This window comes from Triticum aestivum, chromosome 7A, assembly GCF_018294505.1.
Source record: "Triticum aestivum cultivar Chinese Spring chromosome 7A, IWGSC CS RefSeq v2.1, whole genome shotgun sequence".
NCBI classification, from domain to species: domain Eukaryota; kingdom Viridiplantae; phylum Streptophyta; class Magnoliopsida; order Poales; family Poaceae; genus Triticum; species Triticum aestivum.
Window position 1 is genome coordinate 125,527,956 of NC_057812.1, and position 72,089 is coordinate 125,600,044.

General features: G+C 46.3%; 2 protein-coding genes and 1 long non-coding RNA gene across 4 annotated transcripts; 2 read left to right on the top strand and 1 right to left on the bottom strand.

The window, feature by feature from the left end:
- The first annotated feature begins 9,390 nt into the window (after window positions 1–9,390).
- LOC123150789 (uncharacterized) lies at window positions 9,391–14,749 on the top strand. Of its 2 annotated transcripts, XR_006475348.1 has the most exons (7): window positions 9,391–9,934; window positions 10,202–10,269; window positions 10,393–10,489; window positions 11,785–11,882; window positions 12,204–12,349; window positions 13,785–13,945; window positions 14,061–14,749. It is a non-coding gene; the product is annotated as an uncharacterized lncRNA (long non-coding RNA). The 2 variants fall into 2 exon arrangements; XR_006475349.1 differs by having other exon boundaries at window positions 12,204–13,945; window positions 14,061–14,747.
- A 4,805-nt stretch (window positions 14,750–19,554) lies between these two features.
- On the top strand, window positions 19,555–22,964 carry LOC123152205 (serine/threonine-protein phosphatase 7 long form homolog). The gene is made up of 7 exons (XM_044571812.1): window positions 19,555–20,302; window positions 20,385–20,987; window positions 21,062–21,343; window positions 21,427–21,632; window positions 21,716–22,028; window positions 22,113–22,211; window positions 22,295–22,964. Exons 1-7 carry the CDS (start codon window positions 20,192–20,194, stop codon window positions 22,820–22,822), a joined length of 2,142 nt encoding a protein of 713 aa, XP_044427747.1. The 5' UTR covers window positions 19,555–20,191; the 3' UTR covers window positions 22,823–22,964.
- A 3,558-nt stretch (window positions 22,965–26,522) lies between these two features.
- On the bottom strand, window positions 26,523–30,052 carry LOC123149433 (mechanosensitive ion channel protein 10). The gene is made up of 5 exons (XM_044569089.1): window positions 28,464–30,052; window positions 28,261–28,384; window positions 27,620–27,913; window positions 27,325–27,527; window positions 26,523–27,103 (listed from the first exon to the last, which is right to left on the bottom strand). Exons 1-5 carry the CDS (start codon window positions 29,789–29,791, stop codon window positions 26,827–26,829), a joined length of 2,226 nt encoding a protein of 741 aa, XP_044425024.1. The 5' UTR covers window positions 29,792–30,052; the 3' UTR covers window positions 26,523–26,826.
- Between the last annotated feature and the right edge of the window lie 42,037 nt (window positions 30,053–72,089).

Sequence of the window (72,089 nt, forward strand, 5' to 3'; positions counted from 1 at the left end):
TTTATGTCTCGACCATTTCGAGACTCCTCGTCATGTCCGTGATCACATCCGGGACTCCGAACAACCTTCGGTACATCAAAATGCATAAACTCATAATATAACTGTCATCGTAACCTTAAGCGTGCGGACCCTATGGGTTCGAGAACAATGTAGACATGACCGAGACACGTCTCCGGTCAATAACCAATAGCGGGACCTGGATGCCCATATTGGCTCCTACATATTCTACGAAGATCTTTATCGGTCAGACCGCATAACAACATACGTTGTTCCCTTTGTCATCGGTATGTTACTTGCCCGAGATTCGATCGTCGGTATCCAATACCTAGTTCAATCTCGTTACCGGCAAGTCTCTTTACTCGTTCTGTAATACATCATCTCACAACTAACATATTAGTTGTAATGCTTGCAAGGCTTGTGTGATGTGTATTACCGAGAGGGCCCAGAGATACCTCTCCGACAATCGGAGTGACAAATCCTAATCTCGAAATACGCCAACCCAACATCGACCATTGGAGACACCTGTAGTACTCCTTTATAATCACCCAGTTACGTTGTGACGTTTGGTAGTACCCAAAGTGTTCCTCCGGTAAACGGGAGTTGCATAATCTCATAGTCATAGGAACATGTATAAGTCATGAAGAAAGCAATAGCAACATACTAAACGATCGGGTGCTAAGCTAATGGAATGGGTCATGTCAATCAGATCATTCTACTAATGATGTGACCTCGTTAATCAAATAACAACTCATTGTTCATGGTTAGGAAACATAACCATCTTTGATTAACGAGCTAGTCAAGTAGAGGCATACTAGTGACACTCTTGTTTGTCTATGTATTCACACATGTATTATGTTTCCGGTAAATACAATTCTAGCATGAATAATAAACATTTATCATGATTATAAGGAAATAAATAATAACTTTATTATTGCCTCTAGGGCATATTTCCTTCACTTCAAACATGAGAGGGGAATTTCGTGGGTTGCAAAGATTGATCTTGGAGGAAAATCCTTATGCTCATTATATACATTGTTTTGCCCACCATTTACAATTAGTGGTTGTTGCTGTTGCCAAGTGTTGTTCATCAGTAAGGGATTTTTTTGAGTACAAAAGCATGGTTGTTAACATTGTTAATTCTTCTTGTAAAAGACATGATCAATTAGCCCAAGAGCAACATGATGAAATAGTACACCAAATAGAGTCCGGGGAACTTCTTGAGGGAAAAGCGAAAAACCAACTAACTAACCTTGCAAGACCTGGTGATACACGGTGGGGATCACATCATAAAACATTGTGTCGTCTTGTTGAGATGTGGAAACCGGCTCTAAAGGTATTAGAAAATTTACACAATGATGCAGATAATGTTGCCCAAAGAACCACAGCTGCGGGGTTGATAAAGCACATGGATTCTTTTGAATTTGTTCTCATATTGCATCTTATGATTAGATTATTGGGCAAGACTAACAATCTATCACAATGCTTGCAATTGAAAAATCAAAATATTGTACGTGTTGTGGGATTGATTAAAACCACATTGGAGGATATTCAAGAGATAAGGCAGAATGGTTGGGATGACCTCTTTAAAGAGGTAACAGACTTTTGTGTCAAATTCAGCATTGTAGTGCCAAATATGGAAGATACAAGAACTGCTAATGGCCGTTCAAGGTCTTGGAGTGGGTAATTGGTAACTTACAACCATCATTTCAAATTTGAAATATTCAATGTGTTGCATGATTAGCTTATTGTGGAGTTGAACAACCGCTTTGTTGAAAGGTCTACTCAATTGTTGAGATGCATTGCTTGTCTTGACCCCAAGAATTCATTTGCCAATTATAATGAAGACAAGCTAGTAGATCTTGCTAATATGTATGCTGCTGATTTCTCTACATATGAAGTTACTTTTGTCCTTAGAAACCAACTAGACTCATTCATTCGGGAAGCAAGAGATGATTCACATTTGATGAATTGCAATGATCTTGGTCATCTTGCCATGAATATGGTTAAAAGTGATATGCACACAACTTTTCCCTTAGTTTTGTTGGAAATATGCCCTAGAGGCAATAATAAAAGCATTATTATTATATTTCCTTGTTCATGATAATTGTCTTTATTCATGCTATAATTGTGTTATCCGGAAATCGTAATACATGTGTGAATAATAGACACCAACATGTCCCTAGTAAGCCTCTAGTTGACTAGCTCGTTGATCAACAGATAGTCATGGTTTCCTGACTATGGACATTGGATGTCATTGATAATGAGATCACATCATTAGGAGAATGATGTGATGGACAAGACCCAATCCTAAACATAGCATAAGATCGTATAGTTTGTTTGCTAGAGTTTTCCAATGTCAAGTATCTTTTCCTTAGACCATGAGATCGTGTAACTCCCGGATACCGTAGGAGTGCTTTGGGTGTGCCAAACGTCACAACGTAACTGGGTGACTATAAAGGTATACTACGGGTATCTCCGAAAGTGTCTGTTGGGTTGACACGGATCAAGACTGGGATTTGTCACTCCGTATGACGGAGAGGTATCACTGGGCCCACTCGGTAATGCATCATCATAATGAGCTCAAAGTGACCAAGTGTCTGGTCACGGAATCATGCATTACGGTACGAGTAAAGTGACTTGCCGGTAACGAGATTGAACGAGGTATTGGGATACCGACGATCGGATCTCGGGCAAGTAACATACTGATTGACGAAGGGAATTGTATGCGGGGTTGCTTGAATCCTCGACATCGTGGTTCATCCGATGAGATCATCGAGGAGCATGTGGGAGCCAACATGGGTATCCAGATCCCGTTGTTGGTTATTGACCGGAGAGTCGTCTCGGTCATGTCTACATGTCTCCCGAACCCGTAGGGTCTACACACTTAAGGTTCGGTGACGTTAGGGTTGTAGGGATATGTATATGCAGTAACCCGAATGTTGTTCAGAGTCCCGGATGAGATCCCGGACGTCACGAGGAGTTCCGGAATGGTCCGGAGGTAAATAATTATATATAGGAAGTGCTATTTCGGGCATCGGGACAAGTTTTGGGGTCACCGGTATTGTACCGGGACCACCGGAAGGGTCCCGGGGGTCCACCGGGTGGGGCCACCTGCCCCGGGAGGCCACATGGGATGTAGGAGGTGCACCTTGGCCTATATGGGCCAAGGGCACCAGCCCCAAGAGGCCCATGCGCCTAGGGTTCAGGGAAGGGAAGAGTCCCAAAGGGGGAAGGCACCTCCTAGGTGCCTTGGGGAGGAGGGATTCCTCCCTTGGCCGCACCCCCCCTAGGAGATTGGATCTCCTAGGGACGCCCCCCCCCCCCCGCCCCTTGGACTCCCTATATATAGTGGGGAAAGGAGGGCCTCTCAACACACGTTTTTTGGTGCCTCCCTCTCCCTCTCCAACACATCCTCCTCCTCCATAGTGCTTAGCGAAGCCCTGCCGGAGTACTGCAGCTCCATCACCACCATGTCGTCGTGCTGCTGCTGGAGCCATCTCCCTCAACCTCTCCTTTCCCCTTGCTGGATCAAGAAGAAGGAGACGTTACGCTGACCATACGTGTGTTGAACGCGGAGGTGCCGTCCGTTCGGCGCTAGGATCTCCGGTGATTTGGATCATGTCGAGTACACCTTCCTCATCCCCGTTCTTTGAACGCTTCCGCGCGTGATCTACAAAGGTATGTAGATGCAATCCAATCACTCGTTGCTAGATGAACTCATAGATGGATCTTGGTGAAACCGTAGGAAATTTTTTGTTTTTCTGCAACGTTCCCCAACAAGTTTACCGTCTGGTTGAGTTAGCATTGATTTTACCTGCTGCAACCGCAACCATGGAAAGGGCATTCTCAGCAATGAGCATTATCAAGACGGGATTGAGGAACAAAATGGGTGATGATTGGATTAATCATAGAATGGTATGTTACATTGAGAGAGATGTATTTGTTAGTATCGAAGAATCCAAGATCATTGAGCGATTTCAAGGTTATCGCACACGTAAAGGTGTTTTGCCTCATCCTACACGTAAGTTTTCACATTTTGCATCTATTGTTAATTAGTTTTGCCTGCTATATTATGCACTGATTCACATTTCAAAATTGATAATTGAAGGTTTAGCGATGTCTGCTATTGAAGATGTAGTCATGGGAGGCTCGGATCAACCAATTATTTGATTTGGTATCAATCTTCTGTATCATTTATCTATGCCACATATTGTCTTTTGATTTGTCTTACTTTATTAGTTGACCCATTATGGAACAAATGCTGCCATTGAATATCATGTTTGGTTTCTTATTAGTTATGCAAAACATAGATTGATTCTTGTATGCCTTGAAATTGAAGTTTTTTCTGGGTAGTTTTTAGCCATTAGTTGTCCGCCTGGGGCGTCAACAATTCCTGGGTCCGCCACTGACTATACACAAGTGGTTAGCTGGAACCAAAGTGGCATTGGAGCCCAAAGCCATGTAAGTTTGATTTGCTTCACATTGTCATCATTTGAATTTCACTACGGCTGTTGCATTGTTTTGCGTGATTTTTCCTTTACTAGTTGGGTTGGCGGCGAGTTTCTACTCTCAAATCGAGGGCAAGCTGTTTACTTTGTCCCGTTGTTGGAAGAGCTGAATGGGAACCGAAGTGACAAACCATTGTTGAAGTGCTCAAAGGCGGCACCAAGAAGATAAAGAAAAACTGTGGCTCTAGCTACCAAAAATCAATTTGATTGCATGACAAAGAGGAACAAAGTGGAGGGGTAGTAGACGTACAAGCGGTCGTGCCAAACAGGAACCTGCAGATGATGGGAAACAAGTGGGAGAAGGAGAGGGTTGCGTGTGATATCGTGATGCTAAATGTCCTCCATATGGACGAGCATTTTTTCATGAAGGAGGTGAAGAAGTAGTAGAGGTACAAGCTCTTCTTAGATGTGCAAAGCAAGAGATATGGGAAGGGGGAGACAACGCACGGGGTTGAGAGAGAGAGAGAGAGGTTGAGGCTTGCAAGGGACACAGGAGATTCTATGATCATGTTGTATAGGACATTTAGGGGACTGATTTGTAGATGCTCTTAGTAACTTCTTGAATGTTATTTGATATGTAGAATGTAATTATACTCAACAATTGCTTTGCACTATATTTCATATAGTAAATTTTAAGTCCACTTAAACCATCTTGAAACCTTCATTCATTTATCAAGTGCAAAAGTTTGGTGCAAACATTATTCTATAATCAAGTGGGCATTGTATTTTTTGTCATTAAAGTGTTTTTAAAATATTGTGAATCAAAGAAGCTTAGAAGCCAGAACAGCGAAAAGGGTTACATTAAATGTAGAAGGAGGTGGAAGGCAATGGTACAATTCTAGATGGGTTCACAACAGGTTCTTCAATCACCTTGTTCGACTTGGAAAATTTTGGTAAGCTCAGTTCAAGCTTAGCTCAACTGAATTCATCCTTAAATGTGTGAATGCTCAACTCGACAAAACTCGGTAGAACAAACCAATATTCAACGATGTAAGAGTGGAGCAAGCTCCAATAAAGTTGGTGTTGGTATGGACACAACATGCATATACGAGAAATATTACTTGTACAACGCTAGAGCATATAGCAAGCTCCAATAAAGTTGGTGTTGGTATGGACACAACATGCATAGACGAGAAATATTACTTGTACAATGCTAGAGCATATTTATGCTCGGCTCGTCAAAGTTGTGGAACTTAAAAATATGCATCTTAGCAAGCTATTTGAGCTTCGGATCAGACTTTGTGGGCTTCAAATCCAACCCGGTGCGAACAGGAATTCGTGGCACACATTTTGTTCAAAGCCGGGTATTCCATCAGAGTTTGGGATGTAGTTAAGCCCTGGGTTGACTTGCCCAAGTTTTTTTTAGGGAAAAGTCTATTAAACTTCGCGTACAACAATGTCACTGGCTAACAATTTTAGAATGTGTTTAGGGGCAGAGGTCTCCCGAAAGGAGCCATAAGACTCAGAATGACCACCCGGCTTGGCAAGCTCATGGGCTATAGAGTTGACGCGCACAAGTTTTTCTTTAGGGAAAAGTCTATTAAACTTCACGTACAGCAATGTCACTGGCTAACAGTTTTACAATGCATTTGGGGGCAGAGGCCTCCCAGAAGGAGTCATAAGACTCAGAATGAACACCCAGCTTGGCAAACTCATGGGCTACAGAGTTGACGTGCCCAAGTTTTTCTTTAGGGAAAAGTCTATTAAACTTCACGTACAGAAATGTCACTGGCTAACAGTTTTACAATGCATTTGGGGGAAGAGGCCTCCCAGAAGGAGTCATAAGACTCAGAATGAACACCTAGCTTGGCAAGCTCATGGGCTACAGAGTTGACGCGTCCAAGTTTTCCTTTAGGGAAAAGTCTATTAAACTTCACGTACAACAATGTCATTGGCTAAAAGTTTTACAATGCATTTGGGGGCAGAGGCCTCCCAGAAGGAGTCATAAGACTCAGAATGAACACCCGCCTTGGCAAGCTCATGGGCTACAGAGTTGACATGCCAGAGTTGAGCATTGCTGACCGGGGAGACCTCCCTTCTGTCCAGGCTTGGCGGGCAACCATGGTTCTCGGTCATGGGCATAGGAAAAAGAAAACAATGGTCTTGTACCTCATCCTTGTTGCATGGGAACTTTTTTAGCAGGTTGCCTGGAAACTTTGAAATGAGAGGAATAATCTTCCATAACAAGTCCACGATGTTGACCATCATCTTCGCAAACATCAAGATTGAGGTCAATAATTGGGTCACCGTAGGTGCAGAGCATTTTGAGTTCTATAATTGTGCGAGATGGACCTCACACTGAACCTCCGTTAATCTCAATGGCGAGTGCACTATCGCAGTGAATAGGTCTGCATAACAGACCATGAGGCACTTGGCGCATGCAGCGAGCCATCTAAAAGAGTGCATAAAAAACCAGGTCCTTCTTTTAAAACCCCCGCAAAAATGAGTGCATAAAAGCCACTCTGGAAAAACAAAACAACTAAAGAAAGATAAAGAAAAAAACCCATTTTTTAGGCATAATATGAATTCGTAAGAAAAACATTTCTTTTCCTTTTTTTGAGGGTGAGTAGAACTTTATTCATCACCAAAATCCACATGATGTGGGATACAACGAAGGTCATGGGGGGTGCCAAACCAGACGTGGCGGCCCAAACCCTGAGAAATAGAAAAATGAGCTAACCTATGTGCCTCATAATTAACAGCACGACCCTCGAATATGAAAACGGAATTGAAAGAAGTGGCTTTTGCCCTGATCTCGTTAATAATTGCCCCATGCGCCCCCAAAGTTCCTTTGGAGATGTCAGTCACCATTTGCTTGCAGTCGGTTGATATCACGCAGTTCATCAAGTTCAGGTCCTCTGCGAGTGCAAATGCCTCCCTGCACGCCATTGCTTCCAGTGTGGTTGGGTTGCACACACCAAAAACGACCAACGCCGAGCTTCCCAGATAATTTCCTCTGTCATCCCTGCATACCGCTGCCGCTGCTCCACCTCGCTCATGCCTAACTGCGGCATCAACATGGATCTTGGCGTAGCCCTGTGGTGGTGCCTTGGCCCTTGGTAGGGTAGAGATAGGGGTTACATTTGCCCGAACTGCTGGTGTTCTCTGCTGACCTTGTACTATATGTAGATCATCAATGAACCTGCGTATAAATGCTTGAGTGGATTGTGGGCTTTGAAAAATCCCCTCGTGTAGTACCTTCCGCCTGGCCGACCAGATGGCCCATAGAGTGACCGATAGCAATACAAACATGTCGTGCTCGAGTGTTTCCTTCAGAGTAAACAGCCAATGCTTGGCAGAAGGCACCTCCACTGTCATCATTTTATGTACTAGCTCGCTGTCACTTAACGCCCAAACACATCTTGATGAAGTACACTCCACTAAGGAATGCCTCCATGAATCTGGTGCTCCACATAACCCGCAGCTGACCGAGTCAAACATATGTCGGTGTGCTCTTATATCATTAGTCGGCAGGGAATGTTTTGAAAGGCGCCAGAGAAACATGCGAACCTTCGCCGGAACATTAGTTTTCCATAAAGATTTCCATGCTCCCTCCTTAGCATTTGCGCTTGACGAGCCGGAGTTGCCTTCAAGCCAATCCTCTCTCCGTTGCTTTGTTGCCACGAGCATCTTATATGCTGATTTTACTGAAAAGACACCGTGCTTCTCGTGGTGCCAACTCCAGAAGTCGGGTAAGTTACGGGTGCATAGAGGAATGCCTAACACCACTCGGGCATCCATTGGCAGGAAGGTCGCCTCTACCTTGGCCCTGTCCCATGATGTCGATGTGTGGTCAATCAGCTCTGACACTCTGGAAGGCGGGGTAGCTGTTAAACATCCATACGGGCGCATCATCTCGTCCCGTGGTAACTAGTTGTCCCACCATATGTATGTTGTCTCCCCGTTCCCTATCCTTCTGATCAATCCTTAATTCAGGATATCCCTCCCTTCAATTATCGCTCTCCACACTTGGCTAGGGTGACCGCCGAGATTTGCTTGGAGGATGTTTGATTCTGAATAGTAAATGCTTCTCAACAGCCTGGCACACAAAGTTTCGGGGTGTTGGAGTAACCTCCACGCTTGCCTAGCAAGCATGGCAAGGTTGAACAACTCAAAATATTTAAAACCAAGTCCTCCCATACCCTTTGGTTGTGTCATTGTTTGCCAAGAAACCCAATGTGGTTTTCTTTTTCCGTCCTTACTGCCCCATCAGAACTTCCTTATCAACATATTCACATGTTCACATAGGCCCCTAGGAAGCTTGAAACATTTCTTTTCCTGACGCCTCAATAATTCATGAGGTAATGGGCCTTCATAGAAGGGCAGAAACAGGCTGCAGTATTTCCTTTCAGTTTATTTATTTGAAGGCCCACCCCTCAAAAAAATTTATTTGAAGGCCCACAAGGGAACAAGAATGGGCTACCTGTCCGTTATCAAAAAGCCGGAGGAGACCTTGTCGCCTGAAATGACTAGGTCGGAGAGAGAAAATCGCCGGCACTGCCAATTCTCAACAACAAAAAAAGGCATGTCGTATCTCTACTCCTAATGGACGAGTTGGTTGAATAGTCCTCCCACTTTCGTCTGGTTTTTTTTCGTCCGGTTTATTTTCGTCTCACCTCCCACCACCACTCCCACGTTAATTTTTTCTTCTTCACACTTAAAACTGAATCGTGTCTGATACTCCTTCCATTTATTCGTGCTTGCTTTGGCAGGTGTAGATTTAATTCAATCATGTAAATATTTGGTAATTAAGAATTCAAAAATAATACCATATACAGGAGATCACCTTCCAAACAAATTACCTCCCTCTCCGATTTATTTCTCCCACCGATCTCCTTCCATACTTAGCTCCGCTCGGAAAAAAATACAACCGTCGAAGCCACCGATCTCTTTCCATACTTAGCTCCACCTTCGCTCCCTCCCACACACTTTTACGTAGCCCAAGAAATCCTCTCGCACGATCCTCGCAATAACTACAGAATATATCCTTCCCCAATTATCGCTTTCCTTGCCCGAGCGAGATCGTGGTCCCTTCTCCCCTCCTCCCTCCCACAGCTCGCTCAGGTTTTCTTCCGCTACACCTATCCTCTTCCGGCCTCTTCCTGGAGCCCTCGGCTTCGTGCTCGTAGGAATCGGAGGCGGTGACGCTCGACGTTGTCACGTCGAGGCTGGATCTAGGGGACAGGCAGGCGGCGCTCGTCACGGGAAGAGGAGCATGTAACTCATGGAGTCAAAGCTTGTGTGGGGCCGTTTGGCGACGCTCGACCGCGGCAGGGAGGCGAGGACGCGTGAACGCATATGTGCCTGCTCGCCGAGCGTCGCGACGTTGACGGGCTGGGGCTTGATGTCGAGGCCCTCCGCTTCCTGCACCTCTTCGTGTCGATGGCCAGAGGCACACACCGGTACTAGAAACACGATGGCCAGAGGTATACCGTTACTGGAAACACAATCCTGAATCTCTTCCGTGTATGTTCCCAAGGGTGTGTGTTTAGTTGTTTACCTCGTATCTTATCTTTGTCTATAGTCACCAATAGGATTAGAAGTCTGACTGCGCAGAATCTGTATTAAACAGTACATGCCCTTATTATTTCTAACATAAAATCTTGTTTTGTTGACAGTAAGCAACCACCTAATTTTAGGAAGTACCGTGTGGTGGCAAAAAAAACTGATATTCAAGACTTCGTTTTCTACAGATGATGATCCAAAATGCATAGAAACATGGGTAGAGATGGGAAACTGTGAAAGCGATGGGAACTATCTGGTACGAACAGTGTCATCATCTTATAATGCTTCATCTATGTACACCATAATGATGCATCTTACGTATCTATCTATTGTATCTGAAACCTTAATGCAATTAACTGTTGATTTTGCCCTACAACAGGAATACAGGATTGAGCGATCTAGCAGATACTTATGAACTTCTGAAGCTCGGTTGTTCAGATTATCATGGATGAGATGATAAGGAAGCGCCTGATATAGTAAGTGTCGATCTTCCGGTCTTGGCATTTTTAGATTCCTTGAGGTAGCTCAACAAATTTGCTGCAATGCTTTGTAGGATCATTTTGCAGATTTTACTGAAATGGTACCTGGTTTGAATTTGGTTATTTGCTCTATTTGTTTATTTATTTTCCTAGGAACAATCTGCTGTTACAAGCTTTGCTCTTAATTTTGATGTAAATCTCATGTTACCAGGTCCGCCATGACATGAATGCACCGTTGTCCCACTATTTCGTTACACCGCAGTACTCATATTTTACTAGCAATCAGCTAATCAGTGACTGCAGTGACGTTCCCATCATCATGGCTCTGCAAATAGGTGTCCGTGTAATTAAATTAGACATGGTGCTAAATTCTTCTAAAGATGATACTGATATTCTCCATCGAAGTACTGAATATGACTTCCATGGATAGTACTCATATTTATGCCTACCAATCTTTGTAAGTGTGGAACCTATATAATTCTCTTCGTATAAAATACTACTCCATCCATCTCAAAATACTAAAGTTGAACTCAACCAGCGATACTTATTTTGGGATGAATTGAGTACTATTTTGGGAAAGGCATCTAGCTGAGTTTTAATAAAACTCTTCAGATTTGTATGTTGAGATTGTCTTCAGCAAATAATATTTCTATGAGATGTAGATTAACGACAACTAACAAGGACTGCCATGATTAGAGCTACGATTTTGCCCCATGTTTTAGTATGCATTCTTGCAAGCAACAAAGGTAAGGACATTGGCATCATGTAGTTTCGGGTAGTGCATGGTTCTATTTAATTAGTTTTTTCACAAAATGGCTAATGGTGCTGGTTGATTAAATGTGTATGTGCATTGAACAAATTGGTCAGAACTGACAACATCATTAAATTCAGAAATTCTGATACAAATAAAGAAGGAGAACAAATGAGCTTCGTATGAATGAGAAAAGTGAGAATGAGCTTCGTATGAATGATGCATGACAAAGTTATCGTATTTACATGCCTGAGTACAGTATATCCTATACACAATATTGTATAGTTCAATGTTAAGTGAGTAAATATACATTTGACACCAACATGTTTGGAAATCCCAAGTCAATCTATTATTTATAACTAAAAAAATTGGTGATTACATGAAAGCATATATAATAAATTCAATTCATTTATCGAACATTTTCTGAACGGGATGTGGCTGCACCGAGATGGCCTGAGCAGGGGAGCACGACGACAATGCTGACACTCTCTCATTTGATTTCAGATTACTGTGCTCACTCCTATCTCTCGCTTGCTTGCAGGCTTTCAAAATTGAAGTTGGGTCGCCGAATTGAGGCCAAGGCCCATGTTGTTCTGCATTTTTACAGATGGTCTTCTGTGATCAAATTGGCGTCTCAATGTAAGGACTGAAGTGATATAGTTATCTTGTTTCAGTTGTTTGCTTTTGCTTATTGATAGAGATAATTATTCCCTATTCAGTAGAGATGCTGTCCAATGAGAGAGTGTCCATGGCGATTTTATCCCGTCCACCCAGCAGTATGAAACGAGCACACACATATGTGTTCTATTCCATCCACCTAAGTTTATGAATCGATCTTTCTTCAAGATATTTATGGAATTTCACCGGTTTCTATGATTTAGTGTTGTGTTGTCAATGTCATCAGGCTCTGGATGATTAGCATTCCACCAACTATATTCCATATATATATGTATTCTTCAGTTCAACAAGGATGCTGATATGATGATTGAGGAAATGAAGCTTAGAGTTGTCTACACATTGCCCAGTGGAAGCTCAGACAACAACGGAGTTACATCTTTGGCATACAGGAGCTTCAGGAACTTCAGGCAGGGCACTATGATTTCTCGGTGAGATTGGCTAGCTTTATGTTCTATGTAGGAAACATATGTTTTGCTAATAAATTTGTAGTGCAAAGGCTAACTGTATCTGCACAAGAGCCGAACCTGAAGAAGTTGAGGGCCCATGCAGCGATTTCAGAACCTAGGGAAAACTAGACTGACTGGTCTTCAAGAAATAAAGGGCAACAGTAAAAAATTATCCATTTATATTGAATTAGGAACAATCTTCTAGCACACACATCTGGTTTGACATTTTGACATTTATATGGATAGAAACATGAGCAGACGCCTACGACCAGACGCCATCGCTTCACACGGTCGCCTTTCGGCCATAAGATTCACCGGCGGGGTACTTGGAGCAGGGAGCCACGGATAGAAACTGACACACCTTATATGCATTATGCGGAACAATCGGTACTACTTGTTTTAGGAGTATGGTTCAAAAATTTGGTACCGACAATGATTAGGTTCCAACGATTCAGTAACCCTTATTTATATGCAGGATAAATTCAGTAGGAAAAGTAACCAACAGAATCTGGGTACAATAAAATGGAAACAAATTACTTCTAGCCCGAACATTAAATTCCAGCATAATTCTTTTGTGTCATTATGTGTGTCTGGGTGTAACATATGCAACTTTGAAGGTGACGCTGGCGAGGCATTACTATATCTTTCTAAGCTTCCACTCTGTGTTATTTTGTTTGTTCTGGAGATTCATAAATATTTCTATTTTCCGCTTCAGTATTCACTGAAAGGCTGGACTACGTTTACCTTTTGTTCTTTAAAATGGTAGTGTTTGTAATTCGTTTCCCGACATTTTGTGCATCTTCTCGATTCTGGTGGATTGAACTCATGTAAGCTAGCTTTGTAACATTTGGCTGCACGTATAAACTGATCTTAACACATCCGTTTGGACTTTTGATTTTATTTTGTCCTCGTAATTTGCAGATTCACATTTTCCCACCTTTTTGTTTGTTAGTAAAATACTTTAGAACTTATATACTAGCAATAGAATATTAGGACAAACTTTGGGTGGCACTAGGTGCAGCAAAAAATGGTGCCATGGCAGCGGAATTGGACTGACGCTACAGTTCCCACTTTTAAAGGTTCGGTTGACCTTTTCCATGTCATTTATCTTGTGATTGTAGCCCATTTCTTTTGTAAGTGATCAACATTAATACTTGGTTTTGTTACTCAAGGATGTTGGACACTGGTTAAGTATTACAGGCGGATTATGTTGGCTTAGTTTGCTACAATTTATGCCCGTTAAGAGAATAGTGGATACAACTATAATATCTATGTAGTGCATTTTTTAGTAATGTAGAAGCTTCTAAATTATTGACTGTGAGTATCTCACACAAACTTATCTACTTTTTCTATGCTTTGTGATTCTATCGTGCCCTATCTTTAGAAGTCACTCTGATTCAGTTAATTCAATGCCCAGCAATATCATCAATTCAACAAGCAGTTACTCGAAATTCCATCGCCCCAAATGGCATAGGATACCTCGGGCGTCCAACTTCTGGCATAAGTTTTTGTGCATTCAAAAATTTAGGAACCTGAACCACAAGGGCAAATGGAAGGCACCTTTGATCGGTAATCCAGGTAACCTCAGCTTCCCCACTACTATACATCCAGACTTCTGCCCGTTTATCTCTTCTGCTAAACTATAATATAGTGAAGCATCAAAGCTCATACGATTTTTCCCTTGTTTGTGCAGAGTACATGGATGATTCTTACACCTATGCTTTTGATAGGCTGATGCACATTGGCGTTGAGCCAAGGTAGGTTAGTGCTTCACAAGGACCAGCTCTAAGCATGACTTGTGCAGATATGGGAAAGAAGCCTAGGTAGGCCTCCTTTCTGAAGAAAAAATATATATGGGAAAGAAGACTAGATGAAAAATCTTGGGGAAGACTTTGGTGAAGAAGAACAAGGTGAATTTTATCTGTTCAACAAAATCAAGTTTGTTCCTGCACTTTGATGTTATGAATCACTGTGTAGTAAGCAGGAGTGCTTCTCAATCAATATTTTATATGTTTGTTAGAAATTGAAGAAACAAATATCTATCTGGCAGTCTATAATGGGTTTTGAGGCTGGTTCATTGCTACACATATAGTGGAGAGCTTCCTAAAAATTGGAGGGGACTTGTTGTAGCCTTATAATGTATTATCTCGGGTATTACATTTCTCATTCCATTTGCCAACATTTTGAATGAGTTTAAATGTTAGCACTCTTAGACAATTGACAATGTTTATTCAAAAGATTATACTGCAGTTCTACGTGAGTTTCTCATCATAATTCTTTAAATTTCAAATCAGATACAAGTGCAACAAAATATAGACATGACAAGCTACTGAGCTCTCACATTTGAATGCTAATGTTCCTTTGTAGACATGGGTTTATTACCATGGTGCTAGCATTAGGTTCAACCTTCTAAACTTTTTTTTGCTTTTCTTTGTTATTTCGTGTCTTCTTGCGGTCTATTTTCTATTATATAAAAAGTAGTATTTTTCCATTTAGCTTCTTCATGGTCAACAGGATTCACTAATAGCATGGGCTGGAATTCGTATTGGCTTTGTACAGAGGAATAGCAGTTTCATATTTCTCATACTTGCTTTCCATGTTATTCTGTTGCTGGCTCATAGTTTCACCAATTTACAGTAGCAGGCTTCCAGCTATCTTATGGTTCTATATTTTGTGCATTATTTATCTCTCATGCATAAGAAATTACGCTATAAAGAAAGTTGACTTTCAAGAAACAATTATTCCACAACACTTTACGTGGATTCTAAAATGAACATTGAATGTCAAGAAACATTTATTCTAGAAAGTTGCAGTTTGCTTAGGAAACATACAATTCTTGTTGTAAGTAATAGTACTACTGTAACAACTTTTTCGTATTTTTAATTTATATTGGGTGTTGTCATGGTAAGAGACACTTTTGTATTGTGCATATATTTCTTGCTATTTGTTTTCCATCTTGTTGAAGTTGGTAAAATATTTAGACGTCACCTACCCGAGTTTCTGAATGAATGTTGAAGTTTTGTTTGTTGATCTGATAATATGCTAGCCTAGCATCGAACATATTAAAAAATACCACTGAAATTAATGTATTGTGTAATCATGTACATATGTTTGCCTATTCTCTTGTTAGGTGGCATCAACTAAAGCAAGGCTTGGTTTATAAAATGGATGCAAAGCAATTAACATGTTGAATTTTACATGGGAGGAGGGGGTGCACTATATCCTCCATATGACTTTATTCACCAGTTGCTATGTATATTCCTGTTTCCTTTGGCAAGAAATGTATATTCACAGAACTCCTTAATTTGAAAACCATCATGTTGTTATATCTTGACACTTATGCTTGTGATATAATTCTTGTGTATTCTGAAGTTAAAACACACACAGTACAAACGCCGATGTTTACAAACAGGTACACACACTCATCCTTATGAACGCATGCATGCACACTCTACCCATATGAGCACCTCCAAGATACTGAGCCAGTTGGTCTTGAGATTATCGACAAAAACATCGCCCACATGACAATCGTCACTGTTTTCAAATGTATGTGACAATGAGAGAATATTAACGTGAGGTGTTTATTGAATTCATGCTCCAGCCAATTCATCAAAAAATCTGAACTGATGAAGCGAGATGGACAATATATTTCAACTAAATGTAATGCACTATCACGTTTAGGCTTATTTAGTGCTTACATGTGTGATCGATATAGAACGTAGGATCTTCTATTTTAATACTGCGTTGGTGGGGTCTTGAATTCAAAAGACCTCTTGGCTTGTATACCATATTGATTCATGCTTCAGCCAACTTATTCAAAAGTTTGAACTAATGAAGAGAAATGGGCAATATATTTCAACTAAATGTAATGTACTATCATCCGTTGATGGAAAGGATATGAACAATGAAAGAGAAGAGAGATGACTATGTGATAGCAAGGTCGGAGGTGAGGTCCAAGGTTTGTCAGAAAATAGGAGGCAGCTAGGGAGAATTAACATTTTTTTTATTTTTTTTGCGGGAGAATGCACATGATGTCACGTCTTGTTGCGATGGTGAATATGGAGGAAATGGAAAGGAACGAGATATGAAATGTTACCTTATGTCTTCCAACAATCTTGGTATATATCTAAAAGTATATATTACCTGTATATGTAGAAAAGTTGAGGGACAACATTTTCGTGGAGAAGATAAAAGATGACCACAACTTATGCTTTTGGACTCATCTATATTTCTCTTGTGCCCGTAGCAACGCACGGGCATTCTACTAGTTCCTATGATTTTATACTACAACGGAAGCAAACAAGCAGCTCCTGAGCTAGCAACGGGCGACAAATCCGAGGAGCTCCGGCAAGGGGCGGCATGGGCCGCATTCGTATATAAGCAAGCATCCATCAGAAGGTCAGAACCACATCCATCTCCGAGATTCAAGCACTCCTTCCTTTCACTGACCGTCCGATCGATCCTTTCGCTGAAATGGCCGGCGCGGACCCCACGAGGACGTCGTGGCCGGAGGTGGTGGGCATCCCGGCGACGCCGGCGGTGATGAAGATCAACCACGACAGGTCCGACGTGGCCATCGAGGTCCTCCCGGACGGCGTCAAGGTGCCCAAGGGTTTCAACGCCAAGCGCGTGCGCGTCTTCTTCGACGCCAAGGAGTCCCAGGGCCTCGTCATCAGGACCCCCGTCGTCGGCTAGCCGGCCGGCCGGCGCGCGGCCGCGCTTGGTGCTGCCGATCTGAATAATGTTGCTACCCTTCAGTTGTGTTCCCTAGTGCATGCTTGATGCAGAAGTACCGTCTTCCATGCTTTGTTGACCAGCTTAACTGGCTTGCCTATGTTTGTCTCGATTGTGTTTGGACGCGAATCAGCGATAAACCTTTACTTCCGTAACTACTCCACAGACCACAGTAAATGACGTGAGTTGAAAGTTGAAATTCGAAATGTAGTTGAAAGAATGCAGTGTAGATACGCTATTTTTTTAAAAAAAAAAGGAGGATGACCCCCGGCCTCTGCATCTAGACGACGCATATAGCCGTTTTATTAATTATTCATCAAGACCTTACAAAATAATACATCAATAAGTTTGAAGTCATCATCTTGATAACATCTATCGCTACTCTTATTTACTTGATGAATGAGTGCAGATTGTCTCAGCCGTATACCCAAACCTCACATCAAAGACTAACATTAAAGTCGGAGGCCCCAACCAAGTCACAATGCCAGGTCTGAGGCACACACCGATCCGGCACACTCTTAACGGGCACCACATGCGTCCGCTGCAGAGACCGTCACCATCGTCTTCTACCGATCAATCTTCAGAGCAGGTACTAACACATCAACCTTACCAGGCCTGCCGTCAACGCCACCATGACGTCAAACAGCGCCCCCGCCCTGTGCGAGTCCATCACCTCACCTCCGTCACCGAGACCCGGCTACGCAATGCTGCAGAGACTCACTGTCGTCGATGCGGTAGATGTACACCGCTCCACTCCTTGCGTCCTTCATCCAGCAGCTGCTCCAAAACAATGCCCTTATGAGGGAGAGCGACACTGAGAGCGCCGCCATCGTCCAATTCGGGATACCCAGATCTGAGGTTTCCCTCGGAACAGCGCGAGTGGATAGAAGATGGCTGCAATGGCGATGCCTTCAACAAAGTAACGCGCGTAGATGCTGCCGTCTCTTGCCATGACCGTAGTCAGAGCTCCATTTTCACCGGCAGCCACGCCTCCTCAACTTGCCGCCGGGACTAGCCGTGGGATCTAGAGATCTACCACAACCAGCCGGCCGACCACCTCCGATGGAGGAGGAGGCCACCACCGCCACACCTGGGGGCGGAGCCTCCGACTTACTCATGTTGCGGGACTACCCCGGAAACACGCAAGCTGACGTTGAGATGTAGCCGGTACAACGGTTTGGGTGGCTGCCCGTCTGAACCCATCAGGACCTAGATCAGGCGCGTCCACCGCCACCACCACCCGCTGACCTTGACCGTCCGCCGTCAAGGGTCGCATATCCTGGCCGTTGCCTCCCCGCAACACTAACGGTGCGGAACACCGCCGTCTCGATCTGATCTATGGCCGAGTAGATCCGCTGCCGCTGCCATGCCACGCGGCACTGGCGGAGCCACGGCAAGACCAAATGGGCCGTGGCCCGCCCAGCTTTCTGGAGTTTCTACTTATGGGCCTTGGAACATCAGCCCATAAGATGTTTCCTTCTGTTTGGCCAGGCCAGCCCGCCCAACAAGGAGCTTGAAGCTCCGTCATTGCATGCGAGCTTTGCCCGGCAACACCCTCAGCAGCGCCGGTGTGAGGGAGGAGCTTGGAGCGGAGGAGGCCTCGAGCCGGCCGGCGGGGGCTGCCCCGGTGCAGCCACACAGGAGGAGTAGTAATAATATACAGTTGAAAAAACGGTGTGGTCGGAAAAAAAACATAGTTACAAAATTGTTGTTGAAAATAGCATCATGAAACGCTTGATACAGTTGAAGCGCGTGAAAAATACAGCTAAAACACACGATGTAGAGTTAAAGAAGATGCACTAGAAACTACTCCCTCCGTTCCTAAATACTTGTCTTTCTAAGCATTTCAACAAGTGACTACTCCCTCCGTTCCAAATTACTTGCCGCAGGTATGGATGCATCTAGATGTATTTTAGTTCTAGATAAATTCATTTCTGTGACGAGTAATTTAGAATGGAGGGAGTACATACGGAGCAAAATGAGTGAATCTACACTCTAAAATATGTCTACATACATCCGTATGTAGTAGTCTTTTGAAATGTCTAAAAAGATAAATATTTAGGAACGGAGGGAGTACATTGTTGTCAACTGCGCGATACTTTCTTGGACAAAATTACTGTTCTGACCCTTAAGGCAAACTAAATCCCGATTTGACCTCGTTCCAAAAAAAATTTCGTTTCTGACCTTTTTCGGTGACGCCAAGGTCCCTGGCGTCTGGGTTACGAAGCAGACGCCACGGTCCCTGGCGTCTGGCCCCTGGCCCGCACTGCCCGCCTGCCCGTTGACCTGCTGACGTGGCAAAGGGGCCAGACGCCAGGGTCCCTGGCGTCTGGCCCCGGTAAGTGGATAACCGCGCGGGCCAGCCCACCCATCCCCATCTTTCTCCTGGCGGCGCACGACGAACAGAGGGCTCTGTTCTTCGCCCCTTCTCTCCCTCCCACCACCACCCCCTTGATCTACTCCATCAACCCCTCAAACTCACAGATCGGACCCCCCCAAGCTTCTTTGAGGTATTCTCCCCCATTCCCTCCAATTTTTTTTTGTTTTCCCCTCTTTGGTTGGATGCATTATTCAACACTAGGTGATGTTAGATGAGTAGATGGTTTCTTATTTTTAGAAAATTTTGTGTAGTTGATAGATGATTAGGTATGCAGTAGATGATGTGTAGTTGAACATGTAGGTAAAATCAATTCGGTTTTGTGTATATGTTGTCCATAGGATTTTTTTTTGAATTAAGAGGGGTGATGAATATATGATTTGTGTATGTAAAATAGACTTTGGCATACTATATTTGGTTTGATAGATGATGTGTGTATGTGTAGATAATCCTATTGTTGGCATACTATTGTTGGCAAAAAAATTTATGCAAAAGAGATGATGAAATTTTCTTATTGTGTGTGACATGATTTGTTCAATAGAATGGCGGATGATGATAATGAAATATATTTGATGGTGAAATTTGGTACTCTAGATGATATGTGTGCATATGTAGAAGAAAGAAATGATGTGGTTATGTTTGAGAAGAATGGTGTTTTCATATGGAATAAACTTGGAGAAGGAAATTGTTTGATATTGTTCATGTATTCATAGATGTTTGTGAAATTTTTTTGTAGGATGGCGGATGGTGATGGACCTTGGTATGACGGATTAATCGATGAGTGGGATAAGGAGCATCGTGCTCGTGCCATTGAAAATGGACAGGTAAGAAGCAAGACTGGGTCAATTTTCGTTGTTTCTCATTTGTGTTCTTGTATTGATTATTAAAACATCACTTTATTTGCAGGTTGTAGTTGCTATGCGCATGAGGGGTCATTCCGCTGATGACTTTGATTACGACCCGCGGTATGAGCCTTACATTCGGAGATTGGGTCTTCTCCCATTCGTGTTGCAGTTTAAGCGACGCGCTCCGCCGGTGAACCACGCGGCGCTGACCGCACTTGTGGATCGTTGGAGGCCGGAGACTCACTCCTTCCACCTTCCATGTGGGGAGATGACGATGACCCTACAGGACATGGCTATGATAAGCGGCCTTCCTATCAATGGACAAGCTGTTACCGGTCGTGTCAGCGTGGGTAATTGGCGAGAACGGACTGCCGATTTAATTGGCGTTCAGCCCGAGGGCCCTCAGGAAGGCAAGGCCGATACAGCGAAAGTGAGGCATTCTTGGCTAAAACTGGTCAGAGGAAACACCAACCCGTGCCCTCAGGATGCCAATGACGTGGTTGTGCAGCAGTACGCGCGGGCCTATCTTTGGTATGTACTAACCAAGGTAGTCTTCTCAGATGCAACCGGGAACTCAGCCCTCTGGATGTTCTTGGAGCCACTTAATAACTGGGATACCCAGTATAGCTGGGGTTCGGCCGCACTAGCATACTTGTATCGTCAGGTAAGAGATATTTGCAACCAATTATTTTGCATTTGTCATGCGCCTCCATATCTAACATGTTTGTTTGATTGCAGCTTGACTTGGCGTGTCGGAGGAAGGGAGGTACATCCTCATTGTCTGGGTTTGTTTGGAGCCTATCCGTGTGGATGTGGGAGCGGATCCCGGTTGGACGGCCCGATTTGAAGAACCCCCTCATGGCAAACCCACGGGGTAATCATGACGGGTTGCATGATGATGATCCATATCGGCGCCCTACGCTTGCTTACTATTGGGAACAAGTGACAGTGTACACAGGAAGCTCGCATGTGCGATACAAGTGCTATATGAACGAGCTGGACACCTTGACTGCTGAGCAGGTTATGAGAAGTTCGATGAGATAAAATTTAGTCAAGAATGAAACTTATGTATGTAGCTAACAATGTATCTCTTTGTTTTGCAGGTACATTGGTTGCCTTATGTGGAAGATCGTGACTTTGATCTTAATGAGATGTGCACGCGTGATAGCCATCTTTGGCGGGCGAGGTGCCCAATGATATGCTTCTTCGCAGTCGAGTGGCACTTTGTAGACCGTGTGGCAAGACAATTTGGAAAAAGACAAGGTATTCCAATTGAGGAGAGCAAGGAGGAAATGCTATCTCTGCATCGGTAAGCAAGCATGCCTTGAGTATGTAGTAGAGCATTGAATAAGTCAGTGTTTGCTAATGCTTTGTCCCGTGCATCATTTGTAGGTTCGATCGAAGGAACAATCAGGATATATCGGATTGGGCAAACAAACACCGTGCGTGGATAGAAATTTGGAATCAAAGAGACACGTTAGTGCAATCAGAGAATAGACCTCACAATCAGTCAGCATATCAGAAGTATCAAGTGTGGTATGCGGATCGTTACCGGTTAAAGCTGAAGCCAGGTTGGACTCACGAGGAGTGGTCGGAGTTGGTGTCTGAAGACCCGGAGACTGCAGAAGGTTATCATACCTTCAACACGGCTGTGAGAGACACCAGAGGGGCTCATGTTGACTACGCACCGATGCATGACGAAATGGTAGTCTGTTTGACCTATTCTAACATACTTGCATCATGTTGTCTTCTTTCAAATACATAAGTTTGGTGTGTTCATGAATTGCAGGGCAGAGAGTTGCTTCTGTGCGTCAACGATGCCAATGTTGCACTGAGTCATCCACCTGGTGGTGCATTATCTGAGAGGACTCTTAGGAGCACGATGGAGGTTAGTCGCAATATATTATAAAAGTTTTTTTCGCGGATTAGTTATTTGCATCTCATATCATAGCATATTTTGTGTTGTCGCAGAAGTTCAAGAAGCGGTTCCATAAGATGGCAGCTATGCTTTCTTGCCATGGTGCTCAGTCCAGTGACGTGTATGCACCAGGTAGCCGCGCCGCCAGAGCTAATAAACGGCGTTATGTCCAGAACGAAGAGGACATAGAGGAGGAGGTCAATGAAGAGGAGCCAGCACATCAAGAGGAGCCAACACATCATGATGAGCATGAGTATGATGCAACACATCAAGAGGATCATGAGTATGATGTTGATGCTCCACAACCATCACAGGTTACACAACCGACACAAGGCAATGCCCGCTCTAGAAAAGGCAAAGCAATAGCTAAGACACCGGGCCAGAAAGGTAGAAAGAAGATATGGAACACTCAATTCCATAGTCCGGAGTATCCTCATCAATTTATGCCTGCGGGAATGCAAAGATATAAGTCCAACATTGATGCAGAGGCGGAGGAGGCTAGCGAAGAGGAGGAGCATGAGGCTAGCGAAGAGGAGGAGCATACACTTGCAGATATCGTGAAGAGAGGAAGGAAGAAGTGAGCTTGTTGTAGTTTGTTTCAATGAGCTTGTTCTAGTTTGTTTCGACGAACCTGGTGTAGTCTCTTTCCATGAACTTGTTGTCGTTTCTTTCCATGAACTTGTTGCCGTTCGAATTAAGTTGTACCGGATTCGTGAAGTTGCTATGAATGTTTGACATGAAATGATGTGATTTATGGTAATTGTTGTTTCCTGTGATTTAGTCATTTAAATGAATGTTTATATGAATGTTTGACATGAATGATGAAATCTGTATTTAGTCATTTATATGCACAGGGAGCCAGACGCCAGGATCCTTGGCGTCTGGCTGTAAGTCAGGGGACCAGACGCCAGGGTCCTTGGCGTCTGGATGTATGTCAGGGGACCAAACGCCAGGGTCCTTGGCGTCTGGCAGTCTACTGACACCAGAAACAGGGTAAAGCAGGGGAGCCAGACGCCAGGGTCCTTGGCGTCTGGTCCTGGTGCAGACAATACTTGCTTTTTCACTTGTAGTTTTGTCTTTTCACTTGTAGTTTCGAATAACATACATACATAAGCATTGCATAGTCTTTTCATAACACTATAGTTGACAAATGACAAACATAGTTCAAATTACAAACTTAGTTCATGACCACGATGGTCTACGATACAATTCGAATGACATAGCAAATTACAAACATAGTTCAAATTACACAAATAGTCTCGAATGACATAAGTAGTTCATGACCACGATGGTTGAAACGACATGAACATCACATATAACTCGGTTTCCTGTAGCAATGCAAGTCAACAACCCTTTTCCATTTCCATTCTTCCAGCATTTCTTGAATCTTGTCATCATCAGTTATGTCAACCAATTTTCTTTCCCCGGGGCCATCTGACTTCCTCCTGCTGACGTAGTACACAAAATCCTCTTCCTTCAACCCTTGCTTCAACATGAATTTAGTCTTCAACCAATCGAAAGTGAGGTCCACTTGACTAACTTGCACAATACATGGAGACAAGCCATGCACATGAACAACAGGGCTAAGCACCCGGGTTCCTATGTGCAATGGCGGCCAACAACCTTGGGAGTTGGTTGTATGCTTCTTCATAACCACCGTACAACATCCTAATAGCATTTGCCTTTGCCTTCCATGCCTTCCCATACTTGACTTCATAACCAAATTGTTTTTCACCGTCTGCATGAGAAACCTCACTTTCACAGTGGGATCAAAGGCTATGTCTTTCATCCATTTGTATCCAAGATACTCAGATGTGAGTTGACGGTGTGTCTTTCTAAGTCGTTTCGATGGCGGTTTGCATCTATGAGTGGTATCACAACTTGTTAACACCCATTCTTCGGTTTCTTTAAGCTTTCTTGCACGAACCTTCCATGTGCATTCCTTTTGCTCACACACCACGGTGTAACGCAATTTCATGTCGGAGTGCTCAACATAAATTGGCCTATGGTTTCGCATGGCATAGTCAGCCAACCAAAACTTCAGCATAGGCAAGCTCAGAAACTTCAATCCTTTCTTCAAATAAGCATTCTCGTCCTCATTCTCCACCCTTGGTTCTCCTGGATCCGGGCATGGTGTTGGCTCAATCGCCGTCATTCTCATTCCACCGTCAACAACAGCTTTATGGGCAAGGCCGAGATCTTTAAATAAGTGAGTTCTTTTTTGTAAGCCCGTCAGCTCAAAGTGGATTTGGTTCTCCTCCTTTGTGAATCCATCCTCGTCCAACTGTTCAACTGGACCCTCGTCATCCGAGTCATACGCATATTGACGCCTAAAAGGCAAGTCACGATCCATGTCCTTTTGCGCTATGTACACATCCAAGTCACCAACATCATTGCCATGAAACCCTTCCTCTTGCTCTTCGTCGTCATCATAAGCATCTTCATCCTCTTGAATTACTCCGTCACTAGCAATCACCTCAACTTCATTTGCTTGGCTAGTTGGTGGTTGGCTAGAAGCATTGGGGGCATACAACTCAACCTCATTTGCTTGGCTAGTTGGTGGTTGGCTAGAAGCATTGGGGGCATACAACTCAACCTCATTTGCTTTGATAGTTGGTACACGGGGACATGGTGGGGGATAAACATTGGGGGCATCAACCACAACCCTATGCTCAACAAGTGGCACCATTGTCCTCTCGCTCATGTCATCCATTGGGGAAGAGACATGCCGGTTCAAATCAAAGGTAAACCGAGGAGATTCAGTGGTGGCAAACAATTCAAGTGACTTGTCTTCCGATTGGGATACTTTTTCCTTGTATACATCCCAATGCAAATCCGAGGTGATAGGCATACTTTTCAAGCGAGATTTGGCTCCAACTCCAACATCATACCTTCCTATTAACTTAACATCAACATTGGTGTCCATCCACTTCAAGACTTGTCTCACTTTTGCAACAACATCCTCATAGCTAGGGCTTCTATCAAAAACCAATGGTTCCTCACCCGTGTCGGCATTGTTACTCAAGAATGCCTCCTTGTCAATGTAATGAACATTAACAAGTCTCTCCATCTAAAAATTACATGAATGCATTTAAGACCTCAATGAGAATTGGTGTTTATCCAAATACATCTTATTATATCCAAATCATATCAACACTAAATTATTGGTGATGTCCACAAAAGTATCACTAATCACTAATTAACACACTAAGCAAAGTTAACCCTAATCACTAACTAACCCTAACCCCCAATCTTTCTACTCAACAAACATATATTCCTACTACACACCATGCATAGCACTATATTATCAAAGTTAACCAAGCCATTCACACTAACATAAGGGGGAGAAAACATGAACTAGGGTTCCACCAACATGTATAAAATGCAACCAAAAGGACAAGACTTAACAAAAAATAATTGGATGATTTGGGAGAGATTAACAAGAGCAACAAAGTGATGGAAAGATCCACCTAAGGGATGTACCTTTTGGAGAGGATTTGAGGGGGAGCTTGAGGGGTGAGAGAGAGTGGGGAGGCAGCAGCTCTTCTTCAAGCTCGGGCTGGATTGGGGAAAGTGTGTGGGGTGGGACCCACACACTCTCCCGGTGGGGTTATCCACTTACCGGGGCCAGACGCCAGGGTCCCTGGCGTCTGGCCCCTTTGCCACGTCAGCAGGTCAACGGGCAGGCGGGCAGTGCGGGCCAGGGGCCAGACGCCAGGGACCCGTGGCGTCTGCTTCGTAACCCAGACGCCAGGGACCTTGGCGTCACCGAAAAAGGTCAGAAACGAAAAAAAATTCGGAACGAGGTCAAATCGGGATTTAGTTTGCCTTAAGGGTCAGAACAGTAATTTTGTCCTACTTTCTTCCACATTACTACTTTATATGACAACGAAACGGAAAACCTATCGTGCTCGGGCAAGTGTTCGCTCTCTCGTGGGAGAAAACCCCATTAAGGCCCCTCTTTATAGAAAGCAAAGGTACTGAAACAAGCATCCACCAAGTTCAGCGCAGGCAGGCGCAGATCACACTCAACGCGCACATGACGAAGGGAGTACAACTTCAGCCAAGGCAACCAGCACACGCAGATGCAGATCACAACAGAGCGCACAGAGCACATGACACGCCGTGCTCTAGCTGTGCCCTACATGAAAATCTACCAACTAATGGCATGACGTGCAAAGTCAGAAACTTCTGCACCATACACAGATCACTCAAACTTCCTTGTACAATGCCACAAAGGCACTTCTGGTTGAGTCGCTCTTTCAAGCTCAGCATCAGAAATGGCGAATGATCTCAAATGTTATAACAAGATGAGATGCAACAATAAGTCCATCCATAACCTCCCCCATCGCGACCAACGATGAGCGACAATACTTGGTCCAAATTCTCAGTTCAAACCATACACTGCTGACGGTGACACACAATTATCCAGTGATCCAGTACAGATAAACGCAACTCGCAAAACGCAAAGCATGTACAGGGATGATAAAAGCTCCAGTACAAACTGCAAAACTAAACTAGCCATCAGTCGTCAATCTCCGTGGCATCGACCGTGGGATCATCAGTTGTTAATCTTCCCCACGCTCTACCTGCCTTGAGAAACATTCACGGGCAGCGGGTTTGTGCCGACATAGCTAAGCTCGACCTTTTGAGGCAGAAGCTGGTAGCTGATGGACATCTCCTCGAATATCTTCTTCAGCTCCATCACAAGCTCGGACCTCCTGATGCTCTTCTCCCGGATATTCTGGAAGTTCATCGTGTGCTGGGCGCACAGGGCCATGTTGATCTTGTTCACGTCCAAGATGTCCTTCAGGTTTACCGTGTGGATAGGGTGCCACCGTGTAGGTTTGCTCTCCAAGTACCTGAAACCCCAGAGAACCATGACAATTGATCACATGGAAGAAATAAAAAATGAAGCCAAGTTTGAATGATTCGTCCACTATTCACATGATATGCAGACCTGTTTGTTCATACATGTCTCGATTAAGTTAAGTCAGATAAGTTATATATGGATTGGCGATAGAGAACTATGTCTATAATAAGACGCGGTAAATTAAACACAGAATAAGCTTAAGAATAATACCCTTTAATTCTGGATTTCAAAGCTGCGATGCTCTCCATTGAAGTTTTAACATCAATAGCGAAGTCGATGGTGTCGTACATGTCAGGGCTTCGGTAGAAGTTGCTGATTGGCATTGTGGACAATGCAGAGTTTGGATAATATACCTTCTCATTGTCATTCTTCAGGAAAACAGTGGTTAATATATTCATTTCTTCGACAACCATCTATTATCAATATAGACACATGTCAGCATCAGAATTCAACATCAGAAGATCAGTGAAAAGGGGAACTGAAAAAAGGGTAGCATAGAAGTAACCTGTATTCCATCGATGACACAGCGGTCCCCAACATCAAACGGATGCATGATGAAAACAAATATGAGGGCCTCAAATACAGTCTTGCAGGCATTTCCAAATATGAAGACCACAACAAGAAGCTGGGATGAGATGACAACAAGGATCTTGGTCGTGGCGATGCCCATCAACAACAGAGTGATAATGATGATTATAATGAGTACTAGAATTCTGATGAGGCTGTGAAGTTGGCTGACTGCGGTTTTTGTGTCATTCAGAGAATGCGCTAGTGACTTGCGGTCCAGGTATGCACTTACCTGCAGTAAATAATGATCAAGCAAGGAAACAAAAAATATTCATATACATACAGAACTTTATCAACGTCGAAGCATCAAAATGTGGCATATACAGCAGCTTTTGCAGTTTTGCAGGAGTATGTATTCTTTCCTTTCTCAAGAAGTTAAATGATTTATACCAGGGAAAAAATAAGACTTGTTTAGAGACTAAAGAATCTATACATGATTATGACTGCTGCAACTGTAGTCAAACTGAAACACAAAACGGGAAACACTTGAATCAATCTACATCATAGGATAATTGCCCCTTATAACTTCTGAAATATTTTTTAGATGGAAATTGTGGCTGAGTTTAAAATTTCCATTACCACCCAATTTTTCAGAGCAGATCTTTTTATCTTCCCCGTCTCTGATGCCCCTTCAAACATCGGAAGCACCAAGGCTGCCTCCTCCCTGTTGAAAAATCTCAGCAAATCCAGCTCCTCAATGTGCCTGCACAAATGAACTATGGTCAATGGCACATATGGAAATATGTTTTCAGAGAAGAACAGGCAACAATCGTGATCCTCACTTGTAGCCCTGCCTTGCAACATTTTTGAAAATGGCATCGGCTGCTGCCTTTGCCTCCCACTCGCTATTTATCTCCTTATCTTTTTGCTCCGTTTCATCAAACTCATGAAAGCTCTCAATACTTTGAGATATTGTTGAAAGCCTTGAGCTTCGGATTGCCGTGATGAGCCCTTTCATCGTCCAAGCTGAGATCCTCTCCTGCTTCATCTTCCTCAGTTTCACGGCATCGATCACCTTGGGCGTTCCTTTATCATCCTTCGTCCTGCTCAAGCTCACACGCCCACTTGGCTCCCGCCCAACATTCTCCGCTAGCTCCATCAATGGAGGGCCCGAGAGCGTCTGCAGCACGTACTGGTGGAACAGGCTCTCCTGGATCCGGTCAAAGAAGGCCTTCCGGTGGAAGGTGGACGCGATGGCCTTCATGATGAATGTCTTGACCACCCAGATGACTGACGCGATGAGCACGGAGGCGAGGAATCTGGAGACGTAGTTGAGGATCCTGGCGGTCTTGGCCGTGCGGCCCAGCTGCTCCTGGTCGAAGAGCTGAGACCAGGCGATGAGCACGAGACCGATCCAGAGGCAGGCCTGCACGCTGTTCTTGAGCCCGAAGACGAAGTAGAGCACCTTGTTGCGGAGCAGGAAGTTGCGCTCGATGAGGAAGACGACGAAGGCGATGACCCAGTGGCTGACGAGGTGGCCGGAGAAGACGGTGATGACCATGACGCACCACTTCCAGATCTCCAGCCCCCACACGAAGTGGCCCTTGAGCGGGCGCGCCACGAGGCTGACGACGAGCAGCGCGAGGAAGAGGACGAGCACGGCGAGCTCGAGCGAGATGCAGGCCCTGCGGCGGCACTTGGCCGCCGTGGCGGCGGTGGGCGCGCCGCCCTTGCGGAAGACGTCGTCGTCGTCGTCGCCCTCGCCCGGGGTCTGCGGGGTGGAGGCGGGGCGCGGGGTCTGGGCGGTGGAGGCCGGGTGCGCCGGGGACGGGTGGGAGGAGGGGGCGGTAGGGGTCGGCGGCTCCACGAAGCGGGATTTGGGCTTGGAGAGCGAGGAGCGGCGGCGGAGCAGCGCGCCCTGGGCGGGGGCCAGGGGCGGCCGCGCGGGGCTCTGCGGCGGCTTCTCGGGGTTCGGCAGATGCGGGCGCGGCGGGGCCGCCGCCGAGGTCGGCGTCGGCGGCGGCGGCTTCTCGGGGTTTGGCGGGGTTTTGGGCGCGTCGGCCGCCGTGGCCCGCTGCTGCTGCGGCTGCTCGGGCGGCATGATGAGGACGACGTCGCCATTGGCGCCGGCCGGGGGCTTCGGATTGGCGTTGGCGTTGGACGGATCCATGGGTGCGCCGCCGCCGCCGCCGCTTGCGCGCGCGCGGCGGTGGGCGCAGCTGGGGTGCTGGTGGGCTGGGGCTTGGGGTGTAGGCTGGAAGTGGAAGGAAGCTGTGGTGCGGCGGCGGCGGCGGCGGCGGAGGAGGGGAGGAGGAGGTCAGGGAATGGGAGGAGTGTTGCGGCGGTGCGAGTGCGAGGGCGAGTGGCTTTTGCTGCTGGGGTGGCGGAGTGTGGGAACGGAACGGAAGAGACCGAGGGGCGACGGGCGGTGGCCGTTTCGTTCTCGAAATTCGGGCTTAAAGACGGGGGGTGGGGAACGAAGCCGGTGCGCGGCGCACCTCGCGGGCCCGGGTTTCACTCGTCCGTCCAGTCGTCGTGCCGTCCACACCCCTTTGCCCTAGGAGCGTGTCTCTCTCTTTTCCGAGAGACAAACTTTGCCTAAGTCTCACTTCTCATGATTACGTAGATCGGTAAATCTCAGTTGACCGAGACTTAAAGTTAAGTCGATATCATAGCCGTAAGGTCTTAGTACATGAACTTGAATACTCGTGCAAAATTCTCTTTTAAAAATTGTCTTCTTCCTTTTCTATGTGATATGTCACTTGCAGTGGCGGAGACAAAGGGGGGCGAGCAGGGGCCTGGCCCCCCCTATCGATCGAGCAAACGTTGAGCAGGTTGTTTGTAATTAGCCATAACAAATGTGATTACGTGTACTTGCCCCCCCCCCCCATCTCTCAACTGTATTGCAGAAAAAAGAAAAAGGCCCATAAGGAAGCCCACTCATGACTGGATGTTTCCATCGGCTGCTACTAGCCCTAGCGTTTCTCAGAAAGAAAAAAAAACTTGCTAGCCCTAGCCCTAGCGTCTAGTGCGGTACCTTTCCCGTGATTATGAATGTCTTGGGCCGCAGCCGCCCTTCTCCCTCTGTCGCCTGTTGCCGCCTTATCGCAATCAATTTAAATCGTACGATGGTGTCGCAACGGCGACCTAGCAATCCATATGGCTGCACTCATCTCCAGCCAACGAATTAGGCAACTACGGAACTACCCAAGGTTAGCACTGTGTATTACGGTCTACCACTACTAATCTCTCTCAGTTTTGATCTTGTACGTGTCAAAAATATTAATGAGATTTTTTTTCTGTTATCTGACATGTGATGCTAATTTTGAAACTTTCAGTTTAGCAATTATGAACAGAAAAGCGCTGTCAAACACCATTAGAATAAACTCATATCCGGAGCACTTGAGTTCTAGAAGTAAAATGAGAGATGACAGCATTGCATGCTAATCTACATCGAAATAAAATCAGCAGCTAAGATTTATTTTCATTTTCTTTTTTGCATTTTATTAGCGATCTTTTTTTTGACCGTGGTTTTATTAGCGATCTTAGAGGTAAGTTTAAGCTAATACATTTCTTTTTTAGAATTTTTTTTTTACATATTTGGTGGTGATTTTATAACTTGAAGTGGTATATTATAACAGTTTTTTTTTTGCATCGGATTTTTTTGACTAGCTTGGCTTGGCCCCCCCTATGTCGAAATCCTGGCTCCGCCCCTGGTCACTTGACTAAGATTTGGTTAAGTCTCAGTGCACGAAGACCTAGCCACACGCATTCCTAAAATATTTTCTCTAAAAATGTCCTTAGAAAATGTAGTGATGCTGGCATGCCAATGTTTAGCAAGAAAAGTGGCTACTGATAATTTGACTACCAAGTTGCCTTGTCAATCTCTCGTAAAGTTGCTTAATTGCGGCAAAGTCTGATATTGCCGAATATTAGCTCGTAAGTGCACTTACAACGCCCAACGCTCACCTAAAACGCATGCAAAAGTTCGGAACGAGCTGTCCCAACGCATTTTGTCATTCAACATCGTATCTAATCATTCTGCGGACGCTTTTGGTCACGGGGAGCTTTGCGGACAACCGGACAGCCGCCACGTACGTGTTTGATACTCCGGTCCCACCCCAAAACCCTCTCTCGTGCCCGCGCCTTTTCCCGCCTGACCGCACCTCAACTTCATGTGCCGCATTCATGGGTTGCTCGGCGCCTTGGCTTGGGTCCTTTGTGATGTTGCCGGTGGAGCTACTGTCCTTGCTCTAGCTCTGGTCATTTGCAACTCTCTTTAGAGTTGTTCGGCTTCCCGGAAGAGGAAGGTGAAGGAAATATGCCCTAGAGGCAATAGTAAAGTTGTTATTTTTATATTTTCTTATTCATGATAAATGTTTATTATTCATGCTGGAATTGTATTGACCGTAAACCTTAATACATGTGTGAATACATAGACAAAACACTGAGTCCCTAGTGAGCCTCTACTTGGCTAGCTCGTTGATCGAAGATGGTTAAGGTTTTCTAACCATGGACATGAGTTGTCATTTGATAATGGGATCACATCATTAGGAGAATGATGTGATGAACATGACCCATCCGTTAGCTTAGCATGTTGATCGTCCAGTTTTATTGCTATTGCTTTCTTCATGTCATATACATATTCCTTTGACTATGGACAAGCACGTGGCAGCTCCACGTTGTTTGCACCAGGCCGTCCACGTCTATGGTGGACCTCACCTCGACCGGCGACATCCACTCCGCGGGCTCAGACGAGGAAGAGTATGACATGGGAAACAAATGAGTTTGTGTCCCATGTGGGTATATTCGTTTCGCATGTCTTACTCTTCCTCGTCGGCGAGCCGCAACTTCACTTTTTCAGGGCTCACAACTGGCAAAGATGTCGGACATGAGAAACAACAAGGACCTTGAGTACGAATTCCGACGAAGATTTTGACTACGTTAACTTTCAAATGCTTTTTGTTTAATGGAATATGTCAAAAATGTCATGAATGTGGGCCGGTTTGAATGAAAATTATCTAGTTTGTATGAAAATTGTCTGTTTTGTACAAATTTTGTTTAAAATGTGTCCCAATGTTTGAGGTGACAGTTGGATGACCGCCTCCCGTATCCATGCATGCCTCCTGTGGATGGATATTGTATCCGTTTTAGGGGTCGGTGTTGGAGATGCCCTTAAAACATTGATAAACAACCGAGTTGTAGCCTATCATGAAGACTTGTGGTGTGACCATCAAGATTAATTCAACTCCTATCAGAATAAATTCTACTCTCTTCGTTTGGAAATACTAGTTGGAGAAATGAATGTATCTAGACATATTTTAGTTCTAGATACATTTATTTTTATCCATTTTTGCAACAAGTAATTCCAGACCAAGGGGAGGGGGAAGTTTTTGTGGTTATTTCTACCTTAATAAAATCCAGGAGGCTCCTCACTGTTTAGGGCACTTCCAATGTTATCATTTCTCTAAGCATGTAACCACACCCCACCTATGCATGCCAATCACAAGTTACGATTTTTATGCACTAATTTAATCATGCGGTCATACCACATTAGCAAGCCATGCATGTCACTCATAAATTATATTGTTTAAATTAATGTTTATATTATGCACGATATATGTGTGGGGTACTTGGAGCTAGCATACCTACGTAGTTTTTGGTTGATATTTTTGTTACTACTACAGAAAGACATTATGTTATCTACAATGTAAAGTTTTTTTAGGGAATCTACAATGTAAAGTTAATTGAGAACACAGTTACATTTGTAGTAGTACTTTTAGTTATTCACCTATTGCTACAGTTATTTTAGCAGGATTTCTGCATCTATTTACTAACCTTATCAATGCTCCAAGACCACCTAGAAAAATGGACCCTATATATTTGTCTGAAGGGAGTACAACACTAAGATATATAGTGCACTGAATTGCTAGTAATATAACTTAAGATATGTTACTTCCGTCCAGATTTATTAGTCATGGCCCTCTTATTTTGAGCTAAAATTTGCCCATAGTTTAACCAATAAAGTGTAAACTACTATATGTCATAAATAGGGTGTGTCTAGGGCACATCTAGATGTGCTCTAGTTATTGCACATCTAAGTGAGTGAATTAAGCATAGAGAGAAAGAGAAAAATGAAAAAGAAAATATCTACACGAATCTCAACATAAGATCAATGACATAGGACTTAGATGTGCAATACTTATAGCACATCTAGATGTGCTTTAGCAAAATTGTCATAAATATTATACTACTGGAAAGCTCCTTCACATACATATCCAACAATATAAATTTTATATCGTCCTGTAAAAAAACCTTTTGTATCTTATAATTTATATTTTGTTGGTTTTATAGAGGGTCAAAGGTTGACCCAAAATACTACAAGAGGGCCAATAAACCCGAACGGGGATAGCAGTGCACTGAGACTGCCCTTAATAGGAAATATACACTTTGGCTACCTAAATTTCGCCAATAAACCAAGCATGCTCGTAGTATTTTTCCTGAAAATGGGAGAACACAAAAATTAGTTGCAAAGTCAAGCGATATTCTATACTTAATGTCTAGTCATGGCAGACAGATTGAAATAAAGATAAAAAGTTATGAAAGCTCGACACTACTTTGAACACATATACTTTAGACAGGAGTGATCGTTGTCTCTATCGAAGGACATTTTCTAGATCAGCGAAGTGGGAGCGGTTAATCAGTCATTTTAGAAATGAGTACAATGTTGTTCTCCATTAATCAAGCTTGAAGTTCGCCGCAGAAAAGAAAAATCAAGTTTGGAGTCCAGTGGTACATGCTATGGTATCCAGTGTGGTAGTACAGCCAGGTGATCCGATCGATGTGTCCTTAAATCCATGTTACCCTGTCTCCTGGTACACTAGACACGAGCCGATCAAATATCTGCATCCAACTGCTCCATCTGGGGTTAAGCACAAGTGGAGGTCAACTATGGCAACTGATTGCCGTATAAAATAGGGAGTGTGGTCACTATGAATTCGGAGAACGTGGCTCATGTGATGTGAGTGAGATGCAAAGCCAGCCGGACCCAAAGGCTCCTCGGTAAACAAATGAAGTCCCATGAAAATGACTTTGATGCGCCGCAGACCTAAATTAACAATGTAATGTTAGATAATAGAGTAGTAGTAAGTGTAAGAGATAATGCTTAAGTAGCAGGGCCGGTCCTGAGATTTTGGGGGCCTGGGACGAAACTAAAATTTAAGGGCCCTTAATATTAACCGGAGATGCATTCTTTGCACGCATAAACCTATACAATCATTCTCCCTGTTTAATTTGTAGGCCAGTTTTCACAAAACACATAGCTTTTTGGAATGATTGATTCTAAAAAATGCACAAAAAATTTAGGAAATATATGATACATACCATGACTTTCTTAATTTCGTAGGAATCCAAAGATCTTGAATTTGCATTGATGTGTGTGAATGCAGATGCAATCATATAAGACAATCCATGAGAGTTCTAAACTCAAATGAAGATAAATGGTCACCAATGTCCTGCAAAAATTCGTACATAAATATTTCAATCAAATCTAAGAAGCCTTCGTCTTCAAAATTAATATATACCATGATACTATAAACTAGAAGCTAATCATTCATGATTGGTCCAACTAATTATTTGTACAAGTTGTTGAGTTTTATTGTACGGCGACGATCATGTATATTTCGGAAGTGGCTGAATTTCGGAATGGTAACATGGCATACCTTGGATTGACGTAGGTCGATCGAAGAACCGGCGCTGGATGATGACGCAGTGGGGAGTGGATTATCCTCTGATGGGAGACGCTTGAAGGTGTGTTCTAGCCATGCGTGAGTGAGTTTAGCACCTGGAGACGAGAGTCAAGGAGTTTGTCAGCGGCGGCGGCGCTCGCGGTTCACGAATTCGTGAGATCGAAGTGATGGGCTCCAATGAAAAAGATAAATATGAAACTAGGGATGGTAGAGATCTTTGTTATAATAAAAGGTCGCCAAAAAAAAGGTCGCAATTAACGATCAGAAGGAAACAATGATCTCCTAGAATCATGGGCTATCTACGTACCCATTTTTGTTTTGAGCATAACGATTTGCATGGATAGCGTTTCCATGTACCGAGCGCTACCGAGTCTGCTCTTTTTACGCAACATCGTAGAGGCTGCTGGACGTCCTGACTTGGGCCATGGGATACTGCGTATCTGCATGGGGCCCCCTGGATTTCGGGGGCCCGGGGCGGCCGCCCCTCCCCCCCCCCCCCCCCCCCCCCCCCCCCCCCCCCGGGCCGGCCCTGTTAAGTAGACAAGGTTTAGTTTGAATGTTTATTGTGGTCACATTCTTCCATACACAAAATGGCGATCGAGTTGCCGGTTTTCCAATATTACTAGAAGAGTTGGATGTGCTTTGCTGCACCATTGATGTTGTTGGGTTTTCATTAAAAAGAATCACCCCTCTTTTTTAAAAGATGAGGTGTGTTAGTTTTCTTAAAAGTCAAACATCTTTATGTTTGACCAAATTTATAGAGGAATATATCAATATACATAATATCAAATCGGTATCATTAGATGCATCATGAAATGCATTTTTATTTATTTAGTATTGTGGATGTCAATATTTTATTATTTTTGGTTCTGACTTGGTCAAAGTCAAAGAAATTTGACTTTAAAAAAACAATACACTTTATATTTTGAAATTTAGTGAGTATTTGGTTTGGCAGTGGTGTATGTTTTCTTTTTCTATATAATGCAGAGTTTTGGTGGGCCTTTCATGATGTGATTCCGTGTTACTCCCTCCGTCCGAAAATACTTGTCATCAAAATGGATAAAAAGGGATGTATCTAAAACTAAAATACGTCTAGATACATCCCCTTTTATTTATTTTGATGACAAGAATTTCCGGACGGAGGGAGTATGTGCTAATCAACTCATACTTATGTGTGAATTTTTTTTGCATGGGTGGTTGCATGTACTATATTGATGTTAGAATATCACATGTTGGCACTTTTTTTTCTATGTGGTGAGAGGATGCAAGGGATTGATATGTTTTTATATGCCAATTGTTGCCGATTGATTTGAAAAATCAGTGACCTAGGCAAAATCATGAACCAAATTCAAAATTGAATACCTCAGTCGAATGGGAGAGCTTCAGAATTAGAGAGCATAGTGATTTTTTCAATAAAATAGCTCCTTGAGAAATTGTTGACCCGGTCAAAATCGAATTACCCAATTCCAAATTGATGACCTCAAGTAATTGTGAGGCCTTAAAAATTAGGGAGCATAGTATATTCTAGAAGGGTTGGGTGCGCTTTGCTGCACCATTGGTGTTATTGGGTTTTCATAAATTTTCTACTCCCGCTGTTTTAAACAATAAGATGTTTTTTTTTGAAAAGTCAACCCTTTTAAAGTTTGACCAAATTTGTAGAGAAATATATCAATAACCATAATATCAAATTAGCATCATTAGATTCAACATGAAATGATTTATCATTTTATTTATTAGTATTGTGGATGTTGATATTTTTTGGTTCTGAACTTGGTCAAAGTAAAAGAATTTGAATTTTAAAAAACTAATACACCTTATATTTTGGATTTGAGAGAATATATGGTTTGGCGAGCGAGGGAGATGATGGAGTGTATTTTCATTTTATTTATAATGTGGTGTTTTGGTGGGCATTTCGCGGTGTCATTTTGTGTTATCTGGTAATCAACCATATTTACCTAGGAAATTTTTCTACACCGATGAGTGCATATACTATATTGGTGCTACATTATCATATGTTGGCACTTTTTTCCAGGTGGTAGGAGGGCTCGCCGGATTGATGTGTTTTTATAGGCTAGTTGTTGCCGATTAATTTCAAAAATTGTTGACCTGGTCAAAATGGGACAAAGTCCAAAATTATATACCTTAATTGAATGGGAGAGCTTGAAAATTAGGGAGCATACTAAATTAAAAGAATTGAATGAGAGGGCTCCTTGAAAAATTGTTGACGCGGTCAAAATCGGGTGACCAAATATTAAATTGAAGACCTTAATTGGTTGTGAGGCCTTAAAATTTTGAAAGCATAGTGTAACTAATAGACAAGAAGGGTTGGGTGCGCTTTGATGCGCCATTTGTGTTGTTTGGTTTCTTTAAAATAATTACTCATTCTATTTTAAAATATAAGGTGTATTACTTTTTGGAAAATTTAAACCTTTTAAGTTTGATCAAATTTGTGGAGAAATATATCAAAATCCATAATATCAAACCATTATGATTAGATTCATCATGAAATGAATTTTAATACTTTTTTGTTTAATGTTGTGGATGTTGATATTTTTTGCTCTGGACTTGGTCAAAGTTAAAAAAATTTGGCTTTTCAAAAAACTAATACTCCTTATATTTTGTTACTAATGGAATATTTAGTTTGGCGGGTGGGGGAGATGATGGAGTGTGTTTTATTTTTATTTGTAATGAGGTGATTTGATGGGCCTTTCGTGGTGTGGTTATGTGTTATCCGCTAACCAACATATATTTATGTGAGGAAATTTCTACGTCGGTGGCTGCATGTACTATATTGGTGCTAAAATATCACAGAGTGGCCCTTTTTTTCTAGGTGTTGGGAGGGTGCACGAGATTGATAGGTTTTTATAGGCTAGTTGTTGCTGGTTGATTTGAAAAATTGTTGGCCCAGTCAAAATCGTAAAGCAAATCCAAAATTGAATACCTGAATTGAATGAACGAGCTTCAAAATTAGAGCACACAGGGAATTAGAAGAATTGAATGGGAGAGCTCCTTGAGAAATTGTTGATCCGGTCAAAATCGGGTGACCAAATTCTAAATTAAAGACCTCAATTAATTTTGAGGCCTTAAAAATTAGAAAACATAGTGTATAGTATAAAAGAATTGAATGAGAGAGATTTGAGAAATTGTTGGCCCGGTCAAAATCGAGTGACCCAATTTTAATAGAAGACCTTAATTGAATGTGAGTTTTTTAAAACTTGGAAGCATAGTGTTGTATATATTTATAATTTTGTTGATCAAGAAAATAGTCATACATCATCTTGGTTCATGGTTCTTCAACCTTCAAACTGTTTCTTACACTTTGTTATCAGATTTTATCTACATGGCTCATAGTTAATGAAGAAGACGTTGAAATTGCCTCTTCTCTTAGATAGAGTCTTTCCACACAATCCAGTATACAAATCATTAAATCTTGTACTCATATTCTACTTAGACTCAGGTATTCTTTTACATCTAAATAGCTAGTCACCACTAACTTATTTTTATGAACATGCAAGCATGTCACATCAGCATTCCACATGAATGGGAAAGGTTCCACCTCAATCTGCAATCATACATAAGAAAAGACACTTCAACATACAAACATGCATTGGAATTTTTATTATATTATGATATTTATATTATACAATAATCAAACACAGTAAATAATATGTATTTTCAGTTTTAGTTCTCATATTATCACTACAAATATTCATGTTTCCTACAACCAAATGTCATTGAAAGATATATATAGAACATTGCCACAACAACATGCAAGGATATCATCTAGTCTTACAAAAAACGGAGTCTACTATAATAACTCAAAGTGATACCCGTGTAATCCTGACACTCTTGCTCTCTACCTATCAATGGAATGATACGCATCTTGCGTATTCGCGAAAAAATAATAATAACTCAACATGCAAGCATGCCACAACACCATTCAACATGCATGGGGGAAAATCCACCTTAACCTCCAAACTAGGAATTTTTATTATATTATGATATTTATATTATACAATAATAAAAAAATAATCAATCAAATATTCACTTTTGATTCTCATATTATTACTTCAAATATTCATATTTCATACAACCAAATATCACTTAAATATATCGCAGAACATTTCCACAATAATGTGCGAGGGTATCATCTAGTCTTGACAAAATCGGAATCTACTATAATAAATAACATTTAACTTATGTAGGATACAACTCAAAAAAATGTATGATACAGATCTAGGTGAAATGGTAACCTTAGGGCATCTACAACATAGACCCCTAAAACGGACATGCTATCCGTTCGCGGACAGTGATACGAGAGCCAGCCATCCAACTATGTGCGCATACATTTCAAACAAGATTTTAATAAACCAGATGGTTTTCATTAAATTAAACCGGAACACATTCATGAAATTCTCAACATATTTCATTAAACAAAATCCTACATAAGTTAACTTATCTAAATCTTCGTCGGCATATGTCTTCCAAGCCCTTATTGTTCCATGTACGGCATACTCAGCGGCCGTGAGCCCCGAGAAGTGAAGCCCCAAGTCGCCAGCGAGGAATAATAAGACATAGGACACAGTCTGGCCCACATGGGATGAGACGCCGCCGTCTCCCATGTCCTACTCTTTCTCTTTGGAGTTTGTGGCTTGTCCATCGCTGGTAGAGGTGAGGTCCAAAATGGATGTGAGTGGGCCGGTGCTTCCTCTATACTAGGAAGGTGTTGGGCCCCAGGTGCAAGGATTTGCAGTAAGCAACATTTCTCCCAAGTTACCTCAAGGTTTATCGAATCCATGAGAGCTACACGATTACAATCAATAGTTGGTACCTACACACATAAAAGAAACTCCTTATGCCCCAATAGGACTAGTGAGGTTGTCAATCTCACTACCTTTGCTAGTTACAAAAGGAACGAAAACACAAGTGTGGAAAGAGTTGATGGAAATAAGCAATAAAAACAAGGAATTGAAAGAATGGTGGTTGTGGTTGAAAACTTAAGTGGAGAAAAAGGACCGGAGTCCATTGATGCACTAGAGGCCTCTCTCAAAAAGATAAGCAATGAGGTGGTAAACGAATTATAGTTGGGCAGCGATTAAATTACAATATTTATAAGTATGATTATATATGATGTAATTAACATATGAGCCCCACGTCCATAAATCCATTGACTGTTATCCAACTGCACATATAACTAATACTCCACCCTAAGATCGTTATCTAGCACACATCTCAAAGTTTTAAGTAAACAAGATCATTTATTAAGTATGATGACATGAAGTAGATGATATATTGTCTTCACCTTGTGTTCAAAGGATAACTAAGCAAGCATCTTTTTATCCCTGGCGGAAACACCACCAATGCAAGCCTTTTCCACTTTCTGTAACTACGGTAGCTTACTTGCACTGTTGAACCCAACTATCATACACAACTCCCTCTATTGATCAAACCCCGAACTTTGCCAGAGAAAGAGAGAATAGACATAAGAGCATGTATGAAGAAGAATTATGTAGGAAAAGGATCAAATAGATCTCAAGAGGATTCATGAATAAATCTGATCATAAAGTGACAATTCATCATATCCCAACAAACACACCACAGAAAATCACATCAGGTGGGTCACAATCATGTAGGGCAGCTCATGCTATCTTCGTATCGAGAAACGAGGGACATAAAACCATTTAGCTACTACTATTACGGACCCATAGTCCAAAGAAAACTACTCACGAGCGATCACAGTGACCTTCAAGTTGAGAAGATGGACACCGCGATGATTTCCCCCTCCGGCGGAGTAACAGAAATGCCTCCAGATTGGATCGTGAAGAAATAGATGTGCGGCGGTGGAAAAATTAGCGATAAATTCTTGAGGGGTTTTGGAAGAATATAATGGGACGGGGACCGAGAGGCATGTAATGAAGTCCCCGGGGGCACATGGTAGGGGCACGCTCCCCCTAGGGCACGTGGGGGTGGTGCGTGGGGCCTGGGTGGAACCTCGTGCTATGTCGGTCGTTGTTGGAACCTTCTGGACTGGAAACTTACGTTGATTTTTTCCTGGATTTTTTTGATTTTGATAAAATTTATTCTTGCAAAGTCCAGAAACAACAGAAAACAACAACTGACATTGGATACTTGTTTAATAGGCTAATCTAGGAAAATATTAAAAATGATTTAAGTAGGTGTCAAAAGTATGCTAATTTAATATAGACATGGCATGGAACAAGCAAAAATTCTAGATGCGATTTGAGATGAACATCCCCATTTTAATCCCTACTCGTCATCGAGTAGGTAGATGATAACAAAACACATTTTGATTGTGACTGCCACTAACATGAATTCTAAGCAATCTGATGTAATTGTGTATGATCACAGAGGATAGTGATGCAAAACAATAGTCTATAGTTGATACGTAGCAAATAACATCAAAATATGCAAGTAAAATAATTATTGCTTTTCATGGATCAAACTTTCGCGTCAATACTATAAGGTTTAGAAAAAGTGTCAAGTATATCATGAAACATGATGCTTGGGCCGCTTGGAGAAACATGCCTGCACGAACCTCAAAGCGGTGCTCAGCCTGTCTCCGGAGGAATGCTCGATTTGTCGGTTTCCTTAGAGCCAGACTTAGTCTGTGCACGGAGGGGGAACGTGGCGTCGAGCTTGTGTGAACAAAAAATGGCGGGAGTAATTTGATCACCTCCCATCGATATCTCACCTATTTACCCCATTTGCTCACTGCCCCAACCTGCGCCACCATCCCCCACCCCCTCCCTTTGAGCTCTTCGTCCCGAGAAGCTTCTTCACCGATGACCCAGTACGTAAAGTCATCTTCGGTCGGTGGTGGACGGCAGCCACAATCCTTCTTCCTCGTCTTATCCGAGTTGCTTCCTGCATCGTCCCCGTTTCTCCGATGGTTGTAAGTAATATCAAACCGTACTTCTTCCAGATTAGATCTGTGAGCATGTGGTAGATTAGAGTAGATTTGAAGGTAGTATGATAGGTTCTAATTTTGCTCTTTTCTTTGCGGTGCTCTACCGGCAAGTTGACCCTTCGTAATGTTGTTGAGGGCAGCTACTTAAATGATGCAGGAGAAGGCAACGCCTCCAAGAAGCAAAACGGGAGGCCAACGAAGGTTGACCACTTCTACAAGGAAGTTCCTCTAACCCACTTCAATGGATTTGTTTCTCATCTGTACATGAACACTGTTTCAAGGATCATTGTTTTGAAGATGAACATTGGATGCAATTGGATGATGAGGCTCAAGGATGTCAATGAAAGGGTTGTCATGAATCAAGGGTGGCTAGGCTTTGGCATTGCTCTCAGTCGCTGCTGAATGCTGATCGGCTACATATTGACCTTCAAAGTCCTGAACCAGGATGTTGGTCATCATCTTCAACCGTTACTGCGTAGAGATGTTCATCAAGTGTGGCCAGCACGAGCACAAGCCAACCCTTGCCATGATCGATGAGCGAGGGTTTATTAATCTCCGTTCGTTAGTACTGCAATCGCAACCAATACACGCCATTTCGATTCTTCACAGGAGGCCCCATCCAGCTTTGGTTGGGATGAAGCCATGCGGCGACGATGTGTCCATTTCGTAACTCGTGCTGAAGAGTAAAGAAACATGGTTATATCCAATAGAAGACGCAAAGTTGGAGCTATAAAATAGGAGATGTAAAATTTTACATCTTCAAAAAAAAAATGCTTTTTACATCTAAAAAAAGGCAACTCCAACCAGGGGCGATTCTACTGGGGGGGCTTTAACAGGCTCAAGCCCCCCCCCCCTCCAGCACTGTAAAATTTGTTTCTACTACTAGTTTTAAGGCCCAGCCCAACTACTTGCAGGCCCAATCCAACACATATTTGCATGACCCAGGCAGCCCAGCCCGCCCTTCATTTTTTTCTAGATTCGCCACTGACTCCAACAAATGATGTATATTGGAGATGTAAAAAAGCAACTACAATAGATGATGCAAAATTAGAAATTGGCAATGGCTCCTAGGTATATATGCATCCATGAACGTCGGCGGCTGTGCATGGGAGCGACGGAGGAGCGACGGGGGTGGTGAATCGGGACGGCAGTGGCACAAATCGAGGCGGCGGAGCAGCGGAGATTCAAGGCAGAGAGAGGAGGAGGAGGAGCAGTGTAGGGGCAGCAGTGCAGCGGCGGGAGGAACGGCGCAGGCGAGCGGCCGTCGGGTGGGCCGCGTGGCGCGCCTCCCCTACCTCCCCTTGATAGTATAAGTAAAACTTATCATATCATAACAGCTTCGTCGTCTCTGCTTGCCTTGACGTAGAAGACCACAAGTTAACTACTCCTGCAAAAAGAGCGTACACAAACTACTACGTAGATCTCTCTGCTGCGTACTACAGCGAGCACGTACGACTGCACGTGGATGGCAATCCATGGACGCGGGGGACACGCTCGAGAGACATCCAACGGGAAAAGTGCAGCGACGACCGTGCGCCCACGCCGTCTTCCCAGCCACGGTTCCCGTCCCAAAGCTCTTCCCGTCCTCCCCAGCAAAACCCGAGCGCCGCCGTGCGGATCTCATCGATATCTCGTACGGCGCGCACCGCACGCGGTCCCTGCTTCGTTCCTTCGTGCCCACTAGGGCCACCACGAAACACGGGACGACGCGGCGTGGACAACCGGAAAAAGAAAGGCTGCTGCGTCGCCGGTTCCGGCTATGATTTCGAAGGGGTCGCATGTGCCGCCGCGTGCGCTCGTGGCAGCGCTGCTGTGGGGCAGGTGCGTTCTCGTGCTGGTGTGCAGAGGTGTCCCCTCCGTGTATGCGCGCCGCAGTATGCTAATCGGCCGGTGCTCTCTTTTCGAAAGAAAATAAAACTAAAACTGTACTAAAGCAGCGTCAACTCTTTTTTTACATCAGTACAGACACTCATCTTGAGATTTACGAAATCATCGTAGACGCTTCGTCGTCGACGGATACGTCTCCTCCCACTTAAAGCGCATCGCCGGAAATTCTGAAATAAATTCAAGAATAATGCGAGCACTAGGATTTAAACCCTGGTGGATTAGGGATACCATTGTCCACCTAACCAACTCAACCACAGGTTGATTCGCCTAAAGCAGCGTCAAATGATATGCATAGAAAGGAATACCACTAGTTTTATTTAGCACAAAATAATAACAATACCTGTACAAGAACGCCTTGTTTGAACTTTAGCTGGCTCCGCCGTATTCAACCTGCGCCGGACAAATAAACGGGGAATCCTATTTGACACATAGGTCGCTAGTTAGCGACCCGCGCTGCTGCTACGTACACTTTCGGAAGGTCCATTAGCCATTTTCGGTTTCAGGAATGTTCTAGAATATTTACAAACCAGGTTTTTCTTTTTTGCCGTGTTTTTTTTGCTTTTACATTTATGTTTTTTTTATTTTCGTTCTTTTTACTTTTTCTTCTCATTTCAAGTTCCCTTTTCCTTTTTATATTTCGTTTTCCTTATTTTTACATCTTTAAAAATTTGAACATTTTTTTAAATCATGAGCATTTTCTAAATTAGTTAGTCATTCTATGAACTCATGAATACTCATCAAATTCGTGAACATTTTTTACAAACTCGTGAGTTTTTAAAATTCATGAATATTGTTTACAATTTTTTGAATTTTTGTAAGTCATGAAGAAATTTTAATTGGCGAATTTATTTTTGTGAAAACCGTGAATTGAATCAGTGAACATTTTTTTGAATCGACGAATAATTATTGCAATTGGGATATTTTTTTATATTCACAAATATTCTTATAGTTTTGATGAACATTTTTTAAAGCACGGATACTTTTTGAATCGATGTTTTTTTGCAATTCATGAATATTTTTCCAAATTCACAAACATTTTTTGAAAACATGATGACACTTTCAAATCATTATTGTTAATGAAGTATTTCGTTACCTTCCTTTACTCTGATTTTGACCATTTAGTTGAACTGACTCTGTTAATTCGCTCTCACGGTAATTGGATTGCGATTTCCTCTGGATTCTTTTTTATTTCCCAATTTATTTCAAAATCGTAAAGATTTCTAAAATATGTGAACATTTTTATAAAAATCATGAACATTTTTTAATCCGCAAGCATTTTATGATTGTCTGAAAAAATAGAAATCCACGATATCCATAAATTTGATACTTTTTTGAAATCCTAAATTGTTTTAAAAAAATGCCTGTACCTGATAAAAAAAGCCTATACCAGCCGCCTATCTCGCCAAAGGCCCAATCTCAACTAAGGCACTAGCCCGGCCTTCTATATTTCCCAGTGAGTTATGCTGTGGGAGTGACTATTCACAAAAAGGAAAAAAATCTGTGGGAGTGACTATATTTCAGCTTTTTTTTGGAGCAAAAACTATGCCTTAGATTTCTTTTTCTTTTGGGACACAAGTATATCTTAGCCTTTTCTTAGACAAGTATATCTTAGCTTGACTAGTAAGCTTGCACGTGCAACGCACGTCTAGACTACTATCAAATAATTATCAAAATATTAAAATCACAAATAATAATTATATGATAATAACAATATTAGAAGTGCAATACATATCTGGACTTGATATCAATTCAATAAAAACACATTACAAGCTCATTAAATAGCACCCAGAGAAACATCAATGTATTTGTCAAGCTCGTGTTTTTGGATATCATTCGAAGACAACATTGAGTGACGCTGTGCAACTTTAGTGCAGAACCAGAACCCATCAAGGCATTAATAAATTGATCAAACAATCAGGCAGAGAATGACATGGCCTATGAAGAATGTTGTTTAAGTAGTATGCACTTATTTTGTAAAATATACGCAAGATTCACCAAGGAACTAACACTCACAGGGAGATTGCATGATATACTACTACTCTTGAATCACTTAGGTCCTAAAATGGAAATCAAAGATCGTAGCATGTTGAAGTGCATCACATGTTGCAAAAATGGGTGACATAAATCTGCAAACAAAAATACCAAACAAAGAGTAAGTCAGCAAGGAAAAAAACATCATAAGTAGTAAGTTTCATAGATACTATAGTGAAACAGGTTTCTACATCACACATCCATTCCACACATCCAAACAAACCCAACAGAGCACCAGAACAACTCATATGAATTTGCTTCTAGCACAATTTCTAGTGTAGGATATGCATATGGATTGACTTCTACATGCTGGGCTAAGCATTTTATCAGCACAATGACACATGTATCATAAGAACTACCAAAATCAATCTATAAGTATAGAGCAAAATGGAAGTCCAAGCTAAACCAATGAAGTACACACACCATCTACAGAGGAAAAAGCTCAATATATTATAGGAGAGTAAATAGAGCAAGTGGACACCATTATATTTTCTTAAATTTAATAAATGCATATTTAATGCTCTTGATTGCACAGACCTAAAATTGATCGCCAAATGCATAATAAACAATGTCATAAATAGTTGCTTATGATTTTTCAAAATCAGAGTTCAGATGCGATGCTCAAGTTGACATGAAAAAATGGAATGAACAAGAAAGTGCGGATAGGGTGATCTACAAGCATGCTCTCCTCTTGCTTTCTTGATGCTCTTTTAGACTCTTGTGCATGTACACTTCAAACATTTGTAAGGAAATTGGTCTAATTACTCCCCCGTTACACTTAAGACACATGGAATGTTTCCTGGAAGGAAACATTTGTACCTTTAAGACCCTTACGACATACTCCCTCCGTTCCTTTATATAAGGTGTATTTTTTCAAGCACGGTGATCAAGGCATGGAATTTACAAGAATTGAGGATGAAAATACCCTTGACTAATTCATTGATTAGTGGCAAGTAAATAAATTAGGAAGAAAACAAAGAGATACAGGCAATCAGGACAGAGATACTTTCCTTGCTTTCCTACAAGGAGAGATACAAACAATCGGGAGAGAGATACTTTCCTTTTCTCTGAGGGCTAAGAAGGGAATTACGAGGAATTGGAAGATATGCAAATTACATTATGGAATGAAGGGAGTAAGATCTAATTTACCTTTGCCATGTTTCTAAACAACCAGATGCAAGTAGTGGTTACTCATGAGAGGCTATGGCTGGATGGTACGCCTGTCTATCTTGATGATGAAAAGTGTTGAATTTTTTTCATCATAAAGCAGTACCAAGATCGAACAAATGAAGAAAATCAAGATCCAGTATAGCCTTCTCAATTGCTTGGACAATCTGCGTTTGGAATAAGAAGGGACAAAAACATATCTGGAGTTTAGTTGGCTCTCTTCCTTTCAACTTGATCCATAAAAAAATGAGGAATGCCGGAAGGACAAAAACATTTAGCTTAAATTATAGATGATTGAATTTTTAGGTCAATGCTTGTTTGTTTCCTTGACATGTATTCAAATACCTTTAAAAAGTAAGGAAAATGTTTGAAATATCTGAATTACTTTTTGTTATGTTCTTGTTATGCATCAAACATATAAACTGCACATATATTTTGAAGAACAGGATGTATCTACACAATCATTTAAAAAAATTGCAGAACTATTTTTGTCACTACCATCTCCGACAACTTAAAAGGGTTTGCTACCTGAAAGTGACCATAATTAGCACAGTTATCTTTCCAATGAGTTCTATGACCTAATTCAAACAATATTTTTGTCGGAAGGTCACCCAGAACATAAGAAAAAGTAGATTTTCCATGACCTATTCGCATTAGTCCCCTATTATTCAGATGGGAAAGGATGCAGCTTATGTATTCAAAAGAAAATTAGAACAGTTTTTCTAGTCACAGTAGTTCACATCTCAGGAAAACAAATAGTAGTAATAAGATCAACTTAAACTGGTTATATATACTTTAAGGAGTATTCCAATTAAACCTATTTCATTCTGGAGTCTACACTCTTAACTTCAAGCAATTTGTGTGGTAACAGATATTAAGATGTTTGGTAGTAAATAGCTTGTACCCTAACAAATTAACTGAACTAGTGACAAGGACACCGTATGATGGGCCATTCTGGTGTCATGAAAAGGGAAGATCTCATGACCAGAACATGCATTACCGTCAGGTGTGCAGGAAGCATTCTTGAGCAAACTGGTAGTAGCACTACCACATCTTTCAATGTGTCACCAACTAAGTTTGGTGCTTTTTGATACATAAGAAATATTATATGGAGCCAATAACTGCCTGGTATTGTGAATATGATTTTATCTTACTATTTGACATGTTATCCCGTAGTATGTGCCCGCTCCTTTCTTTTGCGATCGAATTCTGATGAATTTGATCAAAGATTCGAAGAATAAATTGTATGGTTTCCAATTCCAATGAATTTATATATACTCTGATTTAACCATTCAACCATGCTCAACTAACGAACCAAACTAAAAATTGCAAGACTACTGGAACTCAGTTAGTGCAGATAGTGCAATACTCAACATTGGAATGCCAAAGGAACATGTAGAACATTAGCAACATCATCACCATATGAAAGAACAGTGGCTTGAATCTTACACACAGTTTAAGAGAGGCAGAAACTGGAGTTTCGTACGCAGTTGTCGGTCTCTGGTCGAGCGTGCTGCCAGGCACCTCTGCCATGCGCCTGCTGAAAGGATCGATATGGTTGACTAGAGGGGGGGGGGGTGAATAGGAAACTAACAATTTTTAGTTTTTCTTTACCAAATTAAAACTTTGCATCAAAGTAGGTTGTCTAGATGTGCAACTAGGTGAGCAACCTATATGATGCAACAACAACGAACATACAAGCAAGCAAGAGAAGTAACACTAATAAGCTTGCACAAGTAAAGGTAAGAGATAACCAAGAGTGGACCTGGTGAAGACGAGGATGTGTTACCGAAGTTCCTTCCTTTTGAGGGGAAGTACGTCTCCGTTAGAGCAGTGTGGAGGCACAATGCTCCCCAAGAAGCCACTAAGGCCACCGTATTCTCCTCACGCCCTCACACAATGCGAGATGCCGTGATTCCACTATTGGTGCCCTTGGAGGTGGCGACCGGACCTTTACAAACAAGGTTGGGGCAAACTCCACAACTCAATCGAAGGCTCCCAACAACACCACAAAGCTTCACCACAATGGACTATGGTTCCGTGGTGACCTCAACCGTCTAGGGTGCTCAAACACCCAAGAGTAACAAGATCCACTAGGGATTAGTGGGGGAATCAAATATCTCTTGGTGAAAGTGTAGATCGGGGCCTTCACAACTACTCCCAAGCAAATCAACAAGTTTGGTTGGCTAGGGAGAGAGATCAGGCGAAAATGGAGCTTGGAGCAATAATGGAGCTTTTGGGGGAAGAGGTGAGTCAACGAAGAAGAAGGGGACCCCCTTTTATGGTGGGGGTAACAATCCAACCGTTACCCCACTAAACAGCCCAGCAGAGGGCGGTACTACCGTAGGGGGCAGCGATACTACCGCTGGACCCAGCGGTACTACCGCTCCCCCTTACGGTACTACCGCCCAGCCAGAGAGGGCTTGAAGATAGAGGAGGGACTGGCCCAGTGCGGTACTGCCGGACAGGCCCAGCGCGGTACTGCCGCGGTGGCAGGGCGGTACTACCGCTCTCGAGCGGTACTACCGCACCTACTACCGCTGCAAGTGCCGCTCAACCGACATGAGAAGTGCCCCCCTCGAGTTGAGGCGGTAGTGGCCCGGTACCGCAGCGGTACTGCCACTGAGGACCCTCAAGCGGTACTACCGCTGGGCATCGCAGTACTACCGCTGGGGCCAAAGACTGCCCAAACAATAGAGAATCAAACCTCCAATGACGCGGGAAGGCCCAGAGAGTGTGAAACGAAAGTGTACGTGATGATTCCACCCTACCCTTACCAAAGCGGACCCCCTCTTGATAGTACGGTGACTCCTATGGAACTAGTCCACCAACAAGAAACGAAAGAGCTACACCATCTTGAAAAAACACTCTCAGGGGAAAGAAATCGTCTCGAGCCAAAGGATGAATCTCTGAAATGCTCAAAGCACATGGTTAGTCTGCAAATATGTTGTCATCAATCACCAAAACTACATCGAGAGAGATATGCCTTAACAATCTCCCCTTTTTTGGTGGATTGATGACAACCAGGGATTTGCACAGGGAAAAGACATAAAAGTAAGGATACTTAGAACTACAAAATATAGACGGGCTCCCCCTGAATGTGTGAACCTAGTTAGTAGTGCCTTTGGAATGCAAGACACACACATTAGGATCAACACTTCCCCTATATTTTATAGTCCAAAAAAAATCTAAGCACAAGATACATGATAGCAGGGGATAAAACAGGATAAGCATGCAACTCATAAGATAATACAGTACTGAATAGACATAGATAATAAAGGAAAAGATAAGGTAGCATATGTCTTACACCATATGTCTAGAACTTAGGTCCCACTGGCACCAAACCAAACCAAGCAAAATGACAAGAAAACACAAGACACCACAAACCACAAAGACACACTCGCAACACGGCAACAACACAAATCCCTAAACTCTCTCCCCCTTTGGCAGAGAGACACCAAAAGGGCAAAGAGCATTGCTATGGCTCCAGGTGATAGAAAGCTGAGGATCCCGAACATCACATCTCAGCGTGATCGTCTGCACCTTCGTCGTCGGTCGGAAACTGCTCGGCGTCTGAATCGGTCCATGGGCAGTGCTGCTGAACCCACTCCTCCTCGTCAGTGATCCTCTCCTCAGACCCGCTGTTAACAGTGGCACCCAACTGGCGCATGAGCTCCTTGTGACGTCTACGGGCCTTCTTCTCAGAGACATGAGACATGTACTGGCCATGAGATTCCATGCAGAAGAGATTCTTCATCTTGAACTTAATCCTCTTAGCCCATGAGGGCTCCACACCGAAGGGCTCATAGTCCTCATCTTTGTCGGCCTCAACATCATCCTCGGACTCCATGGCAGCCTCAGAAGGTGGAGCATCAGAACGAGGGGCCTGGGTGCCCCAGTTGTCCTTCTTTCACAGATGTTTAATATCATAAGAAATCAACTCTCTAGTTTCCAGCACAGCCTTGGGATAGTGATGTGCCCAGGCCTTCTCAATGAGCAGCATGATGAAAGGGCCATAGATCGGGCACTTGCGCTCAGAAATGGCAGACAAAAGCTCAGACCAGATAACATGAGAAATGTCCAGGGTCTCTCAGTGGTTTCTTCCTTCTCATGCTGGCAGAAGAGAAGCATGTCCACAAGATAGGAGTGGACCATATCCAGATTCCCAATGCACGGGAAAAGAGTCTCGCGAAAGACACGGTGAAGGATGTCCAGATAGGTAGACAGTTCATATGTTACCTTCTTTGTCTTGGGGTTAACCTTCTAAGAGCAGTAGGGCCAGAGAGCTTGCTTGTGAGTGGAGGTGACATTGCGGTGAGGACGGAAGCCGACTGGATGCTCAAGCCCATGATCTTCCACCCCAAGTAACTCCATGAAGGCCTTCCATGTGACAATGAGCAACTTGCCATTCGTCATCCAAGTCAAGGTCCTTTCTGCATCAGTTCCAAGATGGACAATGGCATAGAATTGGCATATGACGTCGGCATCAAAGTCCTTGTTGAACTGCATGATTCTGAGAATGTTCAACTGAGTGCACATCTGAAGGGCTTCGCCAAAGTACTCAGGGTCCTTTTCCATTGGATCGGTGTCGATGGAACGGACATCAACAAAGTGATTCTTCTTCGCCTTGATCACATCAAAGAAGATGGAGAACTGAAAGCGGTTCTAGAATGGCCGGTTAACCAAAGTGGGATCTTGGTCTTCCTCATAGGGGTTGCAGCGATGCTTTGCCCAAAATTCCTTGGTAGTCATCTCAGTCACAGTCTTTCCCTTTGGCTTGTTTGCAGATCTCTTCGAGTGCTGAGGTGGCGGTGGAGCACTTGAGGTTGCGCCTGCTGGCGGCGATTGAGCACTAGATGAACCACCGGTTGACTCAGAAGTGCTGTAGCGCTTTGACATGGCACGACCGGGGTTGACGCGGCGGGCTTGCTGCTCAGGATGATCACCACCTGGAACCAAACACACAAGCAGAAGAAACACATGAAAGAAAAGAGCATAAGCCACCAAAGAACACAACACGGATCAAAGCTTGGTAAGAAAAGATGGAATCAAGAATCTAGCTTGCGCGGTAGTACCGCACCAGATGGGGAACGGTAGTACCGTGACCCATAAGCAGCAGTACCGCTTGCGTGGTAGTACCGCTCGAGGAGGGCGGTAGTACCCCGCCAGATGGGGAACGGCGGTTCCCTACTGCCATGGACAGATCCGACACTACCGGAGATGCCAAATTCAAAAATAAACCTACCAAACTTCAATCCACAGGGCCTAGAAGCCATCTCCATCCTACTCAATCCTCGCCTTAGCCAAAAGACGAGAAGAACAATGCCTATTGCCCCTAAAAACTAGATGCAAGATCTAGGAAAAGAGAGAACGGTAACGGGGGCAATACCGGCATCCATGGCTAGAGGACGTGGTGGGGATCGACTCCACCGGAGGAAATGGAGAGGGACGGCACGAAAACGGCGGTCGGCCAGGCCCCTCCTGCGGCGAGAGGTTGCTGGAGCAACGAGGAAGACGAGTGGGGGCGAATGGGTATGGGGGAGAAACAACTCCCCCTGCCCCGACATAACCCCCATCACCCGCCCCGCAGTGGTAGTACCGCTGGGGTGGGCGGTAGTACCGCTTGACGCTTGTCAGCGATAGTACCGCTCACGCAGTGGTAGTACCACTCTGCCATAAAAAGGGCCGACCAAACCGGGCTGAACACAAGAGAAGAAACCAAGACAAAACGAGAACACACACACACAAAACCGACAAAAAGAAAGAAGATGCACACCTCTCCAAGAGAGGGCGGTGGCCGAGGCCACCTATGTTTGAGTTCAGAGGTATGGCGCTGCGAAGATTTTAACCTTGGGCCCATGACCAACACTCATCTTTGAAGCACAAGTACCAAAAAAGGCTAATGTGAAAGAGTTTGGTTAGTTTATGCATTATGGGGGGGAGTTCATTTAGAGAACAACATTCCCCCTATGTCCATGCCTACACCTAAACTAGACAACAAATTGAGTGAGGTGGGGTGTGCAAGGGTTCAAGTCACATTGCTCGAATCAATGATATTTAGCTCATGGCTTAACTCGCGAAATCTTGCTTCATCCAAAGGCTTCGTGAAAATATCTGCAAGGTTATCATGAGTGGTGACATAGCTAAGCTCGATCTCCCCTCGCCTAATGTGATCCCGGATGGAGTGATACCTAATCTCAATATGTTTTGTCTTGAAGTGTTGCACTGGGTTGAGAGAAATCTTGATGGCACTTTCATTGTCACACCAAAGAGGCACTTTGTCACAAGTGACACCGTAATCCTTTAAAGTTTGCCTCATGCATAAAAGTTGTGCACAACAACTACCGGCGGCCACATATTCCGCTTCCGTGGATGAGAGAGACACACAACTTTGCTTCTTGGAAGACCAACTCACCAAAGAGCAACCAAGAAATTGGCACCCTCCGGAAGTGGACTTCCTATCCACTTTGTCTCCCGCCCAATCCGAGTCCGAATAACCTACAAGCTTAAAGTTTGCTCCTGTTGGGTACCAAAGGCCAAAGTTTGGGGTATGAGCCAAATATCGAAAGATTAGCTTGACCGCCACAAAGTGACTTTCCTTAGGTGCGTCTTGAAACCGTGCACAAATTCCCACACTCAACATGATATCCAGTCTAGATGCACAAAGGTAAAGCAAGGAGCCAATCATGGAACGATATACCTTTTGATCCACCGCTTTACCATTGGGATCAATGTCAAGTTGGCACTTGGTGGGCATGGGAGTGGAAGCCGGCTTGACATCACTTAGCTTGAATCTCTTGAGCATGTCTTGAGTGTATTTGGCTTGGTTGATGAAGGTTCCTTTTCTCCTTTGCTTCACTTCGAACCTGAGAAAGAACTTCAACTCTCCCATGGAAGACATCTCGAACTTTGAGGTCATGAGAGCGGAAAATTCCTCATTGAAAGCTTTGTTAGGGGAACCAAAGATAATATCATCAACATATAGTTGGCACACAAACAACTCCCCTTTGACCTTCTTGGTAAAAAGAGTGGGGTCGATTAGCCCAACTTCAAAACCACGGTCTTGTAACAACTCGGTAAGGTGGTCATACCACACACGTGGGGCTTGTTTAAGGCCATAGAGTGCCTTATCGAGTTGATACACGTGATCGGGAAAGTAGGGATCCTCGAACCCGGGGGGTTGCTTGACATAAACCAATTCATTAATAGGACCATTAAGAAAAGCACTCTTCACATCCCTTTGTTGTAACTTAAAGTTATGATGAGAAGCATATGCAATCAACATGCGAATGGATTCAATACGAGCAATGGGAGCAAAGATTTCACCGTAGTCGATACCCTCAACTTGGGAGTAGCCTTGTGCTACCAAACGAACCTTGTTGCGAATGATAATCCCATGAGCATCTTGCTTGTTCTTGAATATCCACTTGGTTCCAATGACATTGTGGTTCCCCGTTGGCCTTGGCACCAATCTCCACACTTCGCTGCGCTTGAAGTTGTTGAGTTCTTCATGCATGGCATTGAGCCAATCCGGATCTTCAAGCACCTCATACACCTTTTGGGGTTCAACACAAGAGACAAACACGTGATGTTCACAATAGTTTGCTAATTGTCTACGAGTGCTTACCCCCTTTCTTAAACTTCCAAGCACATTTGTCATGAGATGATCCTTGGTGGAGAGCTTGGAAGCAACACTAGCGGCACGACGCTCCAATTCCTCCTCGGGGGTAAGACGAGGAGTGGTCACTTGATCATCTTGAGCGTCGTCTTGAGCTTGTTCTTGATCTCGTGGAAGCTCTTGATCTTGAACTTGCTCAGAGGAGGGAGCTTGACCTTGGGCATCACTTGATGTTACAACACCATCTTGAGATTGATCTTGCCCTTGGTCTTGTTCTTGAGGTTGAGGGCCCTCACTTTGTTCTTTGTAAGCGTGTGGGTCTTAGGTTGGTGAAGGTTCCACTTGAGTAGAACATTGTCCTTCTCCTTCGGCCACAAGGGGTTCCTCAATGGGTAGGATAAGACCAACACCAATTCTTCTTATGGCTTGGGGAGGAATTTCATCACCTACATCACAAGTACCACTTTGCTCCACTTGGGGGCCGTTATTCTCATCAAACTCCACGTTACACGTTTCCTCAATAAGTCCCGTGGACTAATTGAGAACATGGTAAGCATGGGAGTTTGTAGCATAACCAACAAATATGCCCTCATAAGCTCTAGCCTCAAATTTAGACAAACGGACACCTTTCTTGAGAATGAAACACTTACACCCGAACACCCGGAAGTACTTGAGGTTGGGCTTGTTACCGGTGAGTATCTCATATGGAGTCTTGTTTAAGCCTTTGCGGAGGTAGAGCCGATTAGATGCATGGAACATGGTGTTGATGGCTTCGGCCCAAAAGTTGTAGGGAGACTTGAACTCCGCCATCATGGTCCTTGCCGCATCCATCAACGTCCGGTTCTTCCTCTCCGCTACACCATTTTGTTGAGGGGTGTAAGGTGCAGAATATTGATGCTTGATTCCCTCATCACTCAAAAACTAGTCCAAGGTGTAGTTCTTGAACTCGGAGCCGTTGTCACTTCTTATTGTCAAGATCTTTGCATTGTGTTGTCGTTGAGCTTCATTTGCAAAGTCGATGACGGTTTGTTGGGTCTCGCTCTTCCTCTTGAAGAAATATACCCAAGTGTATCTTGAATAGTCATCTACGATCACCAAGCAATACTTTCTACCCCAAAGACTATCAAAGGATGGAGGTCCAAAAAGATCCAAATGAAGGAGCTCCAAAGGCCTCTTCGAGTAGATGATAGTCGTGGGAGGGTGAGCCTTCTCATGTAGCTTTCCTTTGATGCAAGCACTGCAAGCACGATTTTTGGAAAAACTAATATTTGTTAGTCCAAGGACATGGTCCCCCTTGAGAAGACTTTGCAAGGATCTCATATTGACGTGGGCAAGACGGCGGTGCCAAAGCCATCCCACGTCAACTTTAGCCATTAGGCATGTCGCGGTCTTAGTGGGTCGCTCCGAAAAGTTAATCACATAGAGACCGTTCTCAACATGCCCAACAAAGGCTACTTTAAGAGTCTTGCTCCACAAGAGGGCCACATAATCAATATCAAAGAAAGTGGCAAAGCCCATGAGTGCTAGTTGACAAACGGAAAGTAAATTGTATGCAAGGGACTCAACAAGCATGACCTTCTCGATCGTAAGATCATGAGAAATGACAACTTTGCCGAGTCCCAATACCTTAGAAGACGAGGCATCACCCCACTCGACATTGGTAGGCATGGATGGAATCTTTTGCACGTCCACCACCAAGTCCTTGCTTCCGGTCATATGATTAGTAGCTCCACTATCGAGCAACCATGACCCCCCACCGGAAGCAAACACCTACAAGAGATCAATGCTTGGTTCTAGGTACCCATTTGTAATAGGTCCTTTGATGTTAGTAACAAGGGTCTTAGGAACCAAAATAGACCATTCAATGTACTCATAAGGAGAACCAACAAATTTGGCATAAACATGCCCATCTCTAGCGCGGCACAACACATAAGAAGGGTTAATGTCGCTGGCTTTGTTGGGAAGGGGAGCGTTTCCCTTCTTAGCATCACTACCCATCATGGAGTTCTTCTCCTTCTCCTTAGTAGCACCCTCACCCTCCTTCAAAAAGTTTTGCTTGAGAGGAGGAGGTCATTTGGCCTTGTCATTCTTCTTCTTGTTCTTGGACTTGGGCACGTACCCAATCCCTTCCCTGGCCACAACTCCCTTTTGGTTGGTCAAAAGGTCGTTGAGGTTCTTCTCGCCTTGTATGCAAGACACAAGACCTTTCTCAAGTTGCACCTTTAGCTTAGCGTTCTCCTCAACAAGATGCACATGCTCACAACACGGGTTAGTAGCATTTGCATTATCAATTAACATCATACGAGGAAAAGTGGCTTTCTCCTTGGTTAGCTTTACTCGAAGTTGATCATGAGACTCTTTGAGGCTAGCATGAGCACCCTTCAAGACCTTGTGAGCCTTGTCAAGTAGATCAAACTCCTTTTTGAGTCTAGCAAGATCAACCCCAAGTTTGGCCTTCTTGGAGTTTAGCACACGAGAAACAACGAGAGCATGATCAAACTCTTTCTTTAACTTATCACGATCAACGTTGTGTGACTCCTCAAGAGCCAAACGAAGACCACGCTCTTCCTCAAGAGCATTGGAAAGATCCGAAATCTCATTGGCATAGTCAGGACTATGCCCCTCCATCTTGGAGATAGTATCTTCATGAGACTCGATCATGTCATTGGCTTCACCAAGTTGCTCCAAGAGAGCTACAAAATGCTTCTTCGATTTACCCTTGAGTTTACTCAAAAAGGACTCAAACTCATTTTCCTCCACATTAGATGTCGGCGTTCTGGGAACGGGGGTCCCCAGACTTGCCTGCCTGAGGCCTGCGGCGTGGCTCAAGGGGGGCCCAGCATGGCCCATCTTCATCAACACAGACCCAAGACCCTCGCGAGGGGCCAAGCCTCGCGGGGCGGATGACACGGAGCTTCCTCAGGCACGGCCTCATCAGGCTGGCTCGCGAGGAGGCGGAGAGATCAAGGCGGGGTACCTCACGAGGTGCCCGTGACGCAAGCCATGACGACCAAGGGCGCCAGGCGGGTGCTAGCCCGCGCAGTGTCCTCCTTTCCTCTTTGGTGCAAAGGGGGCAAGCGCAGCCGCGGAGTACCGAGGCATCAGGCAAAGGTTGCCATTTTCGGTGCAACGAGACCAAGACCAGGAAGACTGCAAGATGGAGGTCATCGTGGAGCCCAGGACGGCGTCACCACCAGAGCTTTGTGTAGGTGAAGACTACTTTTGTCAGGGTAGCTAGTACTAGCTGTCCCCCTTCAAATTAACCCGCCATTGTTGGCTCCCTTCCCGCTTGATATTTGGGAAGAGGACCAGGGCCTCTATAAATAGGACCAGCCACCCACAGAGGAGGGGGGTTCGATCAAAGAGAGAGAGAGAGAGAAGGGTGGCTGAACTCCTCCCAGCAGTTCATCGCCCCAGCCAAGAACAGACCCTCGCGAGGCTGTTCTTCCTTGTATCATTCATTATCATCAGCCCAAGAGGCAATCCACCACGCCACACACTGGAGTAGGGTATTACACCACAATGGTGGCCCGAACCAGTATAAACCCTGTATCTCTTGTGTTGTTCTTTCCATAGCTTAGATCTTAGCAAGGCGGAGGGGTGCAGGTAGGTAGGAAGCGAAATCTCCACGCGCACCCCAGTGTTCGAACCTCAAGGGTCTGCCGGAACCCGAAATCCAACATTTGGCGCGCCAGGTAGGGGTGCGCCGGAATTCGTCTTCCACCACCCCATTCTCCTCCGACAATCGCACCCATGTCTGACGCTCGTCGGGCCCGCGCCGAGCACCGGGCCGCTCTTGCTTCCCGCGTCGCCCAGACGGCTCCTGTCGGCGGGCGTCCTCACCGTTCCCCATCACCTGCCGTCAACGCCACCACCGGCCTGGCGGGGGACGAGCAGCAAGCATCGTCTCAGCATCCGTCCGTGCGGCAAGATGGCCGCACCGCAACTCCCTAGCTTCCCCAGCTGGTTCTTCGTCCCGCGTGCTCCGCGCACCCATGGAGGCTCGAGATGCGCTCATCGTGGCAAACGAGCTCCTGCGCTACCGCCCCGTCGACGACGTCTACGAAGAATGGCTCGACCGCGTCGCCGAGCTCGTCCGCGCCGCAGGGGGCTCTCCTGCACCGTCCGTTCCGCTGCATCGCACCCCGCCCTGCGCGGGCGACGAAGCTCCGGCGGCACCCCAGCCGCCTCCTCCTCAAGAAGGCGCCATGGCTCCAAGGCGCGTGGCCCCTGGGCGGAACCCGCTCCGTCAGGTGTCAGCGCAGCAAGAGCAGAGCTGCCAGGAAGTCCCTCGCCCGCAAGAAGCTGCCCGGGCGCTCCCTGCTCCAGCACGTCGCGACCATGCTCCTGCTCCCGCACGTCAAGACCCAGCTGCAGCGCGTGGGGACATGCAAGACCAAGCTCTCCGTCACCCAAGACCTCCCGTGCCACAGCAGGCTGCCGTGCCTTCACCGCCGAGCTACGCAGTGTCGCGTGACCCGGCAAGTTCAAGCCAGACCTGCCTCCTCGCTACAACAGCACGGCTGACCCTGCGGAGTTCCTCCAGCTCTACGAGCTGGGCATCGAAGCTGCCAACGGAGACGAGAAGGTCATGGCGAACTGGTTTCCCATGGCGCTCAAGGACGGGGCCCGCACCTGGCTCCTGAACCTGGCTCCAGGCATGATCTCCTCCTGGGACGAGATGCGCACCCGCTTCATCGCCAACTTCCAAGGTACTCGCAACCGGTCACCCGCCGTGAGCGACATGCGCCGCATCAAGCAACAACCCGGGGAGACCCTGCAGAAGTACATCCAGCACATCAACAACGCACGCCTCAAGATTCCCAGGGTGACTGAAGAGGCCATCATCTCAGCTTTCTCCGACGGCGTGCGCGATGTCGAGATGAAGGAGGAGCTGGCGATGCATGAAGACCTGTGCACTTCTTTGGAGCTGTTCAACTTGGCAACCAAGTGCGCCAGGGCTGAGGAAGGGCGTCTCTCCCTCCTCGAGCTGCCTGCCGCGGACCCGGAAGAGAAGAAGCCCAAGGCCAAGGATGTGAAGCGCAAGGGGGCTACCGTGCTCGCGGCAGAACCAGACACCAAGCGGGGCAGAGATCAGCCCGAGCCTTCCAAGGGCAGCCAGTACTGCGTGTACCACGACCTCCACACCCACAACACCAACGAATGTCAAGAGCTCCGAGCCGTGCGAGAAGGAAGGATCGGCCGTCGCCCCGACCGCGGTGACCGGGGCTACGGTCGAGGAGGAGGAAGGAACGCAGGACGCTGGGAAGACCGAGGCCCGCGCCAAGGGTGGCGCGATCAACCTCACGAGGATCGCTGGCAAGACCCGCCTCGCGAGGGAGACTGGAGGGGTCGGCCTCGCGAGGATCGCCCGCAAGGCAACGCAGGCCTCCCTCCGCTGCCGCCGCAACCAAGGAGAAACGAGGACCGCCACCAGGACGAGGAGGCTGGGGGCTTCCAGGAGCTGCACGCGATCGCCTGCATCCTGGGCGGGGCTCAAGCCCCAGCCTCTCAACGCATCTTCAAGCAGTTCGCCCGCGAAGTGAATGCAGTCCTCCCCAAGCTCGAAGCCACGTGCCCACTCAGGTGGTCGGCATGCGCCATCATGTTCAGCTCGGCAGATCAGCTCAAGTGTGCGGCTACAGCCGGAGTCCTCCCGATGCTCTGTTCCCCAATCATCAGCAACGTGGTGGTCACCAGGACCCTCATCGATGGCAGGGCAGGGCTCAACGTCCTGTCCGTGGAAACATTCAACAATCTCCAAGTGCCCTACAGCCAGCTTCAGCCAACCAAGCCTTTCTCCAGAGTCACCGACGGCTCCACGGTCCCGATTGGGCAGGTCCGCCTCCCTGTCACCTTCGGGGCACGCGACAACTACCGCACCGAGCTCATCGACTTCGACGTCGCTCACATTCGCCTGCCGTACAACGCCATCCTCGGGTACCCAGCGCTGGCCAAGTTCATGGCCGTAACTCACCACGGCTACAACGTCCTCAAGATGCCAGGAAGTGGCGGAGTCATCACGGTGCCCTGTGAAGAGAAGGATGCGGTGTGTTCCCTGGAACGAGCCTTTCAGGCCGCGTCACTGGAAGACCCGGATCGCGGAAGCAGGAGGCTTCCCGAGACCGCCCCAAGAAGAAGAAGACATCGTCCGGCCCGGCTCCTCAGGAGGCAGGCCCCTCTAGGGCCCGTGCCTGCCCAGGGGGAACCTCCTTCCATCGCATAGGAAAGCGCGCCCGGCGCCCTCCTCAGGCAGGGCTCGGGGGCTCTCCCCTGGAGGGCCACCGACCTGGCTAGGGTCACGAGGGAGGCGCTTGGGCACCACATGGAGGCGTGTTTCGAAGCACGTTTCCCTCAAGAAGGAGTAAGGCAAGGAGAGCCAGACCCTCAGGAGTTCGTCAGCAAGGCCATTCAGGAGCTACAGGAGTCAAGAGTCATGAAAGGCGGCCGCCGTCTACCAGCAGTGGCTCCCCATCCAGGCGAGGATGGTGGGCTGCGCGTCTGCATCGACATACCAGGGCTCAACCGAGTCGCCTCTCTGGAGCGCCTCTGGCCCTCGCGAGTGGGGCGCTGCGGAGGTCCACCCCACAGCTACGTTCGCATGCCTTACGGCTTGCCGAACGCGGCTGCCACGTACCAGCGCCTCATGAGGGGCATCATGGAGGCACAAGAGGCCAGGCGTTCCGCAGCCCTGGCGGAGATGGAGATGGTCCGCGGGGAGCCGCCAGCACCTCCGGAGCCTCCCGAGGCCCCCGGGCCTGGGGGCTCGTGAGGATCGGCTTCCGCAGCCCACCGAGTCTGCTACACCAACACCCCTTCGTCCTCAACGTCATCAGGTGACATCTTTCAAGTTTCACTTCCAGCTGGGAGCGCCCCCCAGGGCTGCATTATTCCCAGGCCGCGTGGGTCCGTCCCTGCGGCATGTACCCCTTTTATTTCATGTTGTTAGCTTACCTTATTGGGGGCGCCCCTCGGGCTGCATGATCCCCAAGTCGCTCGGGCCAGACCCAGCGGCTTGTATCCCATTTGCGTTTATTCCCGGTTATGCGTTATACCCACCATGTTAGATTATTTGATGCCGGTCCACGGCACCTCTTCTTCTCCATGCCGACCACTTGCACGTTAAAGGGGGGGGGTACCTGAGCATCGCGACTCAGGGCTCTTACTGGCTCTCCAGCCCTCACCCTCTGGCCTTGTCCACGACATCGCGACTTGGCATACCAGCGACGGCTGAGACCAGCTCGAGGGCCGGGACCCGAGGACGTAGAGTGCCGACATCTAACCGAATTTGCAGGGACACATCACAAGATAAGGCCCAGTGCCAGGCGCAACCCGCCTAGAGGTAGGGCCCCGTGAGTCCCGCGCTGGCTCACGGGTGCCCAGATACACCTCGCCAGGCCCTACTGTGCCAGCCACATGTCAGGGCGGGGCTGTAAACGCCCTGAGGGCTCCTCCCAGAGGGGGCCCCCTCCCACGTACCAGTGGAAGCACCATGCTCCGTGTTGGCTGACGACACTGCCTAGGAGCGGCTATGCCCGTACACATACGGAAGCGCTATGCTCCGCGCTGGTGATAAACAACTGAGGGTGGCCCCCGGGCCGCATCAACCTCAGGGAGCCCAGAGCTCAGTGTCTAGCCTCATCGCAACGCCTCCCCTCGGGAGTGCCGCGCGAGGGGGCTGGGCACGGGGGCTACGCCTGGGTCACGCCCAGACGCACGCTGCCCAGCCGCCCCCCCGGGGGCCTGGTTCGTCGCGCGTCTCTCCCCGAGCGGAGCCAAGGTACGAAGTCCGTTTGAGCGTTAAGGGAGACTCCTGAGCATCGCGACTCAGGAGCCTAACTGGTCACGTAGCCCCTCACTCCTTGGCCCCGTCCTGGTTTCCGGTCGGGACTAACGCTGGGTGAGGTATGCGCGCGGCCGGGCTCTGCAGACGTAGAACGGTAGATCCACCCACTTCACACCTCCCTACTTGCTGTTCGTGCGCTAAGGGGGACTCCTGAGCATCGCGACTCAGGAGCCTAACTTGTCATGTAGCCCCTCACTCCTTGGCCCCGTCCTGGTTTCCGGTCGGGACTAACGCTGGGTGAGGTACGCGCGGGGCCGGGCTCTGCCGGCATAGAACATAAACAAGTAGGAAGGAAAAGCACAAATTTCGAGGAATTCAAAAGCAAATATTACAGTCCACACTGTTATCTCAATGCCAAACGCAAGTTTAAACGCCTCCCCGAGGCATGATACATGTGCAGGAATTAAAGGCAGGACAGGAGCCACGACGGAGTCACTTGTCGGCGGAGGAGTAGCGCGGAATGGGTTCGCCTTACGGAGCAGTGGGGTCGGCAGCGCCTTGCTTCGGCTTGGTGCTGAAGGCCCGGAACTTCCCCAGCAGAGCCTCCGCGCGACCCTTCACGGCCTCGGCAGCGGCAGCGGCACGCTCGCCGCTTACTGGCTCCAGCAGGCTGTCGAGGTCGACGCCGGGATCGCGAAGGTAGATGTGGGTGAGGACCCGCGTCAGTGCTGCAGAAGACAGGACACGCGCCTCAGCCTCAGCCGTGGGGCCAAGGCCAAGGGCGACATCTTCGAGAGCACGAACCAGGAAGGGAAGCAGCTTGGCGGGGCCGTCCTCGGCGCCAGCTAGCGGGCTCTCTAGGCCGCTTCGTAAAGCGTCCTCAGCGAGGAGCGAGCCTTCGCCTCCATCTTCGAGAAGGCCACGCAGTCCTAAGCAAGAACCAGGGCCTTGTCGTCCAGCTCGGCCTTCCTCGCCCCCAACTCCTGCTCCAGCGCGCCTAGGCGGTCGCGGCGCTTCCTGAGCTTGGCCTCCCTCTCCTTGACGGCCGCCTCACGAGCCTTCACGCCTTCTTCCTGCTCTTGGCAAAGGCGGGCCTCTTTCGTGAGCTGGTCTCGCAGGCCTTGCAGCTCGTCCTCCAGCGCCTTGCAGCGACCACTAGCGTCGACCGCCTCCCCCAGGGCTGCATCACGAGCAGCCTTCGCCTCAAGAACGACCTGTTTCTCCTCTTCGCAAGCTGTCGAGGCCTGGACCAGCGCCGCCTGAATCGAAGCGTCGGAGCGAACCCATCCTGAAGCCAGCTCCAAGCGCCTGGCCACCAAGCAAGGGTCGGCGCCAAGAAGATCCTGCCGCAGTCGGTCCAGCTCAGCAACAACATGGTCCAGAATGGCAGAAGGAGTCAGAGAGACAGTAACCGGTGGAGTAGAAGGAGAAGGCGGCAGCGCGGCCACAGCGTCCTGAGGAGGAGTCTGCTGCGCCCCAACGGCTGAAGTGGCGGCGGTAGACAAGGACACCTCGGGAGTCACATGGGCCGTGGGGGTTGAGCTCGCCCCAGCCGGCTCAGCCTGGCCTCGCGAGGACGACCGGGCAAGAGAAGCCCGTGCGTCGCGGTCACCCTCCTTCGCGGGCAGAGGCGCTGCCATGGGTGGAACCTCAGGAGCTCCCTTCGGCTTCTTTGCTGCGGGCGCCAGCCTATCCAAGAGATGCGGACGTCAAGCCTCAGAAGCAGGACAAGAAATAAAGACAAGGATCAAACGCTTACTGGTCGTCGCCAGTGAGCTCGAGCGGCCTCCGGCCAAATTTGAAGCCTGAAAGCCGGCTGGAAGGGTCAACCTCGGGAAGCTTGGAAGCGGAAGGTGCGTCTGCGGTCCGCCTCGGGGCCGGGGTAGACCCGCGGGAGATCAGCCCGGTCCTGTCCTTCTTCGGGATCGGGGGCAAGCTCCCGCCGTCCTGCTCGCCGTCATCCTCGTCGTCATCCTCGTCGTCATCCTCGTCGTCATCGCTCGGAGAGAGGCGGAGAACGCGGGACCTACGCCGGGAGAGGGGAGCCCTCGACTCTCCGTCAGTCGCCTCGGAGTCAGGCCCTCTTTCCCGCTCCCCTCCTTCCTCCTCTTCGCTGGAATCGTCGGAGGGCACGTCCACCGGTTCCTCGGGAGTTTCCATGGGCACGGGCCCATCCCCGTTGAAGACGGGCATGGACTCCACTACCTGCTCCCAGTCGTCGCGGAGGAACAAGGGCGTAGGAGCGCCCTCCAACCTCGCCACATCGCCCCCGACCAGAGATTGGAGGACCGCAGCCAGATCTCCATCGGCCCAGGCCGCGGGGCTCGGATGGGGCCTCCACATCGGAAGTGAGTACCGCCGAAGCGGAGCCAGCTGGTGCTCCAGGAATTCCCTCAGCAGCGACGCGCCAGTCAGCTTCGCCGCCGCCATGTTGGCCGGCCTCAGATCCGCGTCCATCTTCTCCAGCACCAGCTTCGCGCGGGGGTCCGCGAGCTCAGCTCGACCCCAATCGCTGGAGCTCGTGGGCTGCTCCGTGGGCAAGATCAGCCGAGGGTGGATGCGCCCAGCATCCACCAAGACCCACTTGCTCCTGAAGCCCTCAATCCTTTTCCCGGGGTTCGAGATGGCAATGGCGCCACCGTACGCGATGAAGCTCGCGCACGCGGAAGCAAGACCGCGAGAGGTCCGGAGGTAGAAGTAGTGGCGCAGCAAGGCCACTGAGGGCTGCACCCCTACGTGAGCCACGCAGTAATAGGCGAAGATTGCCAGGAGAAGGACGGAGTTGGGGTGGAGATGCAGAGCCTGTAGCTTGTAATGGCGGAGGACAGAGAAGAAGAACTCAGAGAAGGGAGGCACCAGGCCGGCGGCAATGGCACTTACGAAGAACGGATAGAAGGTGCTCCCTTGGCCTTCCGGGGTGGCGGAGCCGGCCTTGAGCTCCTTCGCCCCGTTGATGCCCTGCGCCGCCGCCATCCGGCGCAACCGGGCAAGGCTCGCCTCCGACACGTTTGGCGAGTCCAGGGCAGACGAGTACCAAGCTCCGGCCGGGGACTGACGAGGCGCCATGGCTTCCTAGGTCACGCGGTCGGAGTAGATCTGGAGATTTTGGAGGAAGGAAGGAGAGGCGTAAGAAAGGGGATCTGAGCAGCAACCGGAGAAAGCAAAAAGCGAAGCCTGGGCAGATGCCGCTCCCTTATCAACTCGCGCGGTTGCTGAGGCGCCCACGTCCAGTCAACTACCACGCGGCGCCCAAGGCCGCAGGCTGTTAGGGCCCGCGGCGCTTCGCTCTTGCCCTTCCGCCTCCCTGCACGGCCAAGTCCGGGCGCGGCTTGGGCCCAGGGGCTACTGTCGGTGTCCTGGGAACGGGGGTCCCCAGACTTGCCTGCCTGCGGCCTGCGGCGTGGCTCAAGGGGGGCCCAGCACAACCCATCTTCATCAACACAGACCCAAGACCCTCGCGAGGGGCCAAGCCTCACGGGGCGGACGACACGGAGCTTCCTCAGGCACGGCCTCATCAGGCTGGCTCGCGAGGAGGCGGAGAGATCAAGGCGGGGTACCTCACGAGGTGCCCGTGACGCAAGCCATGACGACCAAGGGCGCCAGGCGGGTGCCAGCCCACGCAATGTCCTCCTTTCCTCTTTGGTGCAAATGGGGCAAGCGCAGCCGCGGAGTACCGAGGCATCAGGCAAAGTTTGCCATTTCGGTGCAACGAGACCAAGACCAGGAAGACTGCAAGACGGAGGTCATCATGGAGCCCAGGACAGCGTCACCACCAGAGCTTTGTGCAGGCGAAGACTACTTTTTTCAGGTTAGCTAGTACTAGCTGTCCCCCTTCAAATTAGCCTGCCATTGTTGGCTCCCTTCCCGCTCGATATTTGGGAAGAGGACCAGGGCCTCTATAAATAGGACCAGCCACCCACAGAGGAGGGGGGGGGTTCGATCAGAGAGAGAGAGAGAGAGAGAGAGAGAGAGAGAGAGAGAGAGAAAGAAGGGTGGCTGAACTCCTCCCAGCAGTTCATCGCCCCAGCCAAGAACAGACCCTCGCGAGGCTGTTCTTCCTTGTATCATTCATTATCATCAACCCAAGAGGCAATCCACCACACCACACACTGGAGTAGGGTATTACACCACAACGGTGGCCCGAACCAGTATAAACCCTGTGTCTCTTGTGTTGTTCTTTCCACAGCTTAGATCTTAGCGAGGCAGAGGGGTGCAGGTAGGTAGGAAGCGAAATCTCCGCGCGCACCCCAGTGTTTGAACCTCAAGGGTCCGCCGGAACCCGAAATCCGACATTAGATCCCTCACATTCATTAATGCAATCCGTCAAGGAAGGATTATTAATGATGGTAGTTTTGATTTTGGGGGTTACCTTGTTGGTGGCTTTGGCCATGAGGCACTTGGCGGTGATGTTCTCATTGGGTGAGTCGAAGAGGGACACTCGTGGAGTTTTTGCAATGGCAACGGAGTCCATGACAACCGACTCACCATCTTCATCATCATCATCATCCTCATGGTACTCTTCTTGAACCACCAATGCCTTGTGAGGGGTCTTCTTGGTGAAGTTGCTCTTGTTGGAGAATGACTTGGCTTTGTCCTTTCAAATGAGTTTGCCACCATTGTCTTCCCTCTTCTCATACGGTCACTCCGCAACAAGATGGCCCACATTGCCACAATTGTAGCAAGTGCTCACACGTTGCTTGCCTTTCGTGCCACTTGAGTTGTTCTTGTTGAATTTTGGCCTTGAGCTTTTCTTGCGCCAAAATTGCCTTGAAGCAAGTGACATGTGTTCATGATAGGCATATTTTGTATCTTCGGGGTTGCTTCCCTCTTCTTCCTCTTCTTCTTCTTCTTCAACACAAACCTTGGCCTTCAATGCAAGGTTGGGCTTCTTTGCTCTTTGAGAACGAAGCACCACATTGTCGGCGGTCTTGTCCAAGATGTTCATAGCCACAAACTCATCCAACACTTCACTTGAGGTCAATGTGTGGAAGTCCGGCCTTTGATGAATGGCGGAGGACATCGCCTTGTGGTATGGCATCATTGCCTTGAGGAATTTGCGCTTGATCCAATTGTCGTCCGTGTCCTTGCTCCCATGATCTCGGAGTGAGACCACAAGTTTAGTTACTCTCCGATAAAGCTCACGAGGTTCTTCATCTTATTTCAAACTCATCGGCTTCGTCTTGCACTACTTCATAGTTGGAACGTTGAATGCTTGCGCTTCCCCGGTAGAGAGAGACCACACAAAGCCATGCATCTTTGGCTAAGGCATAGGGCCGAAGATGAGGTAGATCTTCGGGTGGGATTGCATCTTGGATGATGAAGAGAGCATTCTCATTGAATTGATTATCCATGGCTTCTTGAGGAGTGAAGTTGCTTGGGTCATGCGGATAGAAACCTTCTTCAATGATTCTCCAAAGATTAGTGTTCACATGATTTAAATGACGCTTAAAGCGATAAACCCAAGAATCAAAGTCCTCATTTTTCACAATCTTAGGGGGAGGACCGGCATGATTCAAGTGAGTGGAAGGAATCGATCCACCATAAACAAGTGGTGGTTCCACATGGGCAAAGATGCTGGTGCCATTTTTACCACTAGAAGAAGGAGCCTTTTCACTACTAGCTCCCCCCTTGTTGGAGTTAGCATCCGTCACCATGTCCATGGGATCACCCACTTTCAAAGGTGCGGTAGATAGTTTAAGCCCTTCAATGAATTTAGTAAACATGCTTTCAACCTCGGTCGTCATTGAGGTTTTCAATGTCTCCAAGACTACATTGAATTCCTCATGGGAGATCGAGGTTCCCCCATCACCCGTAGACGAGATCAGATTCACACCGGAGTGCTCCTCCACACCGTCTACGGTGTCAACTATACTCTTCGGATGGCAAAGTCCTTAGAAAAGAGACAAGGCTCTGATACCAATTGAAAGGATCGATATGGTTGACTAGAGGGGGGGGGGGGTGAATAGGCAACTAACATTTTTTAGCTTTTCTTTACCAAATTAAAACTTTGCATCGAAGTAGGTTGTCTAGATGTGCAACTAGGTGAGCAACCTATATGATGCAACAACAACGAACATACAAGCAAGCAAGAGAAGTGACACTAATAAGCTTGCACAAGTAAAGGTAAGAGATAACCAAGAGTGAACCCGGTGAAGACGAGGATGTGTTACCGAAGTTCCTTCCTTTTGAGGGGAAGTACGTCTCCGTTAGAGCAGTGTGGAGGCACAATGCTCCCCAAGAAGCCACTAGGGCCACCATATTCTCCTCATGCCCTCACACAATGCGAGATGCCGTGATTCCACTATTGGTGCCCTTGGAGGCGGCGACCGAACCTTTACAAACAAGGTTGGGGTAAACCCCACAACTCAATCGGAGGCTCCCAACAACACCACGACTTCACCATAATGGACTATGGCTCCATGGTGACCTCAACCGTCTAGGGTGCTCATACACCCAAGAGTAACAAGATCCGCTAGGGATTAGTGGGGGAATCAAATATCTCTTGGTAGAAGTGTAGATCGGGGCCTTCACAACTACTCTCGAGTAAATCAACAAGTTTGGTTGGCTAGGAAGAGAGATCGGGTGAAAATGGAGCTTGGAGCAATAATGGAGCTTTTGGGGGAAGAGATGAGTCAACGAAGAAGAAGGGGACCCCCTTTTATAGTGGGGGTAACAATCCAACCGTTACCCCACTAAACAGCCCCGCAGAGGGCGGTACTACCGTTGGACCCAGCGGTACTACCGCTCCCCCTTACGGTACTACCGCCCAGCCAGAGAGGGCTTGAAGATAGAGGAAGGACAGGCCTAGCGCAGTACTACCGGACAGGCCCAGCGCGGTACTGCCGCGGTGGCAGGGCGGTACTACCGCTCTCGAGCGGCACTACCACACCTACTACCGCTGCAAGTGCCGCTCAACCCGACACGAGAAGTGCCCCCCTCGAGTCGAGTCGGTAGTGGTCCGGTACCGCAGCGGTACTGCCGCTGAGGACCCTCAAGCGGTATTACCGCTGGGCACCGCGGTACTACCGCTGGGGCCAAAGACTGCCCAAACAACAGAGAATCAAACCTCCAACGACGCGGGAAGGCCCAGAGGGTGTGAAACGAAAGTGTACGTGATGATTCCACTCTACCCTTACCAAAGTAGGCCCCCTCTTGATAGTACGGTGACTCCTACGAAACTAGTCCACCAACAAGAAACGAAAGAGCTACACCGTCCTGAAAAAACACTCTGAGGGGAAAGAAACCGTCTCGAGCCAGAGGATGAATCTCTGAAATTCTCAAAGCACATGGTTAGTCCGCAAATATGTTGGCATCAATCACCAAAACTACATCGAGAGATATGCCTTAACACCTGTGCGGGCGTGTCAGGACCCAACTGAAGAATCAACATTAGTCCGGCTAAGTTTAAATTCCCTATCGTTGGCGCGAAGCATCCCGGGACGTCCATCGCCCATCGGAAGCTCTTCCTTCGCTCATACCGCTTCGCGTAAGGAGAAGCTCTGGATCGCGTCGAAGTGGCATCGGACGGCTAGCAGCAAGGCTCGGGTCGCTGTTCACTTTCCGACAAAGACTTATAGTGTCTCACTGCTTTTCATTTTACTTTCTTACTTTTCCCCCAATTTGTAAGGCTATTAAGCCAAGGATTCCTGCTCGTTCAAGGGCATAAAAATTGTTAGGGTTTCCCCTTCCACCGCCAGTGTTCCTGGCTGGCCTTAGGCCCCTCTTGTTTTGTACTAAAACTCTCCGAATTAAACTAGTAAATCGAGCTAGTTTGAATGGAATTCTCCCCCTTTTCTGTGAATATTGTTCTTCAGACTCCTCTGGGTCTGACAAGTGGTAAACAGAGCAAGGTTTCTCCTTGGCGGCGTGAGATACGGTGCCGAGGTGGAGTTGGAGGCGCCATAAAATACTCCACTTCTCACCGATGACGTTGGGCGGCGGTGGTTCTCCGGCGGTGACTGGCGGCAGTGAGAAATTCGGTACAGGTTTGTGCGCGGGAAGAGGTTGCAGAAACACACCGTCTCTGTGGTAGGATCCCTCCCTCCATCCCAGATCCGCTATACTTCTGGCGGCGCGGCGTTGGTGGCAGTGCTGGCGGCGGCAGGATCGAAGGCTAAGGTCGGGTTGCAGCTCCGGCTGTGGTAAAATTCCTCCCTTCGCTGGCTGATCACACACAGCGAGGTTACTTGACACTTTGCTAGTTGTAAAAACCCTCCTTGTGGTATGTTGGTGCAAGCATGACGGGCCCTACGAATTCCTCCTCTACTGAAAACTTGGAGCTCCAATCCTTGCAATTGGATGTCAAAACCCTATAGCAGAACAAAGAAACAAACAAACAAGACTTTGAGGATTTCAGAGACCATGTTGCCACAAATTTTTACTCACTGCAGAAATCCTTGAGCGAATTATAGGGCTCTCTGAACAGCTTCATTGCGGGTTTTCCCAAACCCAGGGAAACTCCTCCAAGTCCTCAAGAGGTGGCACAAGGTAGTGGCCAACAACAAACACCACAAGGCCCAACTCATGTACCAGTTGCTGTCTTTCAAACCCCTCCAACTATTAGTTCTGCAACATTAGTGGACAAAAACACTGGCAAAGAGCTGAACTTGGATGGAAGCAATAAGGCCCCTTATAGGCATCCACACTTTGCTGCTAGTAAACAACCTGCTCCTAAAACCAGAGCACCTGTTGTTGTTAATCAAACTCTGAATGCTCAGCAGATAGTGCAGCTTGACCTGGAGCAAGTTGAACAAGTCCCACAACAAGAAACCAGGGGTGGAATAGGGCAGAGAGACCAAGGACTGGACAACAGAAGACCTCTACCAATAGTCAAACCAGCAAAGTACAACATCCCTGAATTTGATGGCACTGGTACTGATTCCTGGATACAAACTATTGAGTTGTACTTTGAGGCTGCTAGAACTCAACTTGAGTAGAAAACAGAAATTGTAGTAACATACCTTAAGGGCCCTGCAATAGAATGGTGGAGGGGTACTGGAATTGTACCTAACACCCTGCCTTGGTACAGGTTCTGTCGGCTCCTGGGTGACAGGTTTGCAGAAACTTCTATTTGTGACAATGTGAGATCCTTTCATGCACTCACCCAAACAGGATCTGTCAATGACTACATCCTCAAATTTGAGCAGGCCATGAACTTGATGAGAAGAGATAATCCTGCTCTGCCCCAGGATTACTACAAAACCAGTTTTATCTCTGGACTACATGACAATATACAACACCATGTCTAGTGTCATGAACCTGCTGACTTACAAAAAGCAATCTGGCTTGCTAGACGAATGGAAC

Coding starts and splice junctions, on each gene's coding strand:
- LOC123149433 (XM_044569089.1), bottom strand. CDS start 29,791: ATGGATCCGTCCAACGCCAACGCCAATCCGAAGCCCCCGGCCGGCGCC. Junction 27,914..28,260: donor CTGCTCTGAAAAATTGGGTG/GTAATGGAAATT, acceptor TATTTACTGCAG/GTAAGTGCATACCTGGACCG. Junction 27,104..27,324: donor TTGAAATCCAGAATTAAAGG/GTATTATTCTTA, acceptor CTGGGGTTTCAG/GTACTTGGAGAGCAAACCTA.
- LOC123152205 (XM_044571812.1), top strand. CDS start 20,192: ATGTTTGTGAAATTTTTTTGTAGGATGGCGGATGGTGATGGACCTTGG. Junction 20,303..20,384: donor GTGCCATTGAAAATGGACAG/GTAAGAAGCAAG, acceptor CTTTATTTGCAG/GTTGTAGTTGCTATGCGCAT. Junction 21,633..21,715: donor GAAATGCTATCTCTGCATCG/GTAAGCAAGCAT, acceptor CATCATTTGTAG/GTTCGATCGAAGGAACAATC.